The sequence below is a fragment of the Schistocerca cancellata genome, chromosome 4, assembly GCF_023864275.1.
Source record: "Schistocerca cancellata isolate TAMUIC-IGC-003103 chromosome 4, iqSchCanc2.1, whole genome shotgun sequence".
Classification (NCBI taxonomy): Eukaryota; Metazoa; Arthropoda; class Insecta; order Orthoptera; family Acrididae; genus Schistocerca; species Schistocerca cancellata.
The window spans coordinates 378,599,898-378,671,986 of record NC_064629.1 but is presented as its reverse complement, the minus strand read 5'-3'; the positions used below and the strand labels follow the sequence as shown (position 1 = coordinate 378,671,986).

The 72,089-nt window shown below is 44.1% G+C and overlaps 1 protein-coding gene across 1 annotated transcript; it reads right to left on the bottom strand.

Annotated features, from left to right (window-relative positions):
• Positions 1–15,982: 15,982 nt before the first annotated feature.
• LOC126184209 (ribosome-binding protein 1-like) lies at positions 15,983–63,277 on the bottom strand. Its single transcript, XM_049926576.1, has 5 exons — positions 63,187–63,277; positions 46,777–46,878; positions 46,397–46,431; positions 40,848–40,944; positions 15,983–17,481 (listed from the first exon to the last, which is right to left on the bottom strand). Exons 1-5 carry the CDS (start codon positions 63,275–63,277, stop codon positions 15,983–15,985), a joined length of 1,824 nt encoding a protein of 607 aa, XP_049782533.1.
• Between the last annotated feature and the right edge of the window lie 8,812 nt (positions 63,278–72,089).

Below are 72,089 nucleotides of genomic sequence, written 5' to 3'. Positions count from 1 at the left end.
TCAAATGGCGGATGGAAGGGATGGTTCTCTCGTTCACTACACGTCACAGTGAAAACTATAACGCCCAATATACAGAGTGGGAGCTCCTCAGTGCCCTTGCATGTTGCCCTGACACTGCTCCTGGACCGGATCGGATCGGATCCACAGTCAGATGATGAAACATCTCGCCTGACTACAAGCTGCATCTCCTCCTCGTCTGAAACCCGATCTTGTGCGATGACGTCTTTCCACCATAATTGTGTGAGAGCACCGTCATTCCGGTTTCAAACCCGGTAAGAACCCGCTTGACTTGGATAGATATTGGCCCATTAGCCTCACCAACGTTCTTTCTAAGCTGCTGGAACGTATGGTGTGTCAGCGGTTGAGTTGGCTCCTGGAGTCAAGTAGCCTCGTGGCCTCATGTATGGGCGGCTTCCGCCAGGGTCGCTCTGTCACTGATAATCTGGTGTCCCTAGAGTCTGCCATCCGAGCAGCCTTTTCCAGACGCCAACACCTGGTTGCCGTCTTTTTTGACTACATAAAGCATACAATATGGCCTGGCGACATCATATCCTTGCCATATTGTATGAATGGGGTCTCTGGGGCTCGCTCCCGATTTTTATCCAAAACTTCTTGTCGCTTTGCACTTTCTGTGTCAAAGTTGGTGCCTCCCATAGTGTCGTCCCCCCCTCCCCCCTCCCCCCCTCCGCCCCCCCCCCGCTTTCCCAGGAGAATGGCGTCCCACAAGGCTCTGTATTGAATCTCTCTCTTTTTAGTGGCCATTAACGGTCTAGCAGCAGCTGTAGGGCCTTCAGTCTCACCATCTCTTTATGCAGACGATTTCTGCATATCGTACTTCTGCTCCAGTACTGGTGTTGCTGAGCAGGGAGCCATCCACAAGATGCAGTAGTTCCCGTGAGCATCCGAACTACTGTCCCCTTTTCCTGCCCGCGGCAGTCCATCTCCCACATCGGCGGTTCACATGCGGTCCCTTCTCTCCAAACTGGAGTCCTTCCTTTTACCACCTCTACTTGCGGTCCGTTTACTTACGCTTCCATGGTGTACGCCTCGGCCGTATCTTCGCCTGGACCTTTTGCATGCACCTAAGGACTCTGTTAACCCCGCCACTCTCTGCTCTCACTTTCTCTCTATTCTTGACGTGTTTCAGGGCTCTGACATGGTTTACACCGATGGCTCGATGGCTGATGGTCACGTAGGTTTTGCGTATATTCATGGAAGACATACTGAACAACACTCCTTGCCTGATGGCTGCAGTTTTTTCACTGCAGAGTTGACGGCCATATCTCATGCTCTTCAGCACATCCGCTCATGCCCTGGGGCGTCATTTCTCCTGTGTATAGACTCATTGAGTAGCCTATAAGCTATCGACTGGTGCTACCCTCGCCATCCTCTGGTAACGTCCACCCAGGAGTCCATCTATGGCCTGGAACGGTCATGTCGTTTAGTGGTGTGTTTTTTTGGACTCCGGGACATGTCGGAATCCCAGGCAACAAATTTGCCGACAGGCTGACAAAACAGGCGATGCGGAAACAGCTTACGGAGATAGGCATCTCCAAAGCTGACCTGCATTCTGGCTTACGCCTAAGGGTTTTCTGGCATTGGGAGATGGAATGGCATAACAGTACGCACATCAAACTGCGTCTCATTAAGGAGATTACGAATGGGTATAAGTCTTCGATGCGGTCCTCTCGCAGGAAATAAGCTGTCCTCTGCCGGCTCCACATGGCTAACGCATGAGTACCTACTCCGTTGCGAGGACCCACCTCAGTGTCGCTGTGGCTCCAAAATGACAGTCGTTGTCCTCTTGCTGGACTGCCCACTCTTAGCCTCTCTTCGGCGGACTTTCAACTTTCCCAGCTCCCTACCTTCAGCGTTGGGCGACGATGCCTCAGCGGCAGCTTTAGTTTTAAGTTTTATCCGTGAGAGTGTATTTTATGCTTCTATGTAGGTTTTAGCGCATGTCGTTTACCCCTCTGTGTCCTCCACCCTAGTGCTTTTAGGGTGGAGGTTTTAATGTGTTGCAGAGTGGCTGGCTTTTCCTTTTTATTCTCGTGGTCGGCCAGCCAGTGTAATCTGCTTTCTTGTTTTACTCTCTTCTGTTTCTAGCGTCTCTGTTGTTTTCTTGTACTCTTTTGTTGCTTTTAGTGTTCATTACATTTACTTCGTTCTTGTGCTTTTCTTTTCTTTCCGTTTTGTGTTACGTGTCTCGTCCGTTTTATTCTCACACTTGCGTCAGTGTTTTATTAGGACCAACGGACCGATTACCGCGTAGTTTGGTCCCTTCCCCCCTCTTTTCAACCAACCAACCAACCAACCAATCTTCTGGGTTAGAGTTGGCACTTCACACAGCACCTCTTAGATTCAGGAGAACAGTTATCCTACAGGATTCTGTGTTAAGTGTCACACTTTTCCCTCGCCGCCAACAATGAATTTGAACCTCTGTTGCGCCTCTGGTAACTCTGGCGTTCTACACTACTGGCCATTAAAATTGCTACACCAAGAAGAAATGCAGATGATAAACGGGTATCCAGGACAAATGTATTACAGTAGAACTGACACTTTCACGCAATTTGGGTACAAAGATCCTGAGAAGTCAGTACCCAGAACAATAACATCTGGCCGTAATAACGGCCTTGATACGCCTGGGCGTTGAGTCAAACAGAGCTTGGATGGGATGTACAGGTACAGCTACCCATGCAGCTTCAACACGATACCACAGTTCATAAAGAGTAGTGACTGGCGTATTGTGACGAGCCAGTTGCTCGGCCACCATTGACCAGACGTTTTCAGTTGGTGAGAGATCTGGAGAATGTGCTGGCCATGGCAGCAGTCGAACATTTTCTGTATCCAGAAAGGCCTGTACAGGACCTGCAACACGTGGTCGTGCATTATCCTGCTGAAATGTAGGGTTTCGCAGGGATCGAATGAAGGGCAGAACCACGGGTCGTAACAAATCTGAAATGTAACGTCCACTGTTCAAAGTGCCGTCAATGCGAACAAGAGGTAACAGAGACATGTAAACAGTGGCACCCCATACCATCACGCTGGGTGATACGCCAGTATGGTGATGACGAATACACACTTCCAATGTGCGTTCACCGCGATGTCGCCAAACACGGATGCGACCATCATGATGCTGTAAAGAGAACCATGATTCATCCGAAAAAATGACGTTTTGCCATTCATGCACCCAAGTTTGTCGTTGAGTACACCATCGCAGGCGCTCCTGTCTGTGATGCAGCGTCAAGGGTAACCGCAGCCATGGTCTCCGAGCTGATAGTCGATGCTGCTGCAAACGTCGTCGAACTGTTCATGCCGATGGTTGTTGTCTTGCAAACGTCCCCATCTGTTGACTCGGGGATCGAGACGTGGCCGCATGATCCGTTACACCAGTGCGGATAAGATGCCTGTCATCTCGACTGCTAGTGATACGAGGCCGTTGGGATCCAGCACAGAGTTCCGTATTACCCTACTGAACCCACCGATTCCATATTCTGCTAACAGTCATTGGATCTCGACCAACGCGAGCAGCAATGTCGCGATACGATAAACCGCAATCGCGATAGGCTACAATCCGACCTTTATCAAAGTCGGAAACGTGATGGTACACATTTCTCCTCCTTACATGAGGCATCACAACAACGTTTCACCAGGCAACGCCGGTCAACTGCTGTTTGTGTATGAGAAATTGGTTGGAAACTTTCCTCATGTCAGCACGTTGTAGCTGTCGCCACCGGCGCGAACGTTGTGTGAATGCTCTGAAAAGCTAATGATTCGCATATCACAGAGTCTTCTTCCTGTCGGTTAAATTTCGCGTTGTGTACGCCACGAGTTTTTGCATGTGGTGCAGCTCCCAATAGGTAGCATCTGCTCAACATCAACTCAGACACCATCCAATGGGTCTTTACGTGACCCTGCCTCGTGGATTCAAGTTTTTTCCACGTCAACACATGGGTTACACATTTTTGCCATCTTCCCACGGTACACCCCAATCGATAACTATAGATGTTGGAAGACAGTGCCATTTCTTGGGCCATCTTTTGTATAAAAAGCTGATGTGGCTGCACCATATTCGTCACCTGAAGACTACCTGCATGTGCAAGCTTAATGCTCCTGCCATCCCTGCGGGTTCGGGGGTAAGAATAGGCCCGAGGTATTCCTGCCTGTCGTACGAGGCGACTAAAAGGAGTTTAAACCGTTTCGGCCTTCCATGTGATGGTCCCCGTTGGGGTTTGACCTCCTTTTTTCAAAACTCTACCGAGTTATGAGCCTTTTGGGGAAGGACGCCTTACGTGGTGTATCACTGGTCCTCAGTGCACTAAGAACTTGGCACTCGGCATTGTAACGGCGTTGTAACCACACCCACTATTCCTCAAATTGGGCCTAAACGCCTGATGGATTGCACAAGTTACGCCCATAGTGCGTCCCCATCTGCAGCTACGATCATGATGGACTTCTCATGGAACCCGCAATCCAGCACGGTAGCCATCCCGTTGTGGTGGGGTCGTCATGTACCCTCTAGGTTGTAGCCCCCTGACAACACAGGGATCATACTGCCGATACCTGAGCTGCACCCTCCCCACGTCGGCCAAGGAGTCGATGCCCATCTCCTTGGGGCATCGGGACTCCCGGCAACGGTCATCCTGCCAGGTGGCCCTTGCTGAGGCTGGGTGGCGCCCGTGGGGAGAGCCCCTGGTCGGAGTGGGTGGTATCGGGACAGAAGTTTCGCAGATGAAACGTCAACATGTATCAGGTCGATCTGCAGCCGAGTCTTTTAAAAAGAAAGGTACTGTCTCTGGTTCTGGTTCTCCTGCCCTTTCCCCCTTGGCCACTCCCTGGGAGGAAGGACAGGCCCACCGGCTTGGGGCGAAGTACTTCCCGCGCTATTTAGTCTGTTCACGGACCGATGGGGGGGCATGTTCGCCACCTCCAAGCCCATGTTCCTTGTCCAGCACATCGAGGACATCTTCGGGGAAATCGAGGCTCTCAGTAAAATGCGTTCGGGGTCCGTTCTTATGAAGACAACCTCTGCCACACAGTCGGTGGCGATCCAGGCATGCGACCGACTAGGGTAAATCCCAGTGTCCATTGTCCCGCATCTGGCACTGAATAGGACGCAGGGGATTATTTTTCATTGGGACCTCCTGCTGCAATCTGATGAGGAGCTCAGGGCCAACCTAGAGCGCCGAGGCGTGCATTTCGTCCGGCGAGTCCAGCGCGGCCCCCAAAGACCGTCGCATCGACACCGGGGCCTTTATCCTTGCCTTCAAGGGGGACGTCCTCCCGGATAAGGTAAAGGTGATGTGCTACCAGTGCGACGTGCGACCTTACGTTCCGCCTTCTGTGCGCTGATTTCGGTGTTCGCGCTTTGGGCACATGTCATCATGGTGTGAGGCTGAGCCCCTTTGTGGCGATTGTGGACGTCCTCTTCGTGAGCAGCATACATGCACCCCCCCCCCCCCACCTCGGTGCGTCAATTGTCCTGGTATCCACTCGCCTAGATCTTTAGACTGCCCCACATATCAGATGGAGAAGAAGATTCAAGAATTAAAAACTTCGGATCGTCTCTCTTATTCTGAGGCCAGGAAGAAGTATGACCGCCTCCATCCCGTGACGTTGACAACTTCGTTTGCCTCAGTTGTGTCCACTCCTTCCACAGTATCCTCACCCCTATCCTGTCCCCCCTCCACCTCCTCACCCCATCCGGGGTCTATGCCTCCGCCTCCCAAATCCCTCCCTTCCAAATCCTCCTCCCTCGCGGCCCCTACCCCCTCTGCCCCAGGGGCCACCCTTTCTCCTCCCCCCATCCGCCGCCTGAGAAGCGATCCTCTTCTCAGGCGTCCATCGGGGAAACGTTCCGGACCCCGGCTTCCGAGGTCCGGCGTTCCAAAACGAACCCTGCGCGTGAGGACCTTCTTCGGGTCCAGCCCACCATCCCCGTGCCTCATCGGACTTCCAAGAAGACCTCTCCGCCTTTTTTATTGTTTGGCGACTTCAATGCCCATCATCCCATCCGGTCAGAGAGGCTCCCTCTTGGCTGATGTCTTCAACCATCTCAATCTTGTCTGCCTCAAAACTGGCGCCCCGACTTTCCTCTTGGACTCTACTCATACCTACTCCCACTTGGACCTCTCGATCTGTTCTACCACTCTTGTCCGTCAGTTCGAGTGGTATGTCCTTTCTGACACCTATTCGAGCGACCACTTCCCCTGTGTCGTTCGTCACCTGCACCACACCCCATCCCCATGTCCTTAGAGCTGGAACATGCTGAAAGCTCACTGGGGACTTTACTCCTCCCTGGCGACCTTTCCGGACCACGATTTTCTCAGTTGTGACAGTCAGGTCGAATGCCTCACGGCTGTTATCATCAATGCTGCCGAACGTTCCATTCCTCGTACTGCCTCTTCTTCACGTCGCGTTTCCATCCACTGGTGGAATGAGGCTTGTCGAGACACTATCCGTGTTCGACGACGTGGTTTACGCACCTTTCGCCGCCATCTTACATTGGCGAACTGTATTGGATACAAACGACTCAGAGCACAATGCTGTAGAGTCATCAAAGACAGCAAAAAACTTGTTGGGCCTCTTTCACCAGCTCCTTTAATAGTTTTACTCCCTTGTCTGGGGTGGCCTGCTCCGGCTGTCGGGCATTAAGGCCCACTCCTCGGTACCTGGCCTGACTTCAGGTAATGAGGTCCTTGTTGATCCTGTGGATATCTCCAACGCCTTCAGCCACTTTTTCGCGGAGGTTTCAAGCTCCGCCCATTACCACCCTGCCTTCCTTCCCAGGAAAGAGGCAGAAGAGGCTTGGCGACCTTCCTTCCACTCGCTGAATCTGGAAAATTATAATTCCCCCTTTACTATGCGGGAACTCGAACGTGCACTTGCACTGTCCTGGTCCTCTGCTCCGGGGCTAGATGCCATTCACGTTCAGATGCTGGCACACCTTTCTCCGGCAGGCAAAAGCTTCCTTCTTCGTACCTACAATTGCGTCTGGACCGAAGGTCAAGTCCCCATGCGTTGGCGTGACGCCATCCTTGTTCCTATACCCAAACCCGGGAAGGATTGACACCTTCCTTCTAGTTACCGCCCCATTTCTCTTACAAGCTGTGTCTGTAAGGTGATGGAGCGCATGGTTAACGCTCAGTTAGTTTGGATTCTTGAATCTCGACGGCAACTTACCAATGTTCAATGCGGCTTTTGTTGCCGCCACTCCGCTGTTTGACCACCTTATGACCTTGTCGACATTCATCATGAACAACTTTTTGTGAAAGCGCCAAACGGTCGCTGTGTTCTTCGATTTGGAAAAGGCTTATGGTACCTGTTGGAGAGGAGGTATCCTCCGCACTATGCACAGGTGGGGTCTACATGGTCGACTGCCCCTTTTTATTGATTCCTTTTTAACAGATCGAAAGTTTAGGGTACGTGTGGGTTCCGTATTGTCCGTCGTCTTCCTCCAGAAGAACGAAGTGCCTCAGGGCTCCGTCTTGAGCGTAGCCCTTTTTGCCATCGCGATCAATCCAATTATGGATTGCATTCCACCTAATGTCTCAGGCTCTCTCTTTGTCGATGACTTCGCGATCTACTGCAGTGCCCAGAGAACATGCCTCCTGGAGCGCTGCCTTTAGCGTTGTCTAGACAGCCTCTACTCATGGAGCGTGGCAAATGGCTTCCGGTTCTCTGAAGAGAAGACCGTTTGTATCAACTTTTGGCGATATAAAGCGTTCCTTCCGCCATCCTTACATCTCGGTCCCGTTGTTCTCCCATTCGTGGAAACAACTAAGTTTCTAGGGCTCACACTGGACAGGAAACTTTGTTGGTCTCCGCACATCTCTTATTTGGCTGCCCGTTGTACTCGTTCCCTTAATGTCCTCAGAGTTCTTAGCGGTTCATCTTGGGGAATGGATCGCACTGTCCTGCTTCGCTTGTATCGGTCCATAGTCCGATCGAAGCTGGATTATGCGAGCTTCGTCTACTCGTCTGCTCGGCCATCCCTCTTACGCCGTCTCAACTCCATCCACCATCAGGGGTTACGTCTTGCGACCGGAGCCTTCTACACTAGTCCTGTCGAGAGTCTTTATGCTGAAGCTGCCGAATTACCATTGACCTACCGGCGCGACGTACTGCTGTGTCGGTATGCCTGCCGGCTGTTGTCAATGCCCGACCACCCCTCTTACCAGTCCTTCTTCGCCGATTCTCTCGACCGTCAGTACGGGTTGTATGTGTCTGCCCTGCTGCCCCCCGGAGTCCGCTTCCGTCGCCTGCTTCGACAATTGGATTTTGCCCTCCCTACCACCTTCAGAGAGGGTGAGAGCCCGACACCACCTTGGCTCCAGGCTCCAGTTCATATTTATCTCGACCTCAGCCCACTCCCGAAGGTGGGTACTCCGGCTGCAGTGTATAGCTCACGGTTTGTCGAACTTCGTGCTCGACTTGCCGGTCACACCTTTATTTACACCGGTGGCTCCAAAACTGACGATGGTGTCGGCTGCGCCTTTGTCGTCGGGGCCGCCACCTTAAAATACCGACTCCTCGACCAATGTTCCAGCTTTACGGCCGACCGCCGCCACCGCCATTCATCATATGTACTCTGCTCTGACTCACTCAGTGCTCTTCAGAGCCTTGGAGCTCCCTATCCGGTCCATCCCTTGGTTCAACAGATCCAGCAGTCCCTCCATTCTTTCGCTGATAATGGTTCTCCTGTCCGCTTTCTGTGGGTTCCCGGACATGTTAGAGTGCCTGGGAATGAGGCTGCAGATGCTGCAGCCAAGGCTGCAGTCCTCCTGCCTCAGCCAGCCTCCCATTGTGTCCCGTCATCTGACGTTCGTGGGGTTGTTTGTAAGAGGCTTGTGTCGTTGTAGTGGGATACTTGGTCATCTCTCCAAGGAAACAAGCTCCGGGCAGTAAAACCGCTCCCAACTGCTTGGACAACCTCCTCCCGACCATCTCGGCGAGAAGAGGTCCTTCTGACCAGGTTGCGGGTTGGGCATTGCCGGTTTAGCCACCGCTACCTGCTCTCCGGTGACCCAGCCCCGCAGTGCCCTTGTGGTCAAGCATTAACAGTGCGCCATGTTTTATTGTCGTGTCCCCGCTTCAGTCAATCTCGTGTTGTCCTGTCCCTGCCATCCACTTTACCGGATATTTTAGCTGATGACGCTCGAGCAGCTGCTCGTGTTCTGTGTTTTATAACTTTGACTGGCTTTTCCAAAGACATCTAACTTTTTTACTTATTTTATCTGCATCTTTGTGAGGACTTTCTGGTGTCCCCCCCCTCCCCTTGAGCTTTACTAGATTCCATGTGCTCTAACAACTATGACTGGGCGCTAATGACCTCAGTAGTTGAGCGCCCTTAAACCCCAAACAAAAAAGAAATTAATGCTCCTGCCTCTCGGTTCACACGTCTTGGGGTGCACATTGTGCTACTCTTCTCCGTCTTTACCATGCTCTGATTTTGTCCAGAGTGGATTATGGTAATCAGATTAATGGCTCTGTGGCTCCTTCCACTCTCAAACTACTTGACCCAGTTGATCATTGCAGGGTGCACCTGGCTCTCGGTGACTTTTCGCTAGTCCTATCAATCGTCTCCTCACAGAAGTTGGGATTCTCCCTCTACACATAACATGGAGCCTTTCTCACGCAATCACCATTTCAGGATTCGCTGACCATCCCACGTATCCCGTCATCTCTGGAAATGAGTGATGTCTCCAACCCGATACCTGCCCTCAGGTGGGACTGCTGGTTGTAATTCTTCTTACTTCCCTCCGTCGGGATCTCATCTCTACTTTCTGGAAAGTGTCCCATGCATTTCCTCCCCCACCCCCACTCTTGTATGTTGCTTCGACCATGGATTAGGACTGACCTATTCCAGGATCCTAAGGTCTCTGTTGGACCTATGATTTTCCACCATCTTGTACAATCTGTCCTTGAACCAATGGTTCTAAAATGATAAAGTGGGATATGCTTTTACATTTCTTACTGGCATGGAACGCCATTTACTGCTGGGATCACATAGTGCATTCACCCCCTCAGGGCTCTGCATTCGTTGGCTGGGTACGAGCTTGGCGACTCCGGGTTTCCTGAGCTGGGGACTTGTAAGCACTGCCAGTCTCCTGTCACCATAAGCTCTCGGCATGCTTCAGTAAGCACTATGTGGCGCAGTGGTGGAACATTGTATCACAGGGAACAGGGGTCTTGGCTTGACTGTCCAGATCACGAGTATGGGATAAACCTCTATCAAAAAAACCCTCAATCTCAAGATGTGCTGTGCGCTGATGGGGTGCATGGCTGCTGAGGTGGAACAGTCGTTAGCCTGCAACCTCTGGGGAACCTGCCACATCTCAGTCGTATAAGGCTTACTCAGCACGCAGGGCTGTGTCTGAGTGGACCCTTATTTCCCTAACTGCTTCTGGAACTAAGATGGAACCCTTGGCATCATCAGCTCCTCCTCCCAGTGGGACAGGTGTACCACCTGAGTGTGTTCAGACCCATTCATCAAATAGAATGAGAGAGGCTACTCCTGATAATAGAAATACTTTGGATTACAGTAACATGGCTCATGGAGTCATGAGTAACAATGTGTTTCTGGTGATAAAGTGGAAGGAGGAGACATTTGAAAAAGTGTCCCCCTTTGAAACCCATAAGTGTCTGGAAGGCCTTGCTGGAATATAAAAATCTATAAAACAATTGCATAATGTCTCATTGTTGGTCGAAACAAACAGGTCAAAGCAGGTAGACCTCCTTAAGAAATCGCAGAAACTGGCTGATTGTGTTATCATCGTTGAGATGCACACCTCTCTCAACTCCACTAAGGGTCTTGTTACATGCCGAGATATCATGGACATGGACATAGCAGAATTGAAGCGAGAATGGGCATTTGAGGGAATAGTCGATGTGGAGCAACAAACTCGGAGGAATAACACAGCAGCTCAAAAGACTGCCACTTTTACTGTCACATTCAATTCTCCGTCACTGCCTGAACATCTTATGGCGGCATTCCATCGACTTAATGTTCGGCCTTACATTCCAAACACTACGCAATGCTGTGAATGGCATTGTTTCGGCCATACAACCACGAGTTCTGGAGGTGAAACGATCTGCAGGAACTGCGGAAAAGCCGCTCATGAACCTAGGTCTTACTGCCCGTATCTGGGGATCTGCATCAACTGCTCTGGGAACCACCCAGTCTAGAGCCGAGACTGCCTTGTTTTTGCTGAAGAACGCAAAATACTGGAGATACAGGTGGCCAAGCGGATCCCCTATGCCAAAGCCAAAAAAGAATATAAGGCAACGAAACCCCCAGTCTTTGCCACCTCATATTCTTTCATGGTGCAGAAACCTGTTCCCAAAGTGGACGCTTCGACACAGACGACGTCTGGTGTGCTTGTATCCACCACAAGCACCTGTACTTCCATGTGTATATGTCAAGGGAAAAAGAGTAAGGGCGAAACAATCCAGGCAGCTGCACTAGGAAAGACAAACAACAGTACTGCAGTAAGCATGTCAAGGGTAAAAGAAGAGAAGAGTGCCTCTCACGCCCCCTTTCCCCCTCATCCTTGAAGGGACAGGGTGAAGGGAAAGGCTCATGATGTTTGGGTCAAAAGCTGTCCCGAGCGCCGTCAGAAGTAATTCTTTCCTGTCTGACCGATCAGGACGATATTGTGGAGTTGCATGCCTTGGACCGGGGCAGCCCGTTCACGCCCCCCTCATTCTTAAAGTGATCCACCTCCCCGGAGGAAAGGGCCAAGGGAGGCGTTGCCATGTTTGTCACTCATACGCACCACTTCTCTCTTCTCCCCTTGGCTACTGACTTGCAAGCAGTTGCAGTTCAAATTCGTGTGTGTTGAAGGATCACTGTTTGCTCACTGTATTAACCTCCACAAGGTGCACTAGACTCTGAGGCTCTCGCAGATCTTATTGCGCAACTCCTGTGACTACTCCTCCTCCTGGGAAACTTCAATGCCCATCATGTCTTGTGGGGCTCTACCAATACTTGCCCTCAGGGTTGGGTTTTGGAGGGTCTCATGACGTCTTGTGAGCTGTGCATCCTCAACACGGGTATTCACACACATTTCTCTACTGCTACTGGGTCATTCTCAGACACTGACCTCTTTCTGTCATTGACAACCTCCATTCTAGTGACCACTTCCCAATCGGCGTTCACCAACTAAATGGCTCACCACTTGAAGTTACACCTCCAAAACGGATGGTCAGCAGGGCTAACTGGACACGTTTCAGCCAGCTGGCTGTGTTCGAACACTGTAACAGAATCCAAGGATGGGTGGACCATATCACGAGTGATCTATCATGCCACTGACTCCTCCATCCGACAGTCCTCAGGTTATCGTAGATGACCAGTATCTTGGTGGACAGATGAGTGCCATTCTGCAATCCGGGAATGGCGTACGGGTCATAGACATTTTAAATCGCGACTGACAGCAGACAAGCTTAGGGCCTTTAGAGTTGCAAGGGCCAAGGCTCAACGCCTCATTAGGGAGAGTAAGAAAAGGTTGTGGCAAGCGTTCCTGGACTCCATCAATCGTTCCACTTCCATAAAAATATGGGAAGCCATCTGGAGGATGCAGTAAGTGAAGCTGTTTACTGATAGCTGCAGTGCCAAAATGGGTGCCTCCAAACAACACCCAGAGACATTGCTCAGATGCTGTCCGAACATTTTGCACAAACTACTGCCAATGCAAGCCAGGATCTGGCGTTTCATTGCTATCGTGTGACTATAGAGAAGGAAAAGTTGGACTTCAGGTCCAATAGTTCTGAGGACTACATCTCCCCTTTCTCCACTGACTGAGATTCGTAACACTACACTTGGTCACAACCAAATCCGGTACTGTACGCTTAGACATTTGCCATCGCCATCAAAGGAAATCCTCCTTGAATGTTTTAATCTAAAATGGCAGACAGGCAGCTTCCCCAACTCGTGGAAGGAGGCAATTCTGATCCCTCTCCTCAAACCAGGAAAGGACTGAACATGTCCCAGTAGTTATTGGAGTATTGCCTTAATGAGCTGTGCAGGAAAGACCCTGGAGCGAATGGTTAACCATCGTCTGGTCTGGTTGTTAGAGACCAGATGGGGAACGGGTACTCCCAGAAGCCATGAAGAGCACAGGGTGCAGCGAACTGCAGGTGTTGACTCGCGTCAGTACCAATGATTTGTGTCGCTTTGGATCAGAAGATATTCTCTCTGGTTTCGAGCGACTAACAAAAGTGGTAAAGGCTGCAAGTCTTGCTTGCAACATGAAAGCAGAGATGAGCAAATGCGGCAGTCGACAGGACCAATTGTGGACCTCTGGTACAGAGCCAAGTGTAGGGTCTGAATCAGAGGCTCAGACGGTTCCGCGACCATGTAGGCTGCAGATTCCTCAACTTGAGCCAAAGGGTGGTTGGATTTTGGATTCCACTGAATAGGTCATGTGTCTACTACACGCAGAAGGCGGTTACACGGGTAGCAGGGGCTGTGTGGCGTGGACTGGGCGGTTTTTTAGATCTCGGGAAAACACAAGAAGGGCTTCCGTCACAAAGGGTTCAGGCCAAACACAGGAAGAACGTAGATACAGGAACCATCGTTATAACAGTTGTAATCTGTCGTAGCTGTGTTGGGAAAGTGCCAGAGCTCCAAGTGCTAATAGAAAGCACTGATACTCGAATTATTATAGGCACTGAAAGCTGGCTATGGCTGGGAATAAGTTCAGCCGAAGTTTTTAGGAAGAACCAAACGGTGTTTCGAAAGGATAGGCTAAACAGAGTTAGGAGTGGCGTGTTTGTTGTTGTTCGAAGTAGTTTATCTTGTCACGAAATTGAAGTAGATAGTTTCTGTGAGTCAGCGTGGGCTGAGGTTGTTGGCAACCGGAATAAAATAGTAACTGGATCCTTTTACCGACTTCCAATTCAGATGATACAGTTGATGAAAGCTTCAAAGAAAATTTGAGTTTAATGTCAAAACGTACCTGACTCATACAATCATACTTGGTGGAGACTTTAATTTACCCTCGATATGTTGGCGAAAATACATGTTTAATTCCGGAGGTACGCATAAAACATCACCTGAAATTGTGCTAAACGCATTCTTTGAAAATCATTTCGAGCAGTTAGTTCACGAGCCCATGTGGATAGTAAACGGTTGTGAAAAGACACTTGATCCCTTAGCAACAAATAATTCTGAGTTAATAACAAGCATCAAAACGGATACAGGGATTAGCGAACACACGGTTGTCGTAGCGACATTGAATATTGTAACCCCCAAATCCTCCAAAAATAAACGGAAAATATACCTATTCAAAAAGTAGATAAAAATTCACTTGACGCCATCCTGAGAGACAATCTCCACTCCTTCCAAATCAACAATGTAAGTCTAGATCAGATGTGGCTTGAATTCGAAGAAACAGTGTCGGCAGCAATTGATACATATTTAAAAAAATTAACGAACGACTGAGCTGATCTTCCTTGGTACACAAAACGGGTCAGAACACTGTTGCAGAAACAAAGAAACAAACATGCCAAATTTAAACAGACCCAAACCCACCATGATTGGCGATCTTTTACAGAAGCTCGAAATTTAGCGTGGGCTTCAATGTGAGATGCTTATAACAGTTTCCACAACGAAACTTTGTCTCGAAACCTGGCAGAAAATCCAAAGAGATTCTGGTCGTATGTGAAGTATGCTAGCGGCAAAAAACAATAGATGCATTCTCTGCATGACAGCAATATACAACTTTCCGCTCCCAGAACTCTTTTGTGGATATGTGCGTTGCGAGCATGGGGCCCCGAGCCATTGCAGCCTTCTTCCTCTCCAGGGCTGCATTTCCTTTCCCTTCCCCTCCTTGCTCCTTGCTCCTTGCTCCTTTCCCCTCCTTGCTCCTTTCCCCTCCTTGCTCCTTTCCCCTCCTTGCTCCTTTCCCCTCCTTGCTCCTTTCCCCTCCTTGCTCCTTTCCCCTCCTTGCTCCTTTCCCCTCCTTGCTCCTTTCCCCTCCTTGCTCCTTTCCCCTCCTTGCTCCTTTCCCCTCCTTGCTCCTTTCCCCTCCTTGCTCCTTTCCCCTCCTTGCTCCTTTCCCCTCCTTGCTCCTTTCCCCTCCTTGCTCCTTTCCCCTCCTTGCTCCTTTCCCCTCCTTGCTCCTTTCCCCTCCTTGCTCCTTTCCCCTCCTTGCTCCTTTCCCCTCCTTGCTCCTTTCCCCTCCTTGCTCCTTTCCCCTCCTTGCTCCTTTCCCCTCCTTGCTCCTTTCCCCTCCTTGCTCCTTTCCCCTCCTTGCTCCTTTCCCCTCCTTGCTCCTTTCCCCTCCTTGCTCCTTTCCCCTCCTTGCTCCTTTCCCCTCCTTGCTCCTTTCCCCTCCTTGCTCCTTTCCCCTCCTTGCTCCTTTCCCCTCCTTGCTCCTTTCCCCTCCTTGCTCCTTTCCCCTCCTTGCTCCTTTCCCCTCCTTGCTCCTTTCCCCTCCTTGCTCCTTTCCCCTCCTTGCTCCTTTCCCCTGCCCTCATTGCTCCTTTGCCCTGCCCTCATTGCTCCTTTGCCCTGCCCTCATTGCTCCTTTGCCCTGCCCTCATTGCTCCTTTGCCCTGCCCTCATTGCTCCTTTGCCCTGCCCTCATTGCTCCTTTGCCCTGCCCTCATTGCTCCTTTGCCCTGCCCTCATTGCTCCTTTGCCCTGCCCTCATTGCTCCTTTGCCCTGCCCTCATTGCTCCTTTGCCCTGCCCTCATTGCTCCTTTGCCCTGCCCTCATTGCTCCTTTGCCCTGCCCTCATTGCTCCTTTGCCCTGCCCTCATTGCTCCTTTGCCCTGCCCTCATTGCTCCTTTGCCCTGCCCTCATTGCTCCTTTGCCCTGCCCTCATTGCTCCTTTGCCCTGCCCTCATTGCTCCTTTGCCCTGCCCTCATTGCTCCTTTGCCCTGCCCTCATTGCTCCTTTGCCCTGCCCTCATTGCTCCTTTGCCCTGCCCTCATTGCTCCTTTGCCCTGCCCTCATTGCTCCTTTGCCCTGCCCTCATTGCTCCTTTGCCCTGCCCTCATTGCTCCTTTGCCCTGCCCTCATTGCTCCTTTGCCCTCCTTGCTCCTTTGCCCTCCTTGCTCCTTTGCCCTCCTTGCTCCTTTGCCCTCCTTGCTCCTTTGCCCTCCTTGCTCCTTTGCCCCTCCTTGCTCCTTTGCCCCTCCTTGCTCCTTTGCCCCTCCTTGCTCCTTTGCCCCTCCTTGCTCCTTTGCCCCTCCTTGCTCCTTTGCCCCTCCTTGCTCCTTTGCCCCTCCTTGCTCCTTTGCCCCTCCTTGCTCCTTTGCCCCTCCTTGCTCCTTTGCCCCTCCTTGCTCCTTTGCCCCTCCTTGCTCCTTTGCCCCTCCTTGCTCCTTTGCCCCTCCTTGCTCCTTTGCCCCTCCTTGCTCCTTTGCCCCTCCTTGCTCCTTTGCCCCTCCTTGCTCCTTTGCCCCTCCTTGCTCCTTTGCCCCTCCTTGCTCCTTTGCCCCTCCTTGCTCCTTTGCCCCTCCTTGCTCCTTTGCCCCTCCTTGCTCCTTTGCCCCTCCTTGCTCCTTTGCCCCTCCTTGCTCCTTTGCCCCTCCTTGCTCCTTTGCCCCTCCTTGCTCCTTTGCCCCTCCTTGCTCCTTTGCCCCTCCTTGCTCCTTTGCCCCTCCTTGCTCCTTTGCCCCTCCTTGCTCCTTTGCCCCTCCTTGCTCCTTTGCCCCTCCTTGCTCCTTTGCCCCTCCTTGCTCCTTTGCCCCTCCTTGCTCCTTTGCCCCTCCTTGCTCCTTTGCCCCTCCTTGCTCCTTTGCCCCTCCTTGCTCCTTTGCCCCTCCTTGCTCCTTTGCCCCTCCTTGCTCCTTTGCCCCTCCTTGCTCCTTTGCCCCTCCTTGCTCCTTTGCCCCTCCTTGCTCCTTTGCCCCTCCTTGCTCCTTTGCCCCTCCTTGCTCCTTTGCCCCTCCTTGCTCCTTTGCCCCTCCTTGCTCCTTTGCCCCTCCTTGCTCCTTTGCCCCTCCTTGCTCCTTTGCCCCTCCTTGCTCCTTTGCCCCTCCTTGCTCCTTTGCCCCTCCTTGCTCCTTTGCCCCTCCTTGCTCCTTTGCCCCTCCTTGCTCCTTTGCCCCTCCTTGCTCCTTTGCCCCTCCTTGCTCCTTTGCCCCTCCTTGCTCCTTTGCCCCTCCTTGCTCCTTTGCCCCTCCTTGCTCCTTTGCCCCTCCTTGCTCCTTTGCCCCTCCTTGCTCCTTTGCCCCTCCTTGCTCCTTTGCCCCTCCTTGCTCCTTTGCCCCTCCTTGCTCCTTTGCCCCTCCTTGCTCCTTTGCCCCTCCTTGCTCCTTTGCCCCTCCTTGCTCCTTTGCCCCTCCTTGCTCCTTTGCCCCTCCTTGCTCCTTTGCCCCTCCTTGCTCCTTTGCCCCTCCTTGCTCCTTTGCCCCTCCTTGCTCCTTTGCCCCTCCTTGCTCCTTTGCCCCTCCTTGCTCCTTTGCCCCTCCTTGCTCCTTTGCCCCTCCTTGCTCCTTTGCCCCTCCTTGCTCCTTTGCCCCTCCTTGCTCCTTTGCCCCTCATTGCTCCTTTGCCCCTCATTGCTCCTTTGCCCCTCATTGCTCCTTTGCCCCTCATTGCTCCTTTGCCCCTCATTGCTCCTTTGCCCCTCATTGCTCCTTTGCCCCTCATTGCTCCTTTGCCCCTCCTTGCTCCTTTCCCCCTCCTTGCTCCTTTCCCCCTCCTTGCTCCTTTCCCCCTCCTTGCTCCTTTCCCCCTCCTTGCTCCTTTCCCCCTCCTTGCTCCTTTCCCTCTCCTTGCTCCTTTCCCCCTCCTTGCTCCTTTCTCCCTCCTTGCTCCTTTCCCCCTCCTTGCTCCTTTCCCCCTCCTTGCTCCTTTCCCCCTCCTTGCTCCTTTCCCCCTCCTTGCTCCTTTCCCCCTCCTTGCTCCTTTCCCCCTCCTTGCTCCTTTCCCCCTCCTTGCTCCTTTCCCCCTCCTTGCTCCTTTCCCCCTCCTTGCTCCTTTTGCCCTCCTTGCTCCTTTTGCCCTCCTTGCTCCTTGGTTTAACCTCAATTACAAAATTTCTCCCCCGTAGTGTGAGCCATTTGGGGATGAGCACCTTACCTAGTGTCTCAGACGTGCGCCCTCCTAGTACATTCCACCTTTTCTTTCATGTCGTCTGATACTAGGGTGCATAGCCAGCACGGTAGCCAGCCTGTGTGGTGGGGTCGCTATGTACCCTTTTGGTTGAGCCCCCTGAACACACAGGGATCACACTTCTGATACCTGAGCTGTGACCTTTTCATGCATGCCTTGGAGTGGTTGCTCGTCATCCTGGAGCATCGGAACTCCCGGCAATGGCCGCCGTGCCAGACGGCCCTTGCTGTGGCTGGGTGGCGCCCGTGAGGAGAGCCCCTGATCGGAGTGGGTGGTATCGGGGTGGACGCTATGCAAATGAAACGCATACGGGTCCAGAACTCTGCCCGTTGTTCTGCGGCCGTCTCTCTGCGTGGAACTGATTCCTCAAGTGCTGCTTCTCTTGCCCCTTCGGCCTTCCCTTCCATGGCTACCCCCTGGGAAGAGGGTCAGGCCCGTCGGCTAGGGGCAAAACCTTTCCCCCGTTACCTAGTTTGCACCAGGACTGATAGAGATAGTTTCACCAATATCAAACCTTTATTCTTTGTGGAACACATTGAAGACAAGTTTGGCAAAGTGGATTCCCTGAGCAAGATGCAGTCGGGTTCGTTGCTGATAAAAACTGCTTCAGCTGCCCAATCTGCGGCCCTTCGTGCCTGTACCCATCTTGGCACGATTCCTGTGTCCATTACCCCCCACCAGTCTCTAAATATGGTACAAGGTGTGATTTTTCACAGGGACCTCATCCTTCAAACTGATGAGGAACTTCGGGACAATCTCAGACGGCGGGGTGTTCACTTTGTTCAGCGTGTCCAGAAGGGTCCTAAAGGCAATTGCATTGATACTGGTGCCTTTATCCTGGCCTTTGAAGGGGATACCCTCCCTGAGAAAGTTAAGGTTATGGTCTATCGCTGTGATGTGAAGCCGTACATCCCACCTCTTATGAGGTGTTTTAAGTGCTTGCGTTTTGGCCACATGTCTTCCCGCTGTTCCCAGGCCCCTCTCTGTGGTGACTGTGGACGTCCACTCCATGAGGGGGGTCCCTGTGTTCCCCCTCCTGTATGTGTAAATTGTCATGGTAGTGATTCTCCACGTTTACCAGATTGCCCAGTATATAAGAAGGAAAAGAAGATACAGGAGTATAAGTCCCTCGATCGTTTAACCTACACAGAGGCCCATAAGAAATATACACGTCTTTACCCTGTGTCCATGACATATAGTTACGCCTTGGTTATATCTTCACCCCTTCCTCCCCCTTCTCTCCGTTCCTTACCCCCATCCCGGACCCCTCTCCTCCCCCCCCCCTCCCCCGCGGCTCCCACACCTTCTCCTATGGGCCCTGCTCCCCCTCCCCAGCCGGAGAAATGTCCCACGCCTTCAGCGTCTGCCGGTCAAGGGCGCCTCTCCTGGGATGCCCCTTCCCGGCACCTTCCAGACCAAAGGTCTGCTGCCGCGCGACGGCCGTGAGAGCCGCGGTCTGTCGGCCCCCAGGTCGCCCGGTCTCTTTCTGTTCCTGATCTTGCTGCATCTGGCTCCTTTATGCCACACAGCCCTCCTCGATCTCAGCCTGAAAAGAAGAAGAAACATAAGTCCCGGGACATAGAGCCTCTGGTGTCACCGGAGGTCTCTTCCCCGACTTCACAACCGGATTCTGACCTGTCGTTCATGGATGTCGCCCACTCCTTGTCGGTGACGAGTGGGGACCCGGTGGTATGACTGGATTCAGTGTGTTCAGCACCCATTTAAACCATCGTTCTGTGGTTCTCCAATGGAAATGCCCCCCAGGGGGTCCACAACTCTTTTGTGGACACGTGCGTGGCGAGCACGGGGCCCCGAGCCATTGCAGCCTTCTTTCTCTCCTGGGCTGCATTTCCTTTCCCTTCCCCTCCTTTCCCCTCCATATCCCTTCCCCCTCGCCCTCTCCTCTCCCTCTCTTGGTGTCCTTGCTTATGTTGGCCCCCGCTATCCTCCTGGTTTTGTTGGTTTTACACTCCGGCTTTGCTGCGTACTCATCTCCTCCTTTTGGCATTCCTTTGTCCCCCTCTGGGGTTTGACCTCCATACCAAAATTTCTCTTCCGTAGTGTGAGCCATTTGGGGAAGAGCACCTTACCTAGTGTCTCCGACGTGCGCCCTCCTAGTACATTCCACCTTTTCTTTTACGTCGTTGTCTGATGCTAGGGTGCATAGCCAGCACGGTAGCCAGCCCATGTGGTGGGGTCGCTATGTACCCTTTTGGTTGAGCCCCCTGAACACACAGGGATCACACTTCTGATACCTGAGCTGTGACCTCCTCATGCATGCCTTGGAGTGGTTGCTCGTCATCCTGGAGCATCGGAACTCCCGGCAATGGCCGCCGTGCCAGACGGCCCTTGCTGTGGCTGGGTGGCGCCCGTGAGGAGAGCCCCTGATCGGAGTGGGTGGTATCAGGGCGGACGCTATGCAGATGAAACGCATACGGGTCCAAAACTCTGGCCGCTCTTCTGCGGCCATCTCTCTGCGTGGTACTGATTCCTCAAGTGCTGCTTCTCTTGCTCCTTCGGCCTTCCCTTCCGTGGCTACCTCCTGGGAGGAGGGTCAGGCCCGTCGTCTAGGGGCAAAACCTTTCCCCCGTTATCTAGTTTGCACTAGGACTGATGGAGATACTTTCACCAGTGTCAAACCTTTATTCTTTGTGGAACACATTGAAGACAAGTACGGCGAAGTGGACTCCCTGAGCAAGATGCGGTCGGGTTCGTTGCTGATAAAAACTGCTTCGGCTGCCCAATCTGCGGCCCTTCGTGCCTGTACCCATCTTGGCACAATTCCCGTGTCCATTACCCCTCACCAGTCTCTAAATATGGTACAAGGTGTGATTTTTCACAGAGACCTCATCCTTCATACTGATTAGGAACTTCGGGACAATCTCGGACGGCGGGGTGTTCACTTTGTTCGGCGTGTTCAGAAGGGTCCTAAGGATAATCGTATTGATACTGGTGCCTTTATCCTGGCCTTTGAAGGGGATACCCTTCCTGAGAAAGTTAAGATTATGGTCTATCGCTGTGATGTGAAGCCGTACATCCCACCTCCTATGCGGTGTTTTAAGTGCTTGCGTTTTGGCCACATGTCTTCTCGCTGTTCCCAGGACCCTCTCTGTGGTGACTGTGGACGTCCACTCCATGAGGGGAGTCCCTGTGTTCCCCCTCCTGTATGTGTAAGTTGTCATGGTAGTCATTCTCCACGTTCAGCAGATTGCCCAGTCTATAAGAAAGAAAAAAAGATACAGGAGTATAAGTCCCTTGATCGTTTAAGCTACACAGAGGCCCGTAAGAAATATGCACGATTGCACCCTGTGTCCATGACATCTAGTTACGCCTTGGTTACATCTTCATCCCTTCCTCCCCCTTCCTTACCCCCATCCCGGACCCCTCTCCTTCCCCCCTCCCCTGCGGCTCCCACACCCTCTCCTCTGGGCGCTGCTCCCCCTCCCCAGCCGGAGAAGTGTCCCACTCCTTCGGCGTCTGCCGGTCAAGGGCGCCTCTCCCGGGATGCCCCTTCCCGGCACCTTCCAGGTCAGAGGTCTGCTGCAGCGCGGCGACCGTGAGAGCCGCGGTCTATCGGCCCCCAGGTCGCCCGGTCTCTTTCTGTTCCTGATCTTGCTGCATCTGGCTCCATTATGCCACACAGCCCTCCTCGATCTCAGCCTGAAAAGAAGAAGAAACATAAGTCCCGGGACAAAGAGCCTCTGGTATCACCGGAGGTCCCTTCCCCGACTTCGCAACCAGATTCTGACCTGTCTTTTATGGATGTCGCCCCCTCCTTGTCGGTGACTGGTGGGGACCCGGCGGTATGACTGGATTTAGCGTGTTCAGCCCTCATTTAAACCATCGTTCTGTGGTTCTCCAATGGAATTGTAATGGCTATTATCGTCACCTTCCGGAATTGAAATCCCTTCTTTCGTCCTACTCAGCAGCTTGTGTGGTTCTCCAGGAATCTCATTTTACTGATGCTCACTCACCGACCCTCCGTGGGTTCCGTGTTTTCTGTCGAAATTGGGTCGGACCCTTGCGGGCTTCTGGTGGCGTTTGTACGTTGGTCCGTACAGACATTGCTAGCACGTGGATTCCTCTCCAAACTACATTGGAAGCGGTTGCTGTTAGGGTCCACTTAGACTCTGCAGTCACAGTATGCAATCTTTATCTCCCTCCTGACAGGACTTTTACACCTGCTGCCTTAACCACCCTTCTTCAGCAACTTCCTCCTCCCTTCCTCCTCCTTGGGGATTTTAATGCTCATCATCCTTTGTGGGGCAGTGCCTTTCCATCTAGACGAAGTCTTCTTATCGACCAATTTATTGCAGACCACGACCTGTGCCTTCTTAATGATGGCTCCCCTACTCATTTCAGTGCTGGTCATGGTACCTTTTCTGCCATTGATCTTTCTCTTTCTTCTGCCTCTCCTCCCTTCATTACACTGGTCGCCACACGACGACCTTTGTGATAGTGACCATTTCCCGTTGATTATCACGCTCCCTTCCCGCTCCCCGATGGACAGGTTACCTCGTTGGTCTTTCCACCGCGCCGATTGGCCTCTATACACTGCACAGGTCGAGTTTTCTCCCTCTTTGTCGGGTTGTATTGATGACGTCCTACGTGACGTGTCTGACGCGATTGTTCGCGCTGCTACCCTTGCTGTCCCGCGCTCATCTGGACAATTTCGTCGTCGGCAAGTCCCGTGGTGGAGTACGGCCATTGCCATTGCCATCCGTGATCGCCGTCGAGCTTTGCAACACTTAAAGAGGCACCCATCTGTAGCCAGCCTTTCTACCTTTAAGCGCCTTCGCGCTAAAGCCCGTTATTTAATCAAACAGAGCAAGCGGATATGTTGGGAACGATTCGTTTCTTCCCTTGGTTCCACTGTCCCTCTGTCGCGGGTATGGGCTACACTTCGCTCTCTCCAAGGTTGCCATCGGCAGTCCACCCTCCCAGGCCTTCACCTCCCAGATGGCATTTGTACGGACCCATTAGTTCTCGCAGAACATCTTGCGACCCATTTTGCAGTGGCATCAGCGTCGGCCTCCTATCCAGCTGCTTTCCTTCATCAAAAACAGCAGGCTGAAGCTGTCGCCTTATGTTTCACCACTTGTGAGTCAGAATTTTACAACGAACCTTCTACTGAATGGGAATTTATTTCTGCACTTTCTTCTTCTCATGATACAGCCCCTGGCCCCGATTCCATTAATAACCAGCTGCTTCAACATCTCAGTGCTCCACAACGGCAACATCTTCTTCGGGTGTTTAACCGTATCTGGCTCCAGGGTGACTTCCCTTTTCAGTGGAGGGATAGCATTGTGGTTCCTGTCCTTAAGCCTGGTCAGAACCCCCTATCTGTTGACAGCTATCGGCCAATTAGTTTGACCAATGTTGGTTGCAAGTTACTTGAACGGCTGGTAGCCCGTCGGCTCATTTGGGTCCTCGAATCTCGGGATCTATTGTCCCCTTACCAGTGTGGCTTTAGAGAGGGACGATCTCCAATCGATCATTTACTTCGCTTGGAATCCGCAGTTCGGCAGGCTTTTTCCCAGCGCCGCCATTTGGTTGCAGTGTTTTTTGACCTTCGCAAGCCCTATGACACTGCCTGGCGCCATCACATCTTACTAATCCTTCATCAGTGGGGTCTTCGGGGCCCACTCCCGATTTTTATCCGCCAGTTCCTGATCCATCGGTCATTCAGAGTTAGAGTTGGTACTGCTTTTAGTTCTCCACGGACCCTGGAGACGGGCATCCCACAGGGTTCTGTCTTGAGTGTCCTTCTTTTCCTCATTGCTATCGATGGACTTGTGGCCTCTGTCGGTCCCTTGGTCGCCCCTGCCCTGTATGTGGATGATTTCTGCATTTGGGTTAGTTCCTCCTCGATGCCATCTGCAGAACGGCAGCTCCAGGTGGCTATACGGCGTGCCTCTGCATGGACCCTCTCACACGGGTTTCAATTCTCTCCTTTAAAATCGCGGGTGGTCGACTTCTGTCGCCGTACTACGGTCCACCCTGATCCAGAGCTCTATCTCGCTGCACAAAGATTGCCTGTGGTTCCACAGTTTCGTTTCCTAGGTCTTCTTTTCGACAACAAGCTCACTTGGCTGCCCCATATCAGACTCCTGAAGGTAGGATGTTTCCGTAAACTCAATGTCCTTCGCTTCCTTGCCCACTCCTCTTGGGGTGCGGACCGTTCCCTCCTCCTCCGTCTTTATCGTGCTCTAGTTCTGTCGCGTTTGGACTATGGTTGTCAAGTTTATGGTTCAGCTGCTCCTTCCACGCTGCACGTGCTGGATCCAGTCCACCATCGTGGTATCCGTTTGGCCACCGGTGCCTTCCCTACTAGCCCTGTTGATAGTCTCCTGGTTGAAGCTGGGATGCCCCCCTTTCTGTTCGGCGGTCCCAGCTTCTGGTGTCTTATGCCCTTACTATCCGTTCTTCTCCCGCTCATCCTTCCTATTCTATCCTATTCCCAGACCATGGACGTCGCCCGCCTGACTCCCGCCCTCGGGCGGGTTTACCGGTTGGGCTGCGCCTTGCGTCTCTTAACCGTGATTTTCGGCTTCCTTCTTTGTCCTGTCTTCCTCGCTCCCTCCCCTCCACCCCTCCTTGGTTAGTTCCTCGGCCTCGAATTCGGATGGATCTCCGCCGCGGTCCATCTCCCCGGTGGTGTTCCGTTCCTTTTTCCGCCAAATTTTATGGGAGTTTCGGGATGCTGTTGTTTTTTACACTGATGGCTCTAAATCTGCTGATCATGTTGGGTATGCCTTCACGTCCTTTGTTGGAACGGAAAATCATCTGCTGCCACCCTCATGTGGGGTGTTTACTGCGGAATTGATGGCCATTTCCCGGGCCCTTACCTTTATTAAACAATCCCAACACAACCGCGTTTTGTTATGTACGGACTCGATGAGTGGCCTTCTTGCTATTGACCGGTGTTTTTCGCGCCATCCCTTGGTCTCTGCCATCCATGGCCATCTCGCTGATCTTCACCGTGCTGCTTGTTCCATTGACTTCCTATGGGTCCCGGGCCATGTGGGTATCTCGGGTAATGAGCTCGCTGATCGTTTGGCTGGGGGAGCAGTTACTTACCCCCCGTTTTCTGTAACCCCTCCTGCAGCGGATTTACGGCTTCACATCAAATCCCACTTTGCACAGTCATGGGCCAGTTCTTGGGAGGCTACTCCACTGTCTAATAAACTTCGTGCCATTAAGGTGAATCCAGGCCCATGGCGTTCTTCCTTTCGCCTCTCCCGCAAGGACTCGACCACACTGTGTCGTCTCCGCATTGGCCATACCAGGCTGACCCATGGTTTCCTTTTGCGTGATGAGCCACCCCCGCTATGTGGTTGTGGAGCCTTCCAGTCAGTGGCCCACATTTTGGTTGAATGCCCCCTTCTTTTGGCTCTGCGTGCGAAGTACAGACTCCCCCACACTTTACCTTTGATGTTGGCTGACGATTCCCGGATGGTCTCTCTGGTTCTAGGTTTCCTCCGGGAGAGTGGTTTTTATTCTCAGTTTTAAAGTTTTTAATCTCCCTCTAGTGTTGGGGCAGGGCGGTGAGTGTATGGGTGTCTCCCACTGTAGGCGGTGTTCAGAGATTCCCGATTCACCTCCCTGCCTGGAATCCTCTTTTATTTCCCTTTTACTCTGTTTTTACCCCTTCTTTTTAAGGCTTGGTTAGTTTTTCTATTCCCATACGTACTTTCTGCATTATAGCGGTTGTCCCTTTTCAGTCACAGGTGGTCTTGCCTATGCTGCTTCAGCATAGTGTTGGGTTCGTTCTCTCGCCAACTTCCCTCGTTTGTTTTTACTAATGACAACGTGACTGCCATTTTACGTTTCCCCTTTTTCCGTTTTATTGTTCTGCCTTTTCTGAGATGTCCCGTTAGCAGAATGGAGTCTATTTGAAACAAGGGACTGATGACCTTGCTGTTTGGTCCCTTTCACCTCAAACAACCAACCAACCAATCCAACGGAAATGTAATGGATACTACCATCACCTTCCAGAATTGAAATCCCTTCTTTCGTCCTACTCTGCAGCTTGTGTAGTTCTCCAGGAATCTCATTTTACTGATGCTCACTCACCGACCCTCCGTGGGTTCCGTGTTTTCTGTCGAAATCGGGTCGGACCCCTGTGGGCTTCTGGTGGCGTTTGTACGTTGGTCCGTACAGACATTGCTAGCACGTGGATTCTTCTTCAAACTACATTGGAAGCGGTTGCTGTTAGGGTCCACTTAGACTCTGCAGTCACAGTTTGCAATCTTTATCTCCCTCCTGACAGGACACTTACACCTGCTGCCTTAACCGCCCTTCTTCAGCAACTTCCTCCTCCTTGGGGATTTTAATGCTCATCATCCCATGTGGGGCAGTGCCTTTCCATCTAGACGAGGTCTTCTTATAGACCAATTTATTGCAGACCACGACCTGTGCCTTCTTAATGATGGCTCCCCTACTCATTTCAGTGCCGGACATGGTACCTTTTCTGCCATTGATCTTTCTCTTTCTTCTCCATCTCTCCTCCCTCCATTACACTGGTCACTCCACGATGACCTTTTTGATAGTGACCATTTCCCGTTGATTATCACGCTTCCTTCCCGCTCCCCGATGGACAGGTTACCTCGTTGGTCTTTTCAACGCGCCGATTTGCCTCTATACACTGCACAGGTCGTGTTTTCTCCCTCTTTGTTGGGTTGTATTGATGACGTCCTACGTGACGTGTCTGACGTGATTGTTCGCGCTGCTAGCCTTGCTGTCCCGCGCTCATCTGGACCATTTAGTCGCCGGCAAGTCCCGTGGTGGAGTACGGCCATTGCCATTGCCATCCGTGATCGCTGTCGAGCTTTGCAACCCATCCATAGCCAGCCTTACTAACTTTAAACGCCTTTGCGCTAAAGCCCGTTATTTAATCAACCAGAGCAAGCAGATATGTTGGGAACGATTCCTTTCTGCCCTTGGTTCTACTGTCCCTCTGTCACGGGTATGGGCTACACTTCGCTCTCTCCAGGGTTGCCATCGGCAGTCCACCCTCCCAGGACTACACCTCCCAGATGGCATTTGTACGGACCCATTAGCTCTTGCAGAACATCTTGTGACCCATTTTGCAGTGGCGTCAGCCTGCTCTCCAGCTGCTTTCCTTCATCAAAAACAGCGGCCTGAAGCTTCCACCTTATGTTTCACCCCTTGTGAGTCAGAATCTTACAACGAACCTTCTACTGAATGGGAATTTATTTCTGCACTTTCTTCTTCTCATGATACGGCCCCTGGCCCAGATTCCATTCATAACCAACTGCTTCAACATCTCAGTGCTCCACAACGGCAACATCTTCTTCGGGTGTTTAACCGTATCTGGCTCCAGGGTGACTTCCCTTCTCAGTGGAGGGATAGCATTGTGGTTCCTGTCCTTAAGCCTGGTAAGAGCCCCCTATCTGTTGACAGCTATCGGCCAATTAGTTTGACCAATGTTGTTTATAAGTTACTTGAACGGATGGTAGCCCGTCGGCTCAATTGGCTCCTTGAATCTCAGGAGCTATTGTCCCCTTACCAGTGTGGCTTTCGAGAGGGACAGTCTCCAATCGATCATTTACTTCGCTTGGAATCCGCAGTTCGGCAGGCTTTTTCCCAGCGCCGCCATTTGGTTGCAGTGTTTTTTGACCTTCGCAAGGCCTATGACACGGCCTGGCGCCATCACATCTTTCTTACCCTTCATCAGTGGGGTCTTCCTATTCTATCCTGTTCCCAGACCATGGACGTCGCCAACCCAACTCCCGCCCTCGGGCGGGTTTACCGGTTGGGCTGCGCCTTGCGTCTCTTTGCCGTGATTTTCAGCTTCCTTCTTTGTCCTGTCTTCCTCGCTCCCTCCCCTCCACCCGTCCTCGGTTAGTTACTCGGCCTCGAATTCCGATGGATCTCCGCCGAGGTCCGAAAGATTCCATCCCCCCGGTGGTGTTCCGTTCCTTTTTCCGACAAATTTTATGGGAGTTTCGGGATGCTGCTGTTTCTTACACTGATGGCTCTAAATCTGCTGATCATGTTGGGTATGCCTTCACGTCCTCTGTTGGAACGGAAAGCCATTTGCTGCCACCTACATGTGGGGTGTTTACTGCGGAATTGATGGCAATTTCCCAGGTCCTTACCTTTATTAAACAGTCCCAACACAACCGCGTTTTGTTATGTACGGACTCGGTGAGTGGCCTTCTTGTTATTGACCGGTGTTTTTCGCGCCATCCCTTGGTCTCTGCCATCCATGACCGTCTCGCTGATATTCACCGTGCTGCTTGTTCCATTGATTTCCTTTGCGTCCCTTGCCAATGTGGGTAGCCTGGGTAATGAGCTCGCTGATCATTTGGCTGGGGGGAGCAGTTACTTACCCCCCGTTTTCTGTAACCCCTCCTGCAGCGGATTTACGGCTTCACATCAAATCCCACTTCGCACAGTCATGGGCCACTTCTTGGGAGGCTACTCCCCTGTCTAATAAACTTCGTGCAATTAAGGTGACACCAGGCCCGTGGCGTTCTTCCTTGTGCCTCTGCCGAAAGGACTCGAACACACTGTGCCGTCTCCGCATTGGCCATACCAGGCTGACTCATGGTTTTCTTTTGCGTGATGAGCCACCCCCACTATGTGGTCGTGGAGCCTTCCAGTCAGTAGCCAACATTTTGGTTGAATGCCCCCTTCTTTTGGCTCTGCGTGCTAAGTACAGACACCCACACACTTTACCTTTGATGTTGGCTGATGATTCCCGGATGGTCTCTCTGGTTCTCGGTTTCCTCCGGGAAAGTGGTTATTATTCTCAGTTTTAAGGTTTTTAATCTCTTTCTGGTGTTGGGGCAGGGCGGTGAGTGTTTGGGTGTCTCCCACTGTAAGCAGTGTTCGGAGATTCCCGATTCACCTCCCTGACCGAAATCCTCTTTTCTTCCCTTTTTTACTCTGTTTTTACCCCTTTTTTTAAGGTTTGGTTAGTCTTTCTATTCCCATACGTACTTTCTACATTCTAGCAGTTGTACCTTTTACGTCACAGGTGGTCTTGCCTATGCTGCTTCAGCATAATGTTTGGTTCGTTCTCTTGCCGACTTCCCTCATTTTGTTTTTTACCAATGACAACATGACTGCCCTTTTACGTTTTTACCTTTTTCCGTTTTATTGTTCTGACTTTACTGAGATGTCCCATTAGCGGAATGGAGCATATTTGAAACAAGGGACTGATGACCTTGCTGTTTGGTCCCTTAACCCTCAAACAACCATTTTCATAACTACTCCCCCTCACAAGAGTCCTAAGTGAAGAACAAAACTAAAATTCGTGTCGTTGAGGACAGAGTGGAAGTTTTTCAGAGAAGTTTGTCTAGTGAAGTAGACTGGTGTTGACACAGCAGACGTCGATGGCCATTAACTTAATGTGTAAAGGTTTTCTTCAAATTTTGTTAAAGAATTTCTCCTAACAGTATGCAGCTACGTTAAATAAAAATGGAAAATATGAACCTAGAGCGCGCTGGTGTGCAACGCAATTAGAACTAAGATTTCTTGTCGCCCTTGCATCACAAAGCAGCTGTGGAACAACTGAGGTACAGAGACGCTGATGGGAGCAGGTCTCCCTCGCCACAGTATTGGTCGCCGACCGTGATGACACAAAGTAAACAGCTAAGAACAGTTGTTACTTACGTGAACTACGGCACTCCTGGAATCCAAAAATTAAATGTTCTTTTCTCTCATCTTGTATCAGGATTATGTAGCACTGAGTCATCAAAGTGGAAAGGGATTCCTAAGTGAAGCTAGCGGAACAGTTCTGGCCCACATGCAGAAGTAAATGTGCTGTCACAGGGTTGCCAAATATTTGTAATCATGTTGCAATGTCTTCTTACCTGTGTTAGATGCAGCTACTTAGCGGCGAAATGCTTGTCGCGCTCGTCTTACAAGGTGCCTGAGGGGGAGGTGCCAGCATGGTCTGTTTCTTACGCGGCTCCTGATAGTTCTATCATCATCTCTTGGGCTACCTATATTTAAAGCATTCAGTTAGACTTAATCTAGAAGTCCGTATTTAAGCTTTCCGGCGTGTAATGGTGCTGATAACGCCAGTGATATAAAATTTCAGCGCAGGGATAGCAGAGCGTGTGATACTAGTTTTCGTTCATGCAGCTTATGGCATGTGAAATGTTGAGGTATATAATTTTCCATCATGATTAGTTTTCCCGAAGCACAAACGTGTAAGACACTTTCTTTGATATTTTGCTACGAAATCTTACTTCGATGAAATAAAAAGTAATTAAAAAATCAACCTTCCCCTACACGTCTCGAAACACTAAAATGTCGAAGACGTAAAGGTGGGCAATGTGCAATTTTGTACCTTGATGTTTTTCCACATTGAGGTCTACACTAACTAGCCTGTTCATTGCTTTCGTAACTGGCCCTTCATGTTTGGCCCCTAAATGATGAAAACTGATGAATGCTTCCTATGTTTCAAGCGACTTCTTACTGTGTTGCCGCTTGGTACTCGTAAAGCAGACGCCTATGCCTGCTCCTACAAGGTACTGCACCGAAGTTGCCGGAAGGTTTAGGAGTTCTATTCGTAATAGAATGTTGCAAGTGCAACACACATTTGATTACCCGGAATTCCCATGTTGGTTTACACAGCAGCATATCTCATTTGAACAGTAGCAGAACAAAATTACTGAACATAATCATCCATTTAGCTGTCTGTATCAGTGGCAGAGTAAATTCCTGAGCACTATACTGTGAGACTGATTTATCTGTCGTGACGGTGTTAAATCAACAGTAAATGTTGCAGAGTCTTGCCTGCGTCACCGGCCTCCGGTTGTCGTTTCGTACTGGGCAATTCCTGTTGCCCTGGCAATGAGACCCCAATGTAAATACGTGTGTATTCTGCGTGGTGAAACATTCCGTTATTCCAGATTCACAGTTCATGTGCATAGATACCAAAAGGGATCGGAAAGCTCTTGCAAGTGAATGAACAACAATAAAAGTAACAATAACAAACTGTTAATGAATGAAGTTTATTGTATTACAGAAGAATATTGGCGATTAAAAATAAAAGTAGGCTGATCGTTCACATCCCGCAATGAGTGTTTCCTTCGCATTTTGTTACTGAATTATGTTTTGGCCATTTACAGAGAAAAAAGAAGAAAAATGAAGTGATAGACATCGGTAGTCCAACGAGGTCTGAACAAACTACTACCCTTGTCTTTAGTTCATGAGACGACCATTGCTCCATGGTGCCAACGGGACACTACTTCGATTTGCTCTGGTAGATTGGATATCCGGGTCCAGTCACGCATGATTCCAGCTACGAAAACACATACTTCTTGCCACTAGCATCGTCAAGACTTTGCAATGTCGTAGGCATAGTTTTGGAAACACGATTGACACGACACCGATTTGCGAGTTTGGGACTGATTGATTCCGCCAAATTTACTTAACATTTTCTTTTCAGCTCCCTAAATATTCCGAATAATTGCCACTGAAGATATCAAATTGTATTAGTATAGTGAAGTTTTCTATTCCAAAAAGGAGCTTTCAAGCATAAGCTTCCTCTACCACCACGTTTCACATTGTGAATGACAATGACAGTGTCTGTGTATAGTTGTAAAGTGCTCAATTCCTTTAATAGTTGCTGCTTTCGAAATCAGTTTAAATTTTGCAACAAAAGCTGCATCTCATCACTTTCCTTCGCTGCTATTTTGAGCTGCTAATAGCCACAAGTAATTGTCAAGTCTTAATTCTCTGTGTCATATGTCACCGGTAACCTCGCAGCAGCAGCTAGTCATCTGCTTCGCAAATACCAAATTATAACATCATCAAAACAGTCTCTCCACAGATTCTTAGCAACTCCCAGGGATAAGAATCTTTAATGTATTAATCATCTCGGGATCAAACGAGACGAGAAAAATTATGGAAGCAATGATCAAGCTTGTTAGTTTGCATTACCTATGGTAGATCTGGAGGTGAAAAACGTATGAAAGTGTAAAACTGCACAGATGCCTATTTTTTCTATTTTGTTTCTGCATCAGTAGTCATAAATTAATTTTTTTTCTTGTGAAGCCATAATTTGATTCATTGATGCATTGGTCTATTATCCATATCATCTCTACATTTTGTTGGTACTCCTGATTAAGGCTGTGTATGGCCAAAAGACCAGATGCAGATAGTCCATTTGGGTATCTGGGCAGGGACTACTCAGAATGTCATCATCAGGTGAAACAAAACTGGCATTCTACAGATTTGAGCGTGGAATGCCCGATCCCTAAATCGGGAAGGTAGGTTACAAAATTTAAAAGGGGAAATGGCTAGGTTAAAGTTATAGTGGGAATTAGTGAAATTCGGTGGCGGGAGGAACAGGACTTCGTCAGGTGAGTCCAGGGTTATAAATACAAAATCAGATAGCGGTAACGTAGGAGTAGGTTTAATAATGGATAAAAAAATAGGAACGTGAATAAGCTACTGTAAACAGCATAGTGAGCGCATTATTGTGGCCAAGAAAGACATGAAGCTCACACCCACCACAGTAGTACAAGTTTATATGCCAACCAGCTCTGCAGATGAGGAGGAGATTTAAGAAATGTATTGATGCAATAAAAGAAATTATTCACATAGTTGAGGGAGCCGAAAATTTAATAGTCATGGGAACTGTAATTCAATAGTGGGAAAAGGAAGAGAAAGAAAAGTAATTGGTGAATATGAACTGGGGGAAAGTAATGAAAGAGGAAGCTGCCTGGCAGAATTTTGCACAGAGCATAATTTAATCGTAGCCAACACTTGGTTTAAGAATCATGAGAGAAGGTTGTATATGTGGAAAACACCTGGAGACACCAGAAGGTTTCAGATTGCTTATATAATGGTTATACAGAGATTTAGGAACCATATTTTAAATTGTAAGACATTCCCAGGGGCAGATGTGGACTCTGACCACAATTTATTGGTTATGAACTGCAGATTAAAACTAAAGAAACTACAAAAATGTAGAAATTTAAGACTATGGGACCTGGATAAACTGAAAAAAAAGATATTGCAGTGTTTCAGGGGGAGCATTAGGGAACGACTGAAGATAACAAGGGAAAGGAAAACAGTAGTAGAAGAATGGGTAGCTCTGAGAGATGAAATAGTGAAGGTAGGAGAGAATCAAGTACCGTAGGTAAAAAGATGAGGGCTAGTAGAAATCCTTGGGTAACACAAAAGATATTGAATTTAACCGATGAAAGGAGAAAATATAAAAATGTAATGAATGAAGCAGGCGAAAGGGAATACAAATGTCTAAAAAATGAGATTGACAGGGAGTGTACAATGGCTAAACAGGAATGGCTAGAGGATAAATGTAAAGATGTAGAAACACATATTGCTGGAGATAAGATAGATAATTCCTATAGAAAAATTAGAGACCTTTGGAGAAAAGAGAATCATCTGTATAAATATCGAGCCCAGATGGAAAACCAGTCCTAAGCACAGGAGGGAAAGATGAAAGACGGAAGGAGTATATAGTGTGTCTATACAAGAGAGATGCACTTGAGGACATTATTATGGAAATGTAAGAGGATATGGAAGAAGAAAACGGAGATACGATACTGCGTGAACAATTTGACGAAGCACTGGAAAACTTAAGTCCAAACAAGGCCCCAGGAGGAGATAACATTCTATTACAGCTACTGACAGCCTTGGGAGAGCCAGCCATGACAAAACTCTTCCATCTGTTGAGCAAGATATATGAGACAGAGATGTGCGAGACACCCTCGTATACATATCAGGAAAAAACTGTGAAAACTATCTTTGCTAATTATTGTAAATAAATCAATGTATGCAGATCATCCAAAATATTTATTATGCATTGCATTTGTAAATAAAACCATAAAAAATGATTAAGAAATAAAAAGTAAATAATTTGTATTTCAATTAATAATAATAATAATAATAATAATAATAATAATAATAATAATAATAATAATAATAATAATAATAATAATAATAATAATAATAAACCAACACACAGAAGAAACCCACAAAACCAGCATGGCAACACAGGCTACAGATCAGAATAGAAAAACTGAGAAAAGACATCGGACAGCTAACACAATTCATAAGAAATGGAATATCAGACAAAAAACGAAAAAGGTTAGGTAAAATCTCACAACAAGAAGCAATAGAGCAATTGGATGAAAAGAAGCAGAAATTACAAGCATTGGCCAAACGACTTAGAAGATACAAAAAAAGTGAAAATAGAAGGAAACAAAACCAAACATTCAACACAAACCAAAAGAGATTTTACCAAACAATAGATAACACACACATTAAAATACAGTCCACCAAACATAACAGAAATGAACACTTCTGGAGCAACATATGGTCAAACCCAGTACAACATAACAGGCATGCACGGTGGACACAAGCAGAAACAGACACATACAAGATGATACCACAAATGCCTGAAGTGATAATTTTGCAACATGAAGTCACCCGAGCAATTAATTCTACACACAATTGGAAAGCCCCTGGAAATGATAAAATAGCAAATTACTGGCTAAAGAAGTTCACCTCAACACATTCACATCTAACTAAATTATTTAACAGTTACATTGCAGACCCATACACATTCCCTGATACACTTGCACATGGAATAACCTATCTGAAACCTAAAGATCACGCAGACACAGCAAACCCAGCTAAATATCGCCCCATAACATGCCTACCAACAATCTACAAAATATTAACTTCAGTCATTACACAGAAATTAATGACACATACAACACAGAACAAAATTATCAATGAAGAACAAAAAGGCTGCTGCAAAGGAGCACAAGGATGTAAAGAGCATCTGATAATAGATACAGAGGTGACATATCAAGCTAAAACTAAACAAAGGTCGCTACACTACGCATACATTGATTACCAAAAAGCCTTTGATAGTGTACCCCACTCATGGTTACTACAGTTATTGGAAATATACAAAGTAGATCCTAAATTGATACAGTTTCTAAACATAGTAATGAAAAATTGGAAAACTACACTTAATGTCCAAACAAATTCAGATAACATCACATCACAGCCAGTACAGATTAAGCGTGGAATATACCAAGGAGACTCATTAAGTCCTTTCTGGTTCTGTCTTGCTCTGAACCCACTATCCAACATGCTAAATAATACAAATTATGGATACAATATTACTGGAACATACCAACACAAAATCACACATTTGCTGTACATGGATGATCTAAAACTACTGGCAGCAACAAATCAACAACTCAACCAATAACTAAAGATAACAGAAGTATTCAGCAATGATATAAATATGGCTTTTGGAACAGACAAATGTAAGAAAAATAGCATAGTCAAGGGAAAACACACTAAACAAGAAAATTACATATTGGATAATCACAGCGGCTCCATAGAAGCGATGGAAAAACAGATGCCTATAAATATCTAGGATAAAGACAAAAATAGGAATAGATAATACAAATATTAAAGAACAACTAAAAGAAAAATATAGACAAAGCCTAACAAAAATACTGAAAACAGAATTGACAGCAAGAAACAAGACAAAAGCTATAAATACTTATGCTATACCAGTATTGACCTACTCATTTGGAGTAGTGAAATGGAGTGACACAGAGCTAGAAGCACTCAATACACTTACACGATCACAATGCCACAAATATAGAATACATCACATACATTCACCAACAGAAAGATTCACATTAAGCAGAAAGGAAGGTGGTAGGGGATTTATAGATATAAAAAACCTACATTATGGACAGGTAGACAATTTAAGAAAATTCTTTCTAGAACAAGCAGAAACTAGCAAAATACACAAAGCAATCACACATATAAATACATCAGCTACACCATTGCAATATCATAACCACTTCTACAACCCTTTAGATCACATAACATCAACAGATACAAAAAAAGTAAATTGGAAAAAGAAAACACTCCATGGCAAGCACCCGTATCATCTAACACAGCCACACGTAGATCAAGACGCATCCAACACATGGCTAAGAAAAGGCAATATATACAGTGAGACGGAAGGATTCATGATTGCAATACAGGATCAAACAATAAACACCAGATATTACAGCAAGCATATTATTAAAGATCCCAATACCACAACAGATCAATGCAGACTTTGCGAACAACAAATAGGAACAGTAGATCACATCACCAGCGGATGTACAATACTAGCAAATACAGAATACCCCAGAAGACATGACAATGTAGCAAAAATAATACATCAACAACTTGCCATAAAACATAAACTAATAAAACAACACGTTCCCACATACAAGTACACACCACAAAATGTACTGGAGAATGATGAATACAAATTACACTGGAACAGAACCATTATAACAGATAAAACAACACCACATAACAAACCTGACATCATACTCACCAATAAAAAGAAGAAATTAACACAACTAATTGAAATATCCATACCCAACACAACAAATATACAGAAGAAAACAGGAGAAAAAATTGAAAAATACATCCAACTGGCTGAGGAAGTCAAGGACATGTGGCATCAGGATAAAGTCGACATTATCCCAATTATACTATCAACTACAGGAGTCATACCTCACAATATTCACCAGTACATCAATGCAATACAGCTACATCCAAACATATATATACAACTACAAAAATCTGTAATTATTGATACATGTTCAATTACCCGAAAGTTCCTAAATGCAATATAACATATACCATACAGTTACAAGGAAGTCACGCTTGACCGAGGTCCGCGTCACGTTCCATTTTTAACCAGACTTAAGTCTGAGAAAAAAAAGTCAATAATAATAATAATAATAAAAATAACCCCGTGGAGGCCCGGGAAAAGAATAGGCCTCCGGTATGTTCTGTCAGTCGTAAAAGGCGACGAAAAGAACAAACCACTAATAGGGCTAACCCCCCTTTTAGTGTGATTACTTGGTTCAGGACAGAACTAAAGAAGCCTCGGACAAGCGCCGTCATGGTCAGGGATGACGCTTGAACCCTATGCCCGCCCACAATGGTAACGACACTGCTAGCCAACTGGGAAATGATTTAAATCCAAATAGAGGTGTTTTGCAGGATATGCTTCCTGCAACCACCCTAGAAGGAAAACAAAGACAGAGGATGAAATGGTCAGATGAAGTTAATCGACACCTCATGTTCTGTTATTACCAAGCAACAAACCTAGGAACCAACACAACTGGATACAGATCACAAGTATACACAACATTTATTACCAGATACCCGGAATTAAAATTTTTAACAGAACAACGACTAGCTGATCAGATCTGTGTAATAATATAAAATAACAGGATACCCCAGTCAGAATTAGAAAACATCAAACAACAAGTACAACAAATACTGGAACAAAATAATGTGCAATCAGAAGAAGAAGAAAATACAGTAATGGACTCAAACATCCCAGAGCAAACAAACAAAGAACAAAATGCGTCAATTAAACAATCAGAGGAAAACGAAATCTTAAGACAGCCACCAGAACCAGCACAAATACAACATGAAGCGACACACATGTGAGATGTAGAAGAAAAATGTCAATTGACATATATAGAATACAAAGACACAAATAGACATTAGACCATTCTTGCATAGACCAGCTAATAACCCACAAGTCGAAACAATAACAACTATCAACACAATCATACACAACAAAATAAATGAAAATACAACTATGGAAGAGTTACAACTACTGGTTTATGTAGGAGCACTCACTACACTAAATATACACACTAGGCAGAGATCAGAACCAACCAAAACACATAAGAAACCCACAAAACCAGCATGGCAACACAGGCTACAGATCAGAATAGAAAAACTGAGAAAAGACATCGGACAGCTAACACAATTTATAAGAAATGAAATATCAGACAAAAAGCGAAAAAGGTTAGGTAAAATCTCACAACAAGAAGCAATAGAGCAATTACATGAAAAGAAGCAGAAATTAAAAGCATTGGCCAAACAACGTAGAAGGTACAAAAAAGTGAAAATAGAAGGAAACAAACCCAAACATTCAACACAAACCAAAAGAAATTTTACCAGACAATAGATAACACACACACACATTAAAACAGACAATCCACCAGACATAAGACATGGAACACTTCTGGAGCAACATATGGTCAAACCCGGTACAGCATAACAGGCATGCACGGTGGATACAAGCAAAAACAGACTGATACAAGATTATACCACAAATGCCTGAAGTGATAATTTTGCAACATGAAGTCACCCGAGCAATTAATTCTACACACAATTGGAAAGCCCCTGGAAATGATAAAATAGCAAATTACTGGCTAAAGAAGTTCACCTCAACACATTCACATCTAACTAAATTATTTAACAGTTACATTGCAGACCCATACACATTCCCTGATACACTTGCACATGGAATAACCTATCTGAAACCTAAAGATCAAGCAGACACAGCAAACCCAGCTACATATCGCCCCATAACATGCCTACCAACAATCTACAAAATATTAACGTCAGTCATTACACAGAAATTAATGACACATACAACACAGAACAAAAAGGCTGCTGCAAAGGAGCACGAGGATGTAAAGAGCAACTGATAATAGATACAGAGGTGACATATCAAGCTAAAACTAAACAAAGGTCGTTACACTATGCATACATTGATTACCAAAAAGCTTTTGATAGTGTACCCCACTCATGGTTACTACAGATATTGGAAATATACAAAGTAGATCCTAAATGGATACAGTTCCTAAACATAGTAATGAAAAACTGGAAAACCACACTTAATATCCAAACAAATTCAGATAATATCACATCACAGCCAATACAGATTAAGCGTGGAACATACTAAGGAGACTCATTAAGTCCTTTCTGGTTCTGCCTTGCTCTGAACGCACTATCCAACATGCTAAATAATACAAATTATGGATACAATATTACTGGAACATACCAACACAAAATCACACATTTGCTATACATGGATGATCTAAAACTACTGGCAGCAACCAATCAACAACTCAACCAATTACTAAAGATAACAGAAGTATTCAGCAATGATATAAATATGGCTTTTGGAACAGACAAACGTAAGAACCACAATGACTCCATAGAAGCGATGGAAAAAACAGATGCCTCTAAATATCTAGGATAAAGGCAAAAAATAGGAATAGATAATACAAATATTAATGAAGAACTAAAAGAAAAATATAGACAAAGACTAACAAAAATACTAAAAACGGAATTGACAGCAAGAAACAAGACAAAAGCTATAAATACTTATGCTATACCAATATTGACCTACTCATTTAGAGTAGTGAAATGGAGTAACACAGACCTAGAAGCACTCAATACACTTACACGATCACAATGCCACAAATATAGAATACATCACATACATTCAGCAACAGAAAGATTCACATTAAGCAGAAAGGAATGAAGAAGGGGATTTATCAACATAAAAAAAACCTACATTATGGACAGGTAGACAATTTAAGAAAATTCTTTGTAGAACGAGCAGAAACTAGCTAAATACACAAAGCAATCACTCATATAAATACATCGGCTACACCATTGCAATTTCATAGCCACTTCTACAACCCTTTAGATCACACAACATCAACAGATACGAAGAAAGTAAATTGGAAAAAGAAAACAATACATGGCAAGCACCCGTATCATCTAACACAGCCACACATAGATCAAGACGCATCCAACACATGGCTAAGAAAAGGCAATATATACAGTGAGACGGAAGGATTCATGATTGCAATACAGGATCAAACAATAAACACCAGATATTACAGCAAGCATATTATTAAAGATCCCAATACCACAACAGATAAATGCAGACTTTGCAAACAACAAATAGAAACAGTAGATCACATCACAAGCGGATGTACAATACTAGCAAATACAGAATACCCCAGAAGACATGACAATGTAGCAAAAATAATACATCAACAACTTGCCACACAACATAAACTAATAAAACACGTTCCCACATACAAGTATGCACCACAAAATGTACTGGAGAATGATGAACACAAATTATACTGGAACAGAACCATTATAACAGATAAACCAACACCACATAACAAACCTGACATCAAACTCACCAATAAAAAGAAGAAATTAACACAACTAATCGAAATATCCATACCGAACACAACAAATATACAGAAGAAAACAGGAGAAAAAATTGAAAAATACATCCAACTGGCTGAGGAAGTCAAGGACATGTGGCATCAGGATAAAGTTTACATTATACCGATTATACTATCAACTACAGGAGTGATACCACACACTATCCACTAGTACAGCAATGCAATACAGATACATCAAAACGTATATGTAATACTACATAAATTTGTAATTATTGATACATGATTATTACTCGAAAGAACCTAAAGGCAATGTAACATATACCGTACAGTTACAAGGAAGTCACGCTTGATCAAGGTCCGCGTCACTTTCCATTTTAGACCAGACATAACGTCTGAGAAAAGAAACAATAATAATAATAATAATAGTTACTGTTGTTAGTTTTAGTAATAGTAATAATTTGTTTATAGCAAACCTGTGTCTCTGCCTATGGTGCACAGACCTCTAATGAAGAGGCCTGTGTGACTGAACTAGTGAGAAAGGAAGAGGGGGGCTGGGAGGGATGCGAAGGTAATGGGAATGCATTAGGTTTTCTGCCATTTCAGTGTGCTCCCATTGATTCAGGAGTTTCCTCCAGTTTTGTATCATGTGACCTGTGTCGAGTTCCATCATGACTTTCAATATAAGTGGTCCACTTGCCTAAGTGGTGAGGGGCGGCGGCGGCGGCGGCGGCGGCGGCGGCGGCAAGTAGAGGATGACCTTGAATATACAACCAGCCCAGTTTTCTAATCTGGCACTGGAAGTCCACATTAGTGACATTGACATGATTTCTCAGCCAGAACTTTCACTAGATAACTACCGCTCATCAGTTACAGCATTATCTTGTCGCCAGATGTGCTGGTTGCCTGTCCCAATAACCCCTGGGCTTGTTTGAACCCCATATAACTACATAAATAGGAGTTGTGTGCTGGGGAGCACCGTTTCCAACTTGCACCTGCACTGGTATTGTACTCTGTCGTCAAGAGTTGGCACAGATTTCTGTCTGTCTTGCATAACAGAGTGGGCAAACATCCGAACTCGACGTTATGTCATGAGGCGTGGTCATCCAACACCTTGCCATCCACTCAAGGTTTCACTGTCCATCAGCCAATTTCCGTAGATGCTCACAACAGACTGACTCACAACACAATGACTAGCTAGCCAGCACTACAGAGATACTCATTCCTAGACGTCTTCTTATTTGTCAGTCACTTGCGTCAGTGTCTTTCCCATCGTGGCCGTATCGTTTCTAGTATGATGATTCATTCGTCTCTACTTCGCTTATATTGTTTTCCTTTTCGTGCTATCGCCAATAGGTGGCATTCATTCTTGGTGTTGGTAGTGGTCATAATGTTTTGTATCAGTGTATCTCAGCATTAAATTTTTTAAGGTCCTCCATCTCCAGCAAGAGCATTGTACTAAGGAAAAAAATCTGCTCAATGTCAACATTGTTAGTATTCACAATAAATCACGTGGTGCTCAGATTGGCAGTTGACATTTTTCCCATCACCTTAGTTTTCTTTCAGATGTTTCAAAGCTTTGTTAAATGGCTACAGCCATTACGCACTATATGCAGTGCGACATCTCTAAACATAAAAGTTTTTCTCTGTTTGGGCACATTCTTCACTGTTGCTTAAAATCTCACCTGGAGCCACAAATGCGTTGTAGAAATGATAGTGTTAGTGCAAATACAAATTCTTTTGATCGGTAAATTTTGTTTGTGTGCCTTTCGCAACTTCATTTCGTCCTGTATGAAATAGTACTGGTAGTGTAAAGTTTGTGACTACAAAAATAATTTTTTTCGTTTATATGTATATTATTTCCTCTGTAAAGTGCATTTTCTTACTATATTATTACATCCTTAGTGTGCTGCTGGCTTTGTCTGAAATATTGCGTAGTGATGGTGGATTCGCTTCAATATAAACATCCTAATATGGTATTGTAATGCAATAGCTTAATTTTAGAAGTTATAAATTGAAGCAACGCTACAGCAGCCGTGTGTGGGGCAAGCAGGAAGACACATTTGCTGCTAACGTAATTTCACAAGGGAGCCTGTTCGTATACAATGATGGGGCTGGACTTTGAAACGCCAGACTGGCCTGTGCTACATTTCCACACCTTGGGGACACAGATGTTGATCTGCACATACCTGGAAGCAGTGTAACGGCACATGTGTTCTACCAACTGCTATGAATACCCTGTGATAAGAGCACATTTATGCAGTGTCTAGCAGGACCCACCAGGTTAGCCGAGAGCGCTAATGCGCTGCTTCCTGGACTCGGGTAGGCGCGCCGGCCCCAGATCGAATCCACCCGCCGGATTAACGACGAGGGCCAGTGTGCCAGCCAGCCAGGATGTGGTTTTTAGGCGGTTAACCACATCCCTCTAGGTGAATACTGGGCTGGTCCCCACGTTCCGCCTCAGTTACACGACTCAGACATTTGAAACACATTCGCACTTTCCCATGATTTACACTGGGCATAGACAGATGGGGTGCTCTGATTCTGTCCCGGGGGGTACGGGTTGGCGGCAGGAAGGGCATCCGGCCACCCCTTCACATTAACATGCCAAATCCGTTTTAACCACGCCATCCCCGCGCCGAATGCGGGACAAAGGCACAAGCGATAGAATGCAGTGTCCAGCAGCACCCTTCATGACGTCGGGTCCACAGTTTCCAGCACGCTGTGCACCAGCCAGCAGCCGATGCCAGTTTGGGCAGCCAGCTCCACCAGACCAGTTGACAATTTAAAGTCCAGCACCGCATATTTAGGTGACAATGGAGCCAACCCTCAGCGGCCAAAGCGTCACCGAACTTCTGCCTTGGAGGGCAGTGGTTGGCAGTCAAGGCAGTACTGCCCCCATCCACCCACACCAGGACGGGCTGCTAGCCTTGTAGCCGTGGCCGCGTGAGGGAATTCAGTGGACGCACGCATCTGTGGCACTGCTCACTCGAGGCTACATAGTGCTAACTCAGGCACAGCCTGCTGAGTGAGGTAAACAGTGTCGGCAAAGTGGGACGCGGATGGTAATCGGCCATCACACCGCTGCGGCTTTCCGACGTCATCGGCATCGCTTGTCTACCACGCACCTGCCGAGGGCGTATCTAGGAGCGCCACAGCGCTCGGTCGTTGTAATCCAAAAATAATAAAAATTTATGTTGGAGAGGAGCTGCTCTAGCCAACCCCAACCAGTACTTCGCCTCCACAACCTGCCACTCCTCTACCTTCTGCGCCGTAGCGGCCCAATTGACCCCTGGGTCTTCAACTTCGTATCTTGTCCTATAGATACTGAAAAATGTAAAAAAAAAATTCAACTACGGGATTTTGAAGTGAACAATATAAGTGATTAGTTGCAAAAGTGAATCCCCGCTCCAGAAGACACTGGGAGTTATAGAACCAAAATTACTTTTACATTTACACAAAACTTTGACGTGTTTACCTTAGTCGCAACGTTCCAGCACCACACATACGCACCAAGCATCATAATTCACAGATCTTATGTGGTGAAATTATATGCTGACTGAAAATTATTGCATAAATAATGTGAATAAGTAACCTACTAGTAGGGAACAGGGTGTGCAAAATTTGTATGTTATCAGTTACTGAATTATTCATTACTGTGGAAACTGGTTTATAGCGCCTAGGATTTTTAAATCAGTTTCCAAATGGTTCAAATGGCTCTGAGTACTATGGGAATTAACTGCTGAGGTCGTCAGTCTCCTAGAACTTAGAACTACTTAAACCTAACTACCCTAAGGACATCACACACATCCATGCCCGAGGCAGGATTCGAACCTGTGACCGTAGCGGTCGCGCGGTTCCAGACTGTAGCGCCTAGAACTGCTCGGCCATCCCGGCCGAATCAGTTTCCACGCTGTAATAACTGTCTGAAAGCAATGTATCCTCGTCAACAAAAAGTATTCCAGATACACTACCCGTCATTCATGTAATTCATGTTGCGAAATTAAAGTAACTATTTTACAGTGAGTAGAAGAATCGTGCTGCAGTTCATTCCACTGCTCGACGACAGATAATGACACTCGTCCCGTGTACAATAAGTATTAGTTCTGCACACAAGTTAGTTAAGCAGAACTCAGGGCTTTTTCCCACCTGTCGTTTCGGACACACCCTTATCTCCAGTGTGACACGCTGAGTCCTCACACATGATAGATCTTTGTTGATGAATTCAACAATCCACGCCCTTAAAACGAGTCTCCAGATTTTAAACTGGGATGTTTGCTTTTGCAAAAACTTTAACATTTCTTTGTCCAAAATAATCTGTCCTTTTACCCTTCTTCCATTAGCGTTATTTAAGCTTTCGAAGTAATAGTTAATTTTGAGTATTAGCTGAATTTCCTTGCCAGTGAACGTAAAGCTCGGGATTTAAAATGTTTCGAGACGTTCTTTTCCACACATTTCGGAAGTTTCAAAATCTGCAGAACATTGTTTCGTATGTGCTGTGTATAATCTGCGATGAACGCGCTGGAGTTTTCGTGTGCATTTGTGGCCGTGCTATTCCTGTTATTATAGTCGACAACATAAATAAGAACCGAATTGAATTGTACCCATTTCGTTGTTCTAAGATGCCATATTCTACCGCCAAGTTCTATGTAGTATGGTGCCATGCGTTGCGTGTGGTTTTGCCTTGCAGCCGCCCAACAGTTGGCAATACGTACGGCTAGAACTTAAGTGCACCGATAACACTGTTGCGCTCATGCCATTGATCTCTGGTTCGTGAACAAGCGCGCTGTTTAATTTGCAGACACGTAACAGAAAACTAGAGACAAGAAACTGTCCACAAAGGTAGGTTCACGTGTTTGGAGTGTACGATTTACAGAGGTAAATATTTCCATAGCTATACTCTACATCCAAGTTTAGTTCTGAAATTTACGTTACGGTGTGCTTCCGTTGTCGAGTTTTTCCGGGGCCGTCTGAGGCTGCTGTTGTGTGGCTGAACAGAACAGGTTGTCCTACCAAATTAGTGTAGAACCTGTGGTAAGGCTTGACAACATGATATACGCTTAGTAACTGAAATATATTTAACATTTATGCTGTTGTAAGGAGTAAGTATCACTCGCTATCGATAATGAGCTCCAGAGGATAGGCTGCCGGTATATCAGCAACGTAATTTGCAGCTTGGGCTATTATTTCAAGTTGTGTTTTTCCTTGTGTGAAAGCCGATTATCAATTAATCTTCAAGACGTTTCTAAAGTTAAAAGTACAGCACCGCGAGGATAAAACGAGGCGCGATAACGCTGTAAGCTTGCCAAATTCTTAACAGTAATTGGCCAAGTCAGTACTGTGATTAGAGGTCTTGTTTAAAAGACTGCGTACGCAGAAGCTAAAATTTCTAATCATATTTTTTTTATTGTCAACACGAATTGAATTTTTAAAAACGCTACTCTCCTTACATTACTTCAACGAATATTGTAGCTTCCGTGATGTTAGTAGCACGTAAATTATAGGTATTAATCGTTGATAAAACACATGGCTAAATATTTTTAAAACGCGTGCTTCAGATATTGACAGAGGTAGTTGAGGATATGCGTGCCTGATTAAGCAAAGGTCACGGTACAAATCTGAATTTACTGTTAACAGCGCTATTTCATTGCTATACTTGGACTTACTATATAAATTGTTCATACTTTTCATAAATTTTTGAGACACGACTTGAGAGTAGTATAATAAGATTGAATCTGTGTATTACCATTAAAACGTTTCTTTTCAGAGTGTGAAACGGTGCCGTACTTTGGAGACAATCTGCTTTATGAAAGGCGATCACCAAATCTAGACATATCATAACGAAGAGACAATGGGACAGTCCATGGTAAGTGCACAGCAATATCAGTACAATTACTTTGTTGAAGAAGTGTTTCCAGTTAACACGTCAAGTCTAGTTCATAGTTCCAGTGAATGTTGTTATGTCAAGGAAATTTTCGTGCAAATAACTCGGCTATCAAATGGACCTAAAACTGTCGAAACTATCTTCTATGCAACTTCCTTGGTTCACATGCATTAGCCTACTTGCGCTATTAAAAGATATTGGCATGGCAAAACTTCAACATTTAAGCTTTAAGTTGAGGTTTATCACTGGTGCCATTATTGTAACAATATTAGATGTGGTACAATGTATGCAAGCTTGATACCTTGTCTCGCATAGTGAAAGAGTACAATAACAACACAGTAAAATATAGGCAAGCACCTACTCACCAAAAGTTTGTTAACTTTGCTCACTATCTCTGCATCTTGAAATAATTGATAATCATATTGATTAACTTACATAAATCAGATGCTGAGAGCACCATGTTGTTTGAAGTACTGTGGTAACAGTCAGTCTCTCTCTCTTTGTTTGTTTGTGTGTGTGTGTGTGTGTGTGTGTGTGTGTGTGTGTGTGTGTGTGTGTGTCTTCATCAGGCGAATAGCTAGAAGCTCAGAAGCTCAGATTCACTGTGCTACTTAGTCTCAAACTGGTAGGGAAGGATGTTTGTTAATAAGTTGCTATAATTAACCAAGCACTTCATAGTAAGCCTTTCGGTAAACATTTCATTGTCATTCCACTCTGGTGGTATTGCCAAGTGAAAAGTAATTACCTGGTTCAGCATCTTTTATCATTTCTTGATTGAAATTTAACCATTCACAAAATGTGTCTGCCCCAAGGGTCACATTTCCAAAAACTGCACAACTGTAATATACTGTAACATCAAACAAAGTTTAGACTTTAGATTAACTATAAACATATTTGAAAGATATACTGCAGAGTTTCTGTGGTACCACATTTTCTCAGTGATGAGGGAATGGTAGCTCATAAAAAAAAGCTAAGGTACTGTCAGACACACTATGTTACATCCACACAGAAATGACAACAAATGTACTGACAGACTGACAAAAAAGTGGTAAAGTGTCAGCCTACAAATTCAAAGTCACAGGTTTGATCCCAATCAATCCTAGGATTTTTTCACTTACCACTATTTTCACCTATGGCAATGTTTGATGATGTGAAAAATGCCAAGTTACACTGTGGTTTGGGATCTGCATTAAATTGTAGGTCCCCCCACAACCAGCTGGGAAAGTGGAAAGGTCAGACGAAGGCAGAGGCATACCACCTTAAACAGGACTGTGCCTAGTAAAGCACTGTAGTGTTCAAAACAATCTTTGAATTGATGACAGCTTTAATTAAATACATGAACTTCGGTATATGTAGAAATACACATGAATTTTTTTCTATGTGAATATGAGATTTAAGTAAAGTTCAATGCCATCTACTACATTGCACTAAATAGGCCTATACTCTAATAAAATTAGATAGATACAAATAGCTGACCCTAACCAACTATCTCCGCACCCTCCGATGTCCACAGCTCGTGGTCTAGTGCCTAGCATTGCTGCCTTTGGATCATGGGGTCCCAGGTTGGATTCCCAGCTGGCTTGGGAATTTTCTCTGCCTGAGGACTGGGTGTTTGTGTTGTCCTCACCATTTCATCATCATCATCATAATTCGTAATAGTGGCTGGATTGGACTGTGAAAAAATTAGACTGTGTAAAAAGTGGGACTTTAGTTTGTGGGGTGCTGAACTGTGCGGTCATCAGCACCCATACAAACATCATCCTAATCATCAGCAGCATCCTCCGATATAATGTGAGGCATTCTGAATGTAATTCTGTAGTATTGATTGTAGAGATGATGACCTACACAGGGTGCTCTAGACTTGAAATGTTGTTCTGTCTTCTGATACAGTTTGTATTACCTGATGAGGTGAATAGAACACATGTCCAATTGTCTGGGATCTGCTGGAAAATTGGGAAAAATAGCTCCACTCTCACATTCCAAATTGAAACAAGTTAAAAAATAAAATAAAAAAGCTGAAAGGGGTCTCAAAAATGAATATTTTTATATAAAAACTTCATTTTGTACAATCTTAAATGGTATCACTAAAAAACCTCATGGCAATGCATCACACCACTTAACCTGAGTGGCAACTGTTGACACTAGATAGTGTAGCTTGAATTTCCTTTCTGCTGGTGCCATTACATGTATCTAATAAACAACGTTTTGGCATTACATGATCAAAGGTTTTGGTGGTGGCCCTCTGTTTATTTGTTTAGTAATGGCATACTCTAATGAAAAGGCATTTGACAGGCTATGGTACATTGAGAAAGTGACTAGAATCCTGTACAAGCAGAACAGGTTTATGCAAAGAGATACAGACATCACCCCCACGAGCCACTACATGTTGGAGGCACAGATTTGGAGCAGTGTATAGATGCAACTGACGATGATGATGACAAACAAGTCAGATATGGTAAAAGTGCAGACATTCTTGCTGCAATGCATGTTGACCCACAACTTTCTCTGTGAACAATAACTTGGTTTTCTGGGCTGAGAAGTAAAATTACAGAGAATAGTATAGGGTTGTAGTTCATCTCTGTGTCACATCTGTGCCTGTCAGGCAGAAAGGGTTAATGACCTTCAAAACCAACTTCTACATAAAATCACATACTGTTGACTGATGAAGCCGGTTTCAGAACTAATGCTTCAAATGTTAGAAAAAAACCTCACTGGTTATGTCAATAAGACAACCAGCATTTTTGGAAGATAATTACTTGGTATGGCCTCTTCACCGATAGTTACTGAACCATAATTTTGTGATGAACAGCTTATTGGTAACTGTTACTCTGAATTTCTCTATCATGCACTTAGAGTTGTTAAATGGTACATTAGCGATACTGTTCTTAATGTGGTTGCAGCAAGGTAGGTAACCAGTGCATTTATTCTTGGTGTCCAGGCATACCTCAAATCGATTTTTGTTGCTTGATAGATAGGTAGAGGACCAGTGGTTTGGCCACAATTGTAGCTATTTACCTTCCCTTGACTAATTATTTCTTTCTTTATAGAGCTTCCTTTACAGAAGTTTAACTGAGCGGTTGTTAAAGTCAGTCAGGAAATGACTTCAATAATCCATTGTTACTACCTTCTCAAAAAGTTTTTCAAATGCAAAAAGAGAAACAAGTCTATAATTAAGTCATTTGATTTTTCCCATTTTTTTTATTAAGTGGGTATGGCTGCCACATATTTCAGTCTGAGTAATACCCCTTCAAACTGGCAATTTAGAAAGATAACTCAAGGAGGTAGGAGAGGAGAGGGTGCTTAAATTCAATAAGAGATTTTTGTACTTCTGATAGTGTTACCACAGAATAATTATTGCTTTCAATGGCTTAGTAAAATGATTTCTACTGATAGAGTATGCGATACATGTGTAGTAAATTTAATGCACAGTCAGTTTTATTATCATCCCTGTTTTTTGTGTTGCTGCTCGAAAATGTTTTGTGTTTCCGTATGAAAAGATTAATAGAATTTAGTAGTCAATTATTTGAATCTAGAATAACTTGTGTTGTAGGTTTGGTCACCTGGGAATTGAAAGTCAATTTGTGAGGAATTCTATAGTTTTGCTTGTATTGCAGCTATAATTCTCGTTTAGAAGTTTCTATCTGCATTAAAAAAATCTCTCTAGGAACAATACAATTTGATCATTAATATTCTCTGCTGTTTTCTGTTTCTAGTGTTATTTATCCTGATTCCTTGTAAAGGAGAGCTGGATACATACACTATGTGATCAAAAGTATCCGGATACCCCTTAAAACATAGGTTTTTCATATTAGGTGCATTGTGCTGTCACCTACTGCCAGGTACTACCAATATCAGCGACCTCAGTACTCATTAGACATCGTGAGAGAGAAGGATGGGGTGCTCCGCAGAACTCATTGACTTCGAACGTGGTCGGGTGATAGGGTGCCTCTCGTCATATGTCTGTACGTGAGATTTTCACTCTCCTAAACATCCCTAGAACCACTGTTTTCATTGTGATAGTGAAGTGGAAATGTGAAGGGACATATACAACACAAAAATGTACAGGGCGACCTCGTCTGTTGACACAGACCACCAACAGTTGAAGAGGGTTGTAATGCGTAAATTCGCAGACATCTGTCCAGACCATCTCACAGGAATTCCAAACTGCATGATGATTCACTGCAAGTACTATGATAGTTAGGTGGGAGGTGAGAAAACATGGATTTCATGGTAGAGTGGCTGCTGATAAGCTGCACATCATGCTGATAAATGCTAAACTTTGCCTCACTTGGTGTAAGGAACATAAACATTGAGTGATTGAACAGTGGAAAAATGTTAGGAGGAATGACGAATCATGGTACACAATGTGGTAATCCGATGGCAGAGTAAATGCCTGGTGAAAGTCATCTGCTAGTGTGTGTAGTGCCAACAGTAAAATTCGGAGGTGGTGGTGTTATGGTGTGGTCATGGTTTTCATGGAGGGGGGGGGGGGGAGGCTTGCACCTCTTGTTGTTTCACATGGCACTATCACAGCATAAGCCTACATTGATGTTTCAAGGATCTTCTTGCTTACCATGGTTGAAGAGCGATTCGGGGATGGCGATTGCATCTTTCAACATGATTGAGCACGGATTGGTTACATGACAATAACATCCCTGTAATGGACTGGCCTGCACACAGTCCTGACCTGAATTTTATAAAAAAACCTTTGGGGTGTTTTGGGACGGTGACTTTGTGCCAGGCCTCACTGCCTGACATCGATACCTCTCCTCACTGCAGCACTCTGTGAAGACTGGGCTGCCATTTCCCAAGAAAACTTCCTGCACCTGATTTAAGGTATGCCTGCGAGAGTGGAAGCTATTGCCAGGGCTAAGGGTGGGCCAACACCATACTGAATTCCAGCATGACCAAGGGAGGGCACCAGGAACTTGTAAGTCATTTTCAGCCAGATGTCCAGGTACTTTTGATCACATAGTGTAGTTGTGGGAACATTTTTAAACGAGTACTAAATTTCTCATCTGTTGTGTGACCTTGAAAAATTACTGTCTTTTGTCCAGTAAATTCACTTTGAAAAGTGTCAGCATATGTGATAATTTGTAATTGTACTTTCTATTTCTAAATTTGATTGATGTGTTCTTTTATTATTGCCTTTTTGACCATCATGGTCAGACAAACCATTTGTTATGGAAGTCACGTCTATTTCGTGTGTAATGGATTTAGAGACAAGTTATCATTCCCTGTTGTCTTATATGAGAGTGTTCTTTCGTAAAAGTAATATTCATAACAGAAATAAGTAACCTTATGTCCTTTATCAGGACAATTGGCGATGAAATCCAGATTGAAGTTACTGCATACGACTACTTCCTGCTTGTTTTCTGCTTCATCTGGCATCTTATATTGAGAGCCTGTAATGCATCAGAACTACTATCTTTGCTGTTCACAGGTCTAGTACAGACACACAGCACAAAACTGCTATTAATTGAAATGGTCATTTTGGGTCATGGCCGGCTACTTCATCTTACCTTTTGTGTACACAGCCATTCCCCCGTTCTCTAAAAGATGCCTGAAGCTTCTACCAGCCTTAAATGCACTTACCTCATTTCTGTAGCTTCCAAATGATGTTCACTTGTGCATAGTATGCCTCTAGAAGTGCTCATTGATTTTTATATTGCTGTAGTGGTATGAGAAGCTGCTCTGTTTCATGTATCAGCCTGCTCAAGTTTCAGTGAAAAAGTACAAATATATTTTGATTCTCAAACTTCCTGCTACCTAAAGTAAAGTTACTTTTATTTTCCCTCTAACAGGATTGTGACACAGTAGTTTAGTATATCAAAGATATTGCAGTCACAAAGGTTTTTTATTTGTATTTGTCAAGAGAAGTAGAAGTAGTTATTCCTAAATTGGCTCACTGTTTGAGCTATTGCCATGCATTGGGTTGGTAAATTACTTCCAGCATTAATGTGCGGTACACTGACTTCATGTGATTGTTTCAAATTGGGTGTGATGCTGTGAAAATACTCACTGTCTGCACTAAAATTCAGAACTGGAAGAGTGGGCAACGGTTGTATACATAACTTGCAGAATGTGGTCCTCAGTCCTACGTCAAGCCATTAGTTTTTGACACACAGTCAGATTTTGAGAAATCTGTCGTTGTATGTGATAACCTTTTTGTAAGAGACCTCTCATATTCACCGTGAAGACACAACAGGTATGTAGAATTGTGTTAAGAAAATTTTTTGAACAGAATAAGAGTTGTAGGAGCACATATTAATCTATACTAATCATGTGATAGTTGAAGTTTTCCTGACCAATAGAATATTCCACCTTTTAGGTGTGTGTCTGTGACAGCAAAATTTTGTCACCAAGCGAAGTGGCACAGTGGTTAGCACACTGAACTTGTATTCAGGACGGAAAAGGTTCAAACCTCTGTCCAGCCATCCTGATTTAGGTTTTCTGTGATTGCCCTAAATAGTATAAGGCAAATGCTGAGATCCTTCCTCTGAAGGGCACAGCTGACTTTCTTCCCCATCCTTCCCTAATTCAATGGGACTGATGACCTTGCTGTTTGGTTCCCTTCCCCAAACAAAAAAAAAAAAAAAATCTAGTTAAGATATTTTGGCTGTTAACTATACAGCCATCTTTAACGTGAGTCAGTGTGTGAATTAAAATGGCCAGACACAATGATATGCTGTGGACTAAAATGTGGTTGCATCACAGATAAAACATCAGTACACCACAAGTAATAGATAAAACTTATGCACCTAGGAATAAAATGCAGCAAGAGCTAAGTCAGTAAATCCACAGTGCTTACAGATAGATGGTATTTGAGGAATCCAAGGCAGGAAAGACATAGAAAAATAATTCCTTTGAATGCACAGACATTACAGTGATTCCCATGAATTGTTCAGCTAGAAATCAGTCTTCATAGAACAGATTGTCTGCCAACTGTATTTACAAAACCTCTGTTACCAATGAATCCCATTAATATGAGGGTATGGTCAGTTTCTCAACTTTCTCATAATACATGCAATGTCAAGTGGAAATAAAATGTTTAGCCACTGTAGATTTGTTGTGCTCATTTTACTCAACAGTATATCATACTGTCAAGTGGTTTTCACTCAGTCACCAACTTGCCTGGTTGGTGGCTGTACAGTTAATAGTGGAAATATCAGAAGGTGAAACATTACTGTCCTAAATACATACATGAAAGATGATGGAAATATACCAATCTTGACAAATGGTCAAAACATTTGATGTGGAATTGATGTTAATTGGAATTGATGTTAATAAATAAGCAACATATTTGGATTTTAATATTCTTTCAAATCTGCATAAAAATATGGTCATCAATCATACTCTTCATGGTGTGGCTGTATTAAAACTGAAAAATAATTCAGAGCACCTTTCTTCTGAACCCATCAAACTCTTGAAAAAAGGTCAGTGCATTGAACCATAAGGCAGACCCTTCAGACTGAACTACTGTAAGGGTTAAAGTACAAATTCATCTACACCTACATACATACTCCATAAGCCACCATATGGTACATGCCATAGGGTACCCTATACCACTGCTAGTCATTTCCTTTCCTGTTCCACTTGCAGCTAGTGAGGGAAAAATAACTGTCTATATGCCTCCATACAAGCCCTAATTTCTCTTACCTTAAAGATCTTCATGCAGAATGTATGTTGATGGCAGCAGAATTATTCTGCAGTCAACTTCAAATCTCAGTTCTCTAAATATTCTTAAATATTCCTCAAAAAGAACATTCCTGTCCCACCACAGATTCCCATTTGAGTACCGTATTTACCCGAATCTAAGCCGCACTCGAATCTAAGCCGCACCTGAAAAATGACTCAAAACAAAGGAAAAAAAGATTTCCCGAATCTAAGCCGCACCTGAAATTTGAGACTCGAAATTCAAGGGGAGAGAAAAGTTTTAGGCCGCACCTCCAAATCGAAACAAAGTTGGTCCATTGTAATATGAGAGACAATTTAGGTCGAATGAATGACGATACAGCTACAGTAGTTTGGTTCGAGTCGTAAGCTTTATCAGGTAGCCATTGCTATGCGTCAGGTGCTCCGTCCGTATTTATACGGGTACCCTTCCTTTTTCGCGTGCTTCGTCTGGTTTGAATCGATTGCTTATTTTGTTTGATCTGATAAGTGCCGTTTTCTCTGTTATAGGTGTTTACGTCACTCTAAGCTGAAAATGCATCACTGTACTGTGTCATGCATTGTTTGTTGCATTCTGATAGTGCGTGTTTACGGCCTGTTGTCGTTTTTTTTTTTTTTTTTTTTTTTTTTTTTTTTTTGGCGCAAAACTTCTATGGTCATTAGCGCCCAGGCCTGTCGCCGTTCGCGGCATGGCTTGCTTTTGTGCGCGCTACCACCGCTTACAACTAAAAAGAGGCGAATCGTCTCATTAGCGAAGCAATGTCAAGAGACTGCTATTTGTTGTTACTGACACTGTTGCTTTCTTTGAGAATGATCAACAAGAACCAAATAATAGGCTGCATATGATAGAACATGTTCTGAACGAGAGTTAGGCGAAAATTTTTCTCCGTTTGAAAATCTTTGCGGCCGCTTCTTTAGTACATCAAATTTTGCACAGAAATTAGTCATCTTAGATTTAAAAATCTAGTCAGTTGCCGTGGTTCATTTCTGACTGTATCACTATTAGGCTAAGAATAATACGAATATAAACATGACACGATAAGTGTATTCTTCCGCGTTTGCTGTTTTCTCACTCGGTTTCGTAGTTTATTAGGCAGACAGGATTTAAATGAGATAGCAACCAACATGGAAGAACACATGGCAAAATGTTTATATTCGTATTATTCTTATTGTTAATGGTGAAGAGAATACTGCTTGTGATTCACATTTCATCAGGTTACTATTAGCAACCATCTCTTCTCACAGGTAGGAAAAAATTCAGAACGTAGAGTTGGCCATATTGAAAAACATCCCAAACAGTCTTGCCAGTCGGATTTTCGTAGTACATTGAAATTCTAATACATTCGAAGATGAACAATACGGAATTTGCATTTACTTCGTTGGATAATGTATGAAAATGCAGTGGTCGAAACTCGGGGCGGAGAAAAAAGCTCGTCTTCCACCTTTTTTTAAATTTATTTACTGATGCAGAGGTTTTGGCGCCAGTATTTATCTTTGTGCCTACAAAGCATGTCTGTGTAGTGCTACATATATTCGACGGCAGAAGTTAGTTGTGGCGGCACCTACCAGCATTTTTCAGAACTTCCGCTTGCTTTGCACTCGATTCTAAGCCGCAGGCAGTTTTTTGGATTACAAAAACCGTAAAAAAAGTGCGGCTTAGATTCGAGTAAATACGGTACCTGAAGAATCTCCATAATACCTGTGAATTGTTGGAATCTACCAGCAACAAATCTAGCAGCCCACCTCTGAATTGTTCAGATTTCTTCCTTTAATCTGATCTGGTATGGATCCCAAACACTAGAGCAGTACTAAAGAATAAGTTGCGCTAGCATCCTATATGTGATCTCTTTTACAGGTGAACTACAGTTCCCTAAAATTCTTCCAATGAGTCAGTCAACCATTCACCTTCCCTATAATCCTCACATGCACATTCCATTTTGTTGTATCAAGCTGGACACTACTAGTGCTGTATCCAAACATCAAGAGTTTGTTTCCTACTTACCCTCATTAGCTTAAATTTTCATACATTTATAACTAGCTGCATTCATAACACAAAAGCTTGTCTGTCACCGTGTATCCTCCGACATTCACTCAACTTAAACACCTTTCCGTGCACCACATCATTATCAGCAAGTGACCACATATTGTTGGCCATCCTGTCTACCAGATCCTTAATGTTTACAGAAAATAGGAGCAGCACTATCACACTTCCCTAGGGCACTCACGATAATGCCCGTGCCTCTGATTAACAATTGTCATACGACAGCACAATGGGTTCTGTTTTGTAAGTCTGTCGCTCGCATACCTGGGACTCTATTCCATATGTTTGTACCTTCATTAACAAACTACAGTGGGCACAGTGCCAAATGCTTTTTGGAAATCTAGAAATTTGTAATCGGCTTGTTTCCCTTAATCTATAGTTCACAGCATATCGTGTAAGAAAGGGGCAAGCGGAGTTTTTGATGAGTGATAACTTCTAAACTCACACTGACTCATGGCCATGAACTTCTTGGTTTCTAAGAAATTTATTATATTTGACCTGAGAACATGCTAAAATTTCTGCAGCAAACCGATGTTAAGGATAACGGGTTCTAATATTGCAAGTCCATTCTTTTATTATTTTTGTGAAACCAAATTGGAATTCAATCTGGACCTGCCAACTTATTTGTTTTCAATTGTTTCTCTACACGAGGGATGCTTATTAGTTTTCTATGTGTACAGGACTGTGTGCAATGTTCAAAAAATGGTATGTTTGTACAGTTTGGGGTGGAAGCTGTAGACACACTAAGTGATTTAATTAGATTCAGAATTTTCACGCGTTCTTGGCAAGACCTTTTGGTAAGGTATGACAGTTTTAGTGGTTACGTGCTTCACACAAATATTTTCAAACACACAAATTTCTGCCAATGTATGCCTATTGCCATTTGCACATTCACTGGTGAACTGAGTGTGCCTTTGCTTCCTCTCCATTTATAAATTTTGTTGTTAAACTAGCGGTCTTTTCCACCATTAATCTGCTTACTAGGCACCTACTTTTCCAGAACACCATTCAGTCTCTTTAAACGTTGCTCATAATTGCTCTATGTTCGTCTTACTGGAAGTAAATGTCAGTTCGTTGGCTAACCGAGATGCTAACAACCGCTTATCTGCTCTTTCGGACAGAAACACATTCCTAACCTTCTTGACTGATTTGTTAACATCTTTAACCATAGTCACTATATCATCATGACCACTAATGTCTCCATTGATAAGAACCAGCCTGTCTGAAGCTACCAGGTCTAAGATATTCCAATTGCATGTGGGCTACTGGACTAGCAGCTCAAAACATTTGTTGGAAAACATGTTCAAAAGCGCTTCGCAAGACTGGTTTGTACTCCCTGCAATGCATCCATAGACATCCCAGCCTATACTCAGTAGGTTTAAGTTGGCTCCAACCCATATTGCCTGATCTGGATACTTAAATGCTACCGACAGTAACTTTCTCCGAATGACACTAACACTGTCACAGTGGGATCACCTGGCTTGTAAAAATGTCCAACAATTAACTTGATATTGCTTAGATCCGACATACACATCCAAATAACTTCTTTGTCACACCTAAATTCCATCTAAATGGTGACAGTATTTTTGTCGTTCATTAGGGTGTATCTACCATGTGGGATACAGTAGGTGGTGCTTCAGCAGCAGAGCCTTTGAGTGAAAAGAGCAACATCTGAGATGTCCCACATGACATGAGAGATTTTTCAGCACCACTAAACCTCAAGGCAGCAACCTGAAGGCAGCTAATCGTAACCAAAAGTGCATTAAACTGTTCACAAACTGCAGTCAGCTCATCCTGTGTGTGCACATAACATGTCCTAGCCATCCCAGCAAGACTAACTGAAGCAGTAAACTATAAAAGCAGACAGAAACCTAGATATGCAACTTGCTGGCCTGCTGACACATTAGCTCTGTAGATGGCTGTTCAGAAGAAATGAAAACTGTACTATAGACTTCCTGAATTTACACTTCTTTAAAAACTCAAGATGGAACCTTTAAAATATAAAAACATAAATGAAGTTTAGAACAGATACTACTAGGAAAACAAAGGAAAAGCAAAACGCGCGACTTTCACTCTGGAGATGTGTAACAGGTGACAGCAGGGGCCTGACTGAATTTATTACTAAATGACATTGATCAAATCCCAGAAATTGTTAATAATGGGATTGAACCATAATAAAATGAGGCACTTATTAATTTGCCTTTGTGACAAGTTCCTTAATTGAGAATTTTCACAGTGGCAATAGCTTTTAAATTGTTCACCATAGTCAGTTATTTACTAAATACATTTTGCATATTATATCTGTTTCTCACATGTTCCATGATCATTCCTTTTCTTGCAACATCTGAAAGTACAGTCTGATACATGTTCATTTATTCTTTAGAAGCATTTGATTTTTCTATTGTAATCTGGTGTCATGACATATTATAAAGAAGTAAAAAGAGTGCTGGTAAATGTGACATTAGTGCAGTCTTCTCTCTTCTAAAGTGCTAAAGGTGACCTCCTCCCTAGATAAGTAGAACGTTGTTCCACACTGCCATCTCTAGCTGCCATTTTGAAATTATGAAGTGTTTGGCTCAGTATGCTGAAATGGTTGTTGAGTGACAAAACTTACCAGTTATAGCACCTCCTTTATGTAACTTATGTTTATTTGCATTAGTAAATTGTTACTTATCCCTCAAAATCTTATCGGAGAACATTCAATTCAGTTAAATCTGTGTTTCTAAAAGAAAGTTGGTGAGACCTTTATCAGTTAGTTGGTTTGTTTCATGTTCCATGGATCATTTGTACAATTACTCATAATGATGTGAAATGGGTCATTTCACATTCACATTAAACGTTCATACATAAATATGACTACATGCTGAACATTTAAAATTGTCCCCTCCCCTCCCAGCTGTGTGTTTGCCAGTTGCTGCTACCGTATAGTAGATTTGTCTACCATAGCCAACTGTTCATTTCTTTAGTTACTGCATAGCATTGAACTTTGTCTACTTTTGACAAAAAAGTGTATGAAAACATTGTTTTTCTGATTAGATTAGATTAGATTAATACTAGTTCCATGGATCATGAATACGATATTTCGTAATGATGTGGAACAAGTCAAATTTTCCAATACATGACATAATTAAGTTAATTTAACAACATACTTAAGTTAATATAACAACTTTTTCATTTTTTGTGTTTTTTATTTTATTTTTTATTTTTTTAAATATTTTTTTTAATTTATATCTAAAAATTCCTCTATGGAGTAGAAGGAGTTGTCATTCAGAAATTCTTTTAATTTCTTCTTAAATACTTGTTGGTTATCTGTCAGACTTTTGATACTATTTGGTAAGTGACCAAGGACTTTAGTGCCAGTATAATTCACCCCTTTCTGTGCCAAAGTTAGATTTAATCTTGAATAGTGAAGATCATCCTTTCTCCTAGTATTGTAGTTATGCACACTGCTATTACTTTTGAATTGGGTTTGGTTCTTAATAACAAATTTCATAAGAGAGTATATATATTGAGAAGCTACTGTGAATATCCCTAGATCCTTAAGTAAATGTCTGCAGGATGAGCTTGGGTGGACTCCAGCTATTATTCTGATTACACGCTTTTGTGCAATAAATACTTTATTCCTCAGTGATGAATTATCCCAAAATATGATGCCATATGAAAGCAACGAGTGAAAATAGGCATAGTAAGCTAATTTACTAAGATGTTTATCACCAAAATTTGCAATGACCCTTATTGACCCTGAAGTTTGCTCTACATAAATATGAAACTGGCAAGACACAAAAGTAATATAATAAAATTTAAGCAACTAAAAAAACTGATGGCTCTATTAAAGATGTAAACTAAGTGCAATTTTAACTCCTTTCACATTTCTAATGATAAACCACACTTCTTACATGTGCACAAGAAATAATCGATATTTTCATTTGAACAATATTTGAAAGTAAATGTATGGTTCATAAAACTACATATGGTACTAACATGGTTTGCTCTGTCAGATCTATGCTACTAGTATTAATGAATGACAGACATCCTGCCCATGCGTTCCCAAATGTTCATAAGCAGAAACAGGAACTATGGTAATGCATTTGCAACTCCTATGTGCATTAACCATGTAACTCCCCATAAATACTGATTAGCTATTGAAGACCTCAGCTCTACAGAATGAAGTTGCAGTGATGGTCTTAGTCTTTAATCATCAGCTGCATAAAAAGTGCTTAGAGAAACTTTAACACAGCTAATTGCTGTCTACATGCCAGAAGAAGTTGTAGCAGCTTGTAGATGTGTCAGGTAGAACGGACACTACAGCATGAACTACCAGCATTGGCCTACTTGCAATGCCAATAATGAAATGGCTGATGTTTGTCACTAAGATTTGGCCACCATGTTGCACATGCATAGGGCACTTTAATCTTACTGTGCCTCATGGCAACAAAGATATTCTTTGCACTCATAGTTGTACTGCTGGGGTAGAGTGCACTTCAAAGGAAAAGACAGTTGTTTCATGGCATAAGCTCAGTGAAATATGCAAGAACAAAAAATGCAAAATTTCTTGGCCTTGCAGGAGAATAGAAGCATTTTAGGTCAATATGGTTTTAATGTCATTTTTCCACTGATTAGATTTCCAGCTACAAATTTCTTCAGATTTGGAAATACATAAAAGTTAAGAGACAGCGAAGTCTGGTGTGTAGGAGTGATCTTACAGTAATCAGGTCTTAAATGCCCTCACTTTTCCCACTGTAAAAGTCTATCATTGTGAATCTACTTTACACATAAAGAAATAAATTTTTTTCTCAGTATGGTTTCCATCTTTTATGTTATCATAAAATGGGTTGAGAAACTTCCATAGGATTTTCCAGTTATCATTACACTCCTTGCAATGGAATTGATAAGAATAATTCAGTTTGCAACAAAGGAAATACTGGACGTAGTATTTCTGGCTGATAGATTTGACTGCCTACTTAGCCTTTCACAGTGACTAGGAGAGAAAGATGGGATGGAATGGAATGACTCTGAACATGGAATTTGTGCCAATGCTTACTACATTTTATGGTATCTTACCAACCTTCCATGTCTCTGTTACCTCCACTTGTTTTGTCATTTTAAATGAATACATTAAGGACTGATTTGTCTGACTACCTTGTTACACTACTTGCCATTAAAATTGCTACACCACGAAGATGACGTGCTACAGATGTGAAATTTAACTGACGGGAAGAAGATGCTGAGATATGCAAATGATTAGCTTTTCAGAGCATTCACACAAGGTTGGTGCGGTGATGACACCTCCAACGTGCTGACATGAGGAAAGTTTCCAACCAATTTCTCATACACAAACAGCAGTTGACTGGCGTTGCCTGGTGAAAGGTTGTTGTGATGCCTCAGGTAAGGAGGAGAAATGCGTAACATCACGTTTCTGACTTTGATAAAGGTCGGATTGTAGCTTATCGCAATTGAGGTTCATCGTATCGCGACATTGCTGCTCGTGTTGGTCGAGATCCAATGACTGTTAGCAGAATTTGTAATCGGTGGGTTCAGGAGGGTAATACGGAATGCTGTGCTGGATCCCAATGGCCTTGTATCACTAGCAGTCGAGATGACAGGCATCTTACCCGCATGGCTGTAATGGATCGTGCAGCCACCTCTCAATCCCTGAGTCAACAGATGGGGACATTTGCAAGACAACAACCATCTGCACAAACAGTTCAATGATGTTTGCAGCAGCATAGACTATGAACTCGGAGACCATGGCTGTGGTTACCCTTGACGCTGCATCACAGACCGGACCACATGCGATGGTGTATTAAACGACAAACCTGGGTGCACGAATGGCAAAACGTCATTTTTTTTAATTTTATTTTTATTTATTTATTTATTCATTTATTTATTTATTTATTTTTTTTTTTTTTAAGAATCCAAGTTCTGTTTACAGCATCATGATGGTCGCATCCGTGTTTGGTGACATCGCGGTGAACGCACGTTGGAAGCGTGTATTCGTCATCACAATACTGGCGTATCACCCAGCATGGTGGTAGAGGGTGTCATTGGTTACACGTCTTGGTCACCTCTTGTTCGCATTGACGGCACTTTGAACAGTGGATGTTAAATTTCAGATGTGTTACGACCCGTGGCTATAGCCTTCATTCGATCCCTGTGAAACCCTACATTTCAGCAAGATAATGCACGACCGCATGTTGCAGGTACTGTACGGGCCTTTCTGTATACAGAAAATGTTCTACTGCTGCTCTGGCCAGCACATTCTCCAGATATCTCACCAACTGAAAATGAAAATGTCTGGTCAATGGTGGCTTAGCAACTGGCTCGTCACAATACGCCAGTCACTTTTCTTGATGAACTGTGGTATTGTGTTCAAGCTGCATGGGCAGCTGTATCCGTACATGCCATCAGAGCTCTGTTTGACTCAATGCCCAGGCATATCAAGGCCCTTATTACAGCCAGATGTGATTGTTCTGGGTACTGATTTCTCAGGATCTATGCACCCAAATTGCATGAAAATGTAATCACATGTCAGTTCTAGTATAATATATTTGTCCAATGAATACCCATTTATCATCTGCATTTCTTCTTGGTGTAGCAATTTTAATGCCAGTAGTGTACTTTAGAGAAGTGCTGTTGGCTTTACCCTCAAGATAGAGAATGTGGTGACCTTGTAGTTTGGTCCAGTTGACCTTATCAATTCAGTCAAGTCAAAACAATTTCACAGATAAAGTTGATCCAAGTTTTGTTTTATATGGTACACAATAAAAGAAACAAAATTTTCACAACATTTATCACATGTAAAATTGCCTCCTTTTCCTTGTATTAATACCACCAAGATAAGTACCAGGCAAACATCTCATTAATAAAATTCAAAAGTAACATGCGTACAATATTTTATTGAGATTTTTTCCATTATAGGCAACAAAATGAGTTGCATAACATTGGTAAGTGAGCAGCTAGCAGGGATGTAGCAATTTGGGTTAAATAACCTGAAGATCAGTAATTTGCACAGTCAACAGAAGCTAGCTCTGTCTGTCTCTCTGTTGTGTCTCTGCACATCACTGCTATCTGGATCACAGTGTTGCCAATCACTAAATATGTCATTGTAGCATGGTACCATCAAAATTATTAGCTTTCACACTAATACTGAAATATTATTCATTAGTATGAAGTAAAAATTCAGCTTCGCTGTACAGACAAGAAGCACTCCATAAACTTAATTCCTCTTCCCTGACCTTATTTCATACAAAACTGGCCCATAACTTTTTTTATGTGTCATTATGAAAGACTTCACTATGTCTAGAACTCACTCCATATTCCCAGTAGATAATGACTGATGCCACCATTTAGACTGAAATAACTCTTGTTAAAGTGACTTTGTTGTGGTGTACCAACAATGTACTGAAATATTTGTTGCAGAGTACCGTTCATGCGGCTCACCATGATGGCACCAGGGACAATACACAAAAGTTAAAGGTGCAGTCTGACTCTGACCAGGTGCCGCCGCCACCACCACCACCACCACCACCATCACCACCATCACCATCACCATCACCATCACCACCACCAGAGCAGGGCCAGCATCCATTGCCGTCACCATCAGAGCTGGATGCCACACTGCCTCCTCCCATGTCCACACAGCCTGCTCCCACTCAGGCAAGCAGTGTGCCAGGATCTTCAGAGCTGGCTAGCTTACAGCTCAAGGAAGTAAGGCTCACTCACACAAAGTAACCATTGTTTAATTAATATACTGTACAGAATGTGTAACAGTGATCTGGTGGGAAAGAATAGCACATTTATGTTTTAGACCACGTAAAGCTGTGTGTGTGATCTATTTTGTGGAACTGGTGGTGTCATTCTCACTTGGAATTTAAAACAAAAACAGTAAATGGTGCTGACATGGCTATGCCTTTATCCATGTATATTTTCATTTTGTTTTGAAACAATGGTTTATGCACTGACACATTTATACACAAAAAAGATTTAAATGTCCTTCTCAAATTAATGATTCCAGTAATTTGTAAATATTTCAGCAAAACACTTTTTTGTTGGGTCCCACTTCACAAAAGAAGTGAAACATTTTCAAAGGTTTTCTGTTTAGATATCAAGAAATCATTATGAGGATTTTACAACCCATTATTACTAAATTGCCTGTAGATGGTGCTATTTGTGGGTTTGCAAATGCAAGTTCTGGAATGGAAGGTTACTCACAAGGAACGATCACCATCATCCTAAGCCTAATGTGGTTACCCAAGGTGACACTGAAAGTGCAGAGAAAGCAGAGTTACCTCTTGGAAATGGTGGCTTGTGGCTATTTTTATCACTTTCACTAGAATTAGTACACTTCTTGGATTTCTTTAATAAGATATGCCTGAATGTGGCTGTGGATGCCAGGTAAGACAACACAGTTCATGTAACAGCCATAGAGCGCATCCTGTGTCAGACCCTTGTGTAATGGTTTACACAGTGGACTGGCCAAGTTGATGCAGTGATTAAACTCTCTTTTCTACCACAGAAGTTGTGCAATTATGCACCAAGATTGGAGTATAGGGAGTCTAGATTACTGGGCAAATGAGAAGTAGAGACTGGGTACAAGTATTTGTGTTGAATACAGTATTTTTTCTTCGTGGCTGTGTAGTGAGAATAGCCGAGCTATACAATGTTTTATTAGTAGTGCTTGAGGATACTTAACAAGATTAGGCTGAATGCAGTACCCTTTTCCTTTTAACACTATAACCATTGCTTGATACTTCATTGTAGTGTCTTCAGCAATGCTTACAATGTAACAACAGTGACAAAGAAGTCTACAGCCTTTTGAAGATAGTAGTACAGATTATAATGGGTTGAAGATAAAGGGTACCGAGTTAATGAGAATAAGAGAGCTGGGTAAGGAAGAAAAACAAAGAAAAAAAATATATCGACCACAGCGAGAACTAGCAGAACAGAGTTTCTGTATAAGAAAGTTGACTTCACATGAAATACTACTGCATTGTAGTATGATGCTCAAATACATAAAGCATTGCTTAACCAAGTTACACACACGGGCAAAATAAAACTAAAAATGTTAGTGTTAAGTAAAACTACATTGACCAAAGGAAACCAATAACGAATTGTAACTTAATTGTACAGTTCAACTACAACCATGTACTTTCTTATAAGCATTCAGACAGATTTAAATAATACTGCATTACAACTGAGGCAGCTGCTTTGTGTTGCCATTCACAGTGCGAGATGAAAAAGGGATAATGTGTGGCCCTGTTTAATGGCAGCAGGTGGTGTAATCGTTAAAAGCTGGAAACACTGTGCATCTCTACAACAAAGATTTATAAATTTCATTGAAGGGTTCTCTGAGGAAATAATCATCCAAGAGTGCAACCTGCCAGCTCTTTCGGAAAGTGACCCTAACCTAGGATCAGTGTATCAATGAAGCATGTTCTGAAGCCACTGAACCAAATTTAATACTACATTTATATGCAGACATATGAGGCTTCATATTGTTTCTTGTTGTACTTTCCCAATGGGTGCGTTGATTAGCAGCTGTTACCCACAAAGGTTTCTTGAGACACTCTGTTCACTGAATCTCAAGAGATATTATCTAATCCTTCGGGTGATTCTGACTGAAAACTGATGACAAATGGTACTCATGCACTCCTTAAACATGACAGGTGACAAATTGGTGCTAATGTTAGCTTTAGAAACAGTTGTTTTAATGTTATATTCCAAATTCGTGTGTGCGATGTCAACAGAAGATTGTACCCCTGCCCCCCCCCCCCCCCTCCTCCCCCTAGGGGGCTCGCCACTCTTTGGCAGGTTCGTGCTTGGCTACCATTGGGCCCTAGCCTCTGCAGCATTTTTTTTCCCTTCCATGCTGCATGTCTATCCTGTGCTATTCATTTTTCCCGCTCTTGGAAACATGTCTGGGATGTTATTGGGAATGTTCTTCATTGTCTGTCACTGACTAAGAACAGTATCATGTTTGTTTTTCACTCCCTTTTCCTTTCTTTGTTTTCCTTCTCCTCTTGTTCCTCTACTTCGACGTTTCAGTTCCTCTTTTTCATCTTCCTCCATGTGAACTCCTGAAGGTCAGATCACACGTCTGATGCATGACAGGTTACTGGGTAATGCATAATTTTCAGCCCTGGGTTGACAGGTAGGGTTCACACATACCCCCTGTTACAGGCCAGGCCGAGGAAGGGGTGATTGCCTGAGTTGCAACCTACCAAAATTGCCGCTTGGTCTCTGTCAGGTATTTGGGAGGTGTGATCTAAGGTGTGAACAATCGCCTAAGATGGGTGCGCACCCTTGTGAAGGGGGCCCCCCAGTTGGAAGGCACGCATCATCGGAGATGCTGGCAATCATGGGGGATTTCCTCACAATGAGTCAATCATCTTCACAATCAACTTCTATGAAATGAAATGTAAACATAATGAGGCTAATAATTAAGACCCTTCCCACTGCACCACGGTTCCTCGTGGTCTCACGTACTGGAGACTGTCATTCCTTCACCACGGTAAATCCGTTTATCATTCAGAAAAGTGTTGATGCAATTGCCGTCCCTGTGAAATCCTGCTCTCATTTAGGGAATGGCACTTTACTTTTGGAGACAACTTCTGATTCTCAAGCACAACTTCTTGCTGCCTCACTTCTCAATGGCTAGCCTGTTTATGTCAAGGCCCGTAGAACTTTGAAGTCTTTCTGTGGTGTAATTTACAGCAGGCTGCTCGACGATCTAACCGAGGCCAAAATCCAATCTTACCTCTCCGATCAGGGTGTCATTGCTGTCCATCGTATAATGAAAAAGGTAGATTTCTCTTTAGCGACTACCAACACTCTTTTTCTCACTTTTGATAGAGTGGTGCTTCCATCCAAGATCAAAGCAGGCTATGCAATTATCACAGTCTGGCCATACGTTTCAAACCCGATGGGCTGCTACCAGTGACATTTCAACCTCACTAAAACATCTTGTTGACACCCAGCCAAATGTGTTACCTGTGGTAGAAATGCACACGAGGGGTGCTTGTTTGCCTCCTCCTCCCCACTGTATCAACTGCAATGGCAGCCATGCCTCTCAGGATTGTCCTATGTATCTTGATGAGCAGGCTGTCCAGGGGATCCAGGTGAAGGAAAAAGTGCCTTATTCAGTCGTTCGCAAGTTACTGGCTAGTTGCAGACCCTGCGTTCTCCCGTCTGGCACCTGTAGTTTTGTTCTCGTTACCCCTAGCTCCATGAAGGACATGGCCACGCAAACATGCGACCTGCAATTCAGCTCTTAGGTTGTGAAATCGCCCAGTGTCAAGGGAGCATCGCCATCCTCCCCATCCAGCTTTGCAACAAGATGTCAAACTGTCGCCTTAAGGGCCAAAGCCACCAGCTACACAACTGGTAGGCCAGAAAGGACAGAAGGAATACTGCCTTGAAGACTTCCTCTGTCCCTCCAGCTAAACACATGAGTCTTCCTCGAACCAGAAATACTTGAATATGTCCACCAAAGGCAAACAATCTTCTCCTTCACCAACTCAAAGATCCTCTTCGGCGGTGTCACCATGTGATACCTTAGCCTGGTCAGCCTCCGTGTCGTCAGTGCGCACCACCAACCGTTTTTCTGTGTTAGACTGCACAATTTTTAACTGTTTATGGTCCTGCTTGGGTATGCCATCTGAGTTATCAACTGTCTTAAAAAATGACAATTATGTCAATTGAGACTGACATATCATCGTTTTTTAACTGCTCTGTCTTCATGTTCTATAGTTTTGACTTGGGCGCATATGACTCCAGTTGTTTTTTGCGCCCTAAAGCAAAACAAAACCAAACTAAAGATTGTTCATCCTACTGTTCGATATTCAGTGTCAACAATTCAAGGTAATTAACAGTAGTTTAATACAGCCTTGATTAACTTTTTGAATGGTTCATAATTAGATTAAAAAATAAATTAAATAAACTTAAAACTGCTCAGACAAAATGTGTGTCTGATGCTTAGTGCAGTACTATGATGCATCACGTTTCTGCAGTAGTCAGATGGAGCTACTAACTTATCAGAGACGCAATGAAAATGGATGATGAGAATGAACCACAGCATTTAATCATACATGCATCTCTGGAGAAGGAACGGGTAGGATTAGGTTTACAACCCAAAACTACTTTCCTGATGCACTATCCTCTTTCCAGGCACACACTACACATGATGAGACTGTACTGAGCTGGTGTGATGTTTGAGATTTCATTGTGACAAGGTCTGTTACAGACACTGTGTCTCTATTCTCCACAAGCCATGTTATAGGCTGTGGTGTAGGGTATGTCTAAATCTCTCCTCCCCTTCTCTATTTCATTTGCATTTTGTGTGAGAGAGATATTATTATTATTATTATTATTATTATTATTATTATTATTATTATTATGATATGATGATATGATGATATGATGATATGATGATATGATGATATGATGATGATGATGATGTTGTCATTGAACAATTGTGGATTTTTTCACCTATTTATTTGCAATATAAATCATTTATTTACATTTACATTCACATACAAATACTAATCACTGCCCCCAATTGTCAGTCTTCTACAGGTCTTTCTGCATTTCGACATTTGTCTGATGTTGCAATTTTATGATAGACAGTAGTCCCACAGAGCCTCTAGATAATCCATACATATTGTGAATGGTAACAACACTCTTTTGGGAGTATTTTTGAAATTATTTCTATGACTGTCAGTTTAGTTGTTAAGAATTGGTGAAATCGCATTTTGTTCACTCACAGTTAATTACCACTGAATATCTTTACAGGAATTTGGAATCAGATTTGACAAAACAGAGCAAGCAGTTTCATAAGATCTGTGTGTGTGGAATCTAGTCTAAAGAACAAAATCTGTTGTGTGTAAACATGAAATGTTCCATAGTTCTAAAACAGATATCAGCAGTATAGGTCTAAAATTCTGTGCACCTGTAAAGAGAATCTGTCTTGAAAATGGAAATGACCTGCTCTTTCTTTCGAATAACATTGTACCTTCATTACTCCAGTAACCATAAGATAATGTACACGTGAAAGGGGAGCAAGTTATTTTGCATAATATTCTAAAACATCTCACGGTATCTTTTCTCATCCAGATGCCTTTGTAGACAGTCCTGCTCACTTATGACATAAATTAAATGTAAACTTCTTGCAACTGGCGACAGTTTTGGAGCATTAGATGTACTGGTGACATATCAGTACTTGGCATGATAAATGGATAACATCAATGTTTGTTTGATCAAACTAGTAAATATCCTTGTTTACTGCAGATGGCCTGGTCTGACAGTTCTTTCTAATCGTACACTGTAGGCTTTCACAGCTGGTGTTTACTTCAGTTAAAACTTCTGCGCTGTCAAGCCATAGTTGATATATAAAATTATTTCCTAACATTTCATATCTGATGGCTTCAAGAACTCAAGAAAACATCGAATTTATAGGAGTGCATAGAGGACACTACCATTCATCACATCATGCTGATTGCGAAATTATCTGTGGCTGGTGCAATTATTCTCAATTGAGAGTATTCTATCATAATTAATCTGTGCAAAGTTGACACCCATATTTTATCTAAGTTAACACCTTTTCCTTTCATGTTGAAATTATTATGAGGTTTGTAAATCTCTATGGCCTCTCTGTACATGCGTGTATGGATAGATAATACTTCGTGGGATTCTGTGAGCAGTCTGCCTCAAGAAATCTGTTGTTGAAACTGCTAACCAACTCATGTGTTATTAGGGCTGTTACCTTTTAAATAATCTTCTTGCAACCAAAATTTCACAATAGTCTTCATCTATTTACAGATCTTTCACTTTCAACATCTGCTGACACTCACACTCCCACAGCTACTCACAACTCAGTAAATAACTCAGTTACACTTTGACGTAACACCATCCCTTATACAGAATCTTCATAATGCATCAAATTTTCAGTGTTATTGCAGTTAGCATAAAATAATAATTACAGTGGGAAAAAGATGAATACAAATAATTTGTCATATGACCTGAAGGTCAACAGAAATAAAAAAAGGTTTCAAATAACCGTTATGTGAACTGCAAAGCTTTTCTACATTTCATTTTGTAAATTGAATCCCTTAAAGGGTTAATATTAAAATGTAAATTTGTATTAAAAATAAATTACTATAATACTAACTCTAATGACAAATCTGTGTCATTCTATACAAAACATTCTTCCAGATTGTATTGAAGTCTAGTGATATGAAAATTGTTTGCACTGTGAACAATTGGTTACATCATTATGTATAACTATATTGAAGTACTTTCAACTGTAGATTAATTACTGATTCTAATGTTGCTATACAATCTTTAGCGTAAATTAAGACATAAACATAAATACAAACATAAACATCTTCACATAACAAATTATAGGTTATTATAAGGTTTAGTAATCAGATGTACCCTACGATGGATGATGCTCGGTCTGTTACATTACACATTTTACTGTTGATCAGTTTGTCAGTTTTCTATTTGATGATTACTTCACTTGGTATCTGCCATTTTGGTGTTTGTGCAGTCATTAGAATCATCCCTGTTCAAAAATTCTAGAGGACTGAATTCAGTAGTTGAGCCTTCAGTCTGTTACCTTCTGATTGGGTCCCAGTATGATCACTGAGTAAGTGAACAGATAATTTCAACTCACTTTCTGACTTTGTGTAAGGCAAAAATTTCCTGGTTGGCAACATTTTACTTCCATTAAATGCTACTCGCATTGCTCTCCTCAATCTCATTGTGGCTTCACTTACTTTCTGCCCCTCAACTATTCTTTGATTTTGCTTAAATCTGTGGTAAAGCTCTATATGATTGTGTAACCTCTAACACTATTATTTGAATCACAGTGGATCTTCCCATCCACAACAACCTCACAAGACACACGAGAGTCCAGGCATATTGTACATTGCTTCTGGATTTTATCCATTTGTGCTTCCCAACCTCATCCTTCGAGCTGAATATTTGATGCTGACTACTCAGTTACTCTGTAATTTGTTTCCCATTACTTTTGCCAAGATAAATGATTTACCTTAACATTTCTCATAACACCTGTAATCATAGAGTTAAGATAACCTTGTGATTACTGAACCCCTCCTCTTCATTAACTGATTTCAGAAGTTCGGACCGAGCGGGGTAGCGACTCAAATTCTGGAGGTCGATGGTTATTGGAACCTGCATCCAGCCATCCTGATTTAGGTTTTCTGTGATTTCTCTAAATTGTGTCAGTAGATGCCAGAATGGTTCCTTCAGAAGGGCACAGCTGATTTCCTTCTCTGTGCCTTCCTAATCCAAGCTTGTGCTCAATCTTTATTGACCTTGTCGACGGGACATTGTTGGACCTTCTCCCTACCTCAAAAGTTAGTCTGTTAGCTATTGGGATGTCTAAGATGTTTCCCTCCCAAGTCAGTTCTGTCTGCTTGAAATAATAGTCAGACATGACATTCAGAAAAATTTTGCACTCTAGTTTTAATTGAATGACTCTCACATTCTGTAGCTCTCAAATTAACAACTCCCCCTAATGCAGCAGTGTAATCAAGAAACTTGATAGAATGCTTCAAAGTGTGCTTCATGATTATGTCATGACATATCCTGAAGTAAGTGGTCTATAAAAACATCTGATTACCTCATTTGACCTAAATTTATGGTTTAGCTTCACTCAAATTATTTCACATTTGGAATATGTAGCAGGCGGGCAGCCTTAATATAACCTAAATACCCCCAAAGAGATTGTCTAACCAGAACATCCAGGAAAGGCAGACAACCATCTTTCCCTATTTCCATAGTGAACCAGATGTTCTTTTGAATGGAGTTAGGATGAAATAAAACTCCATTCATTTATCTTCTCTATGAGACCACACCATGAAAGCATCATCCATATACCTCCAAAATACATTGCTTTAAGGGGTGCTGATTCAAGCGACCAATTCATGGTCTTCCATATAAAAAAGAAAAAAAAATGTCTGACCAGGGGAGACAGACTAACCATGGTGACACAATCTGCTCAAAATATTCTACATTGAACATATAGTAGGTTGATGAAAAGGCATGCTGAAATAAAGCTGTGATGTTTACCTGAAAATTATCACCAATTCATGCCAAATAATCTGCGAGAGGAATCTGGTAAACTACATAAACGGTAAATAAAAGGTCAAAACTGCTTAAATGGAGAACACTCAATCAGCTGTTAAAATCAGTTATATACATGACATGAGCTTTTACTCACCAACGGCCCCAGCAAGAAATCAGTATGTTTGGTATTCCTGCATACAATTTAGCCAATGTTGCTCACTGTTGTTCATAAAGATAGATCATCTTACTGAATG

What these genes read in the sequence shown, in the direction of transcription:
- LOC126184209 (XM_049926576.1), bottom strand. Translation starts at nt 63,277, where the DNA reads ATGGTGGTGGTGGTGGTGGTGGTGGCGGCGGCACCTGGTCAGAGTCAG. An exon ending in GCAAAGTTAACAAACTTTTG is followed by an intron (nt 40,945 to 46,396) that starts GTGAGTAGGTGC and finishes GTGGACTTCCAG; the next exon opens with TGCCAGATTAGAAAACTGGG. An exon ending in CGCCGCCCCTCACCACTTAG is followed by an intron (nt 17,482 to 40,847) that starts GCAAGTGGACCA and finishes CAAAGGAGCAAG; the next exon opens with GAGGGGCAAAGGAGCAAGGA.